The 72,089-nt window shown below is 34.4% G+C and overlaps 1 long non-coding RNA gene across 1 annotated transcript; it reads right to left on the reverse strand.

Moving 5' to 3' along the window:
- Positions 1–13,342: 13,342 nt before the first annotated feature.
- On the reverse strand, positions 13,343–39,549 carry LOC142842571 (uncharacterized). Its single transcript, XR_012909402.1, has 3 exons — positions 39,480–39,549; positions 32,204–32,252; positions 13,343–13,372 (listed from the first exon to the last, which is right to left on the reverse strand). It is a non-coding gene; the product is annotated as an uncharacterized LOC142842571 (long non-coding RNA).
- Between the last annotated feature and the right edge of the window lie 32,540 nt (positions 39,550–72,089).

The following is a 72,089-nucleotide window of genomic DNA, read 5'->3' on the forward strand; positions in this document are numbered from 1 at the left end:
CTCCCAAGCCTACATACATGTATCCAACAGTGTCTTTTAGTCATTTAGTGGTCTTTTATGTCTGGATCTGGCTCATTGTGAATCTTTGATTCTTTAATGTCCAGAAGCACTTCTTAAAATGCTAAGTGCCTCTTACAAACTTAAGCTGCAGCATTACTATGGTATATATGGTACTTTCTGCTTGATAAGCACAGTCCAGCATGGTAAGCTGTTTGCTGCCTCTGAGAACCATGCCCATAGCCCTATTCTCAGGCACAAAGACAGCCCATGCCACCATTAAGCAAGTCACAGCAGTCTGTTCACAAACCCCACTCAAATGTTCTGTAGCCAAACCTCCTACCTGAAAGAGTCAGAGTTTTCGCTTGCAACACAGCGCAGAAACTCTTAATTCTGGGAAGGATATTATAAGGTACTTTACACAAAGGTCACAAGCCATTCAGGCTATACAAGAACACAAAGCAACTAGCAAACTTTTAAAGGTTAACTGAGAAAACAGTATGTGTTAAACAGTGGCCTTCCTGTTTACAAAAAATATGGATTCATTATTAGTTTGCAAAATTTTAATGCATACACATTTCTGAGAATGTCTTTACTACATTTACAAAAGGAAAGGAAGAGAGGATATCTCATTAAATACTACTCTTTTTTCCAAGGTAATCTCATTTGGGACAGACACATTATTCCACAAACATCTTTTATGCTTTCAGTTTTTTTTTTATTTTCTATAATTTTATGTTTTTTAAATGTTATTATCTTATACTTAAAAACTATGCTTCTTTAAAATTTTTAGTGTGATAAATATAACATGTATATAAGTCATTACAAAATACATGTCATATTCACTATTTTTTCAAATGACTTTGTGCTATGTTATTATTCAACTGATGAGAAATTGTGGAAGAAGGAACATGATGTTGTGAGAGTAGGAAGATTAGAAGTATCTCAGAGGATCCGGGGAACTAGAAAATACGATCAACATATATTGTATGAAAAAATTTTTAAAAAATTAGGACATTATGAGAAAACAAAAGACTTCATCATTATGTATTTCCAAAGAGACATTTACTTAATTGTATTATTAGCAAATGAATGATTGCTTATTATTGCTAAATGTGTGTTTGTTTCAAACAAAAATTTAGAAAGAATTTGAAGAAAAGATGTAAAAATACTGAATTACACACACATTAGATTTATAAAAATAATCTGTTATTATAAACTTGAAATTTATCATTTTGTTTTTTATTTATTTATGGCCAAAATTTTCATTAGAATTTAATTCTATAATAAATATTTAAATATTATAACTTATGAGTATCTTCCTTTGAGATTAATTGGCAAAAATGTAAATAATGCATTATGACTAAAAATAAATTAAAAAATAGAAGGAAAGAAACAAATTTGTATCTTATGTTATGATCTTATACTGTCTATTTAAATATTGTTAATACAAAATAAAATAATAACTGCTATTTGTACATTTATGTACAGAGTCATATACTCTGGTATAAAGTTTATTTATAGATAACACTGTATTTAAATTTTAGAATACTAGTAGCTCTGTCAGTAGACTGAATCATAGAAATCAGGTGGAGAACTGCTAAATTCCTGATCTTCCACATAAAATATTGTGGAAGATTTAGTGTGCCTGGAGATCAAGCCAATGGGATTGGCACTTAAGTCTCAGGTTTTGATGTTATTAACTTACTAGTTGTTCATTTGCCTGGGCGTTGTTCCCTCTTATATTCTATTATACCTCACCTTTAAAGTGGGAATGCTAAACTATGATTTGCCATCACATTATTTAAAAACCACAGAGATTTCTTGAATTAATAATACAAATTTGAAAAGAAATTTGCTTTAGTATGAATCATAAAATATTTCTTGCCCATATGTAGTTTAAATATTTAGAAAACATTTTGGGCTTAGTTGATATTCTAATAATTAAAATCTTTATGAAGATTTTGTGATGGAATAAATGTATTTTAAAGCCAAAAGGATCATTTATTTTACTTGAATAGGAATAGAGTGCTACTAATTCAATGTTTTGTTCCCTCCATGATATAGATGTTGAAATCTTAATTTATCATTCAAGGTGATAAATTTAGGATGGAGGTCTATTGTAACGTAATGAGATCATATAAGCAGAGGCTTATGGTGTAATGTGACTGACTCATAAAAGGAATTAGTTCAGAGACTCTTTATTTTCTCTTTTGTGAAGATTCAAAACAAGGTGGATCCCTGAAATCTAGCTAATGGGATCTCACTAGACACTGTGTGCCAGATTGCTAACCTAACAAAGAAAAAAAAAACTCGCTTTATTTATGTTGCTTAGATTATTGTGCTTCATTGTAACAGCACAAACAGACTAAAATGGAATCCTATGAGCTATTTCATTACTTTTTGTTTTTCAGTTTCATGGATAAGAACAATAAAAATGAGTAAGTAATATTTTGGCCAGAAAAAAAAAACAGAAAGAAAGAAAAGAAAAAAAAATACCTGTCAACTTGTGATTGGTGTATGTTGACTGTTTGACTCAACGACCAAAAGGGGGAGATTTACATAGACTGCTTGAAGGAAGGCTAAACACAGGTCACTCTAGGGAGACATATCATATAGAAATAAGCACTATCAATAATAAAACCTAGTCAATGTTTAAATGGTAATTCATAATTAACCATGAGTACTAGAGATAATTTATTAGTAATATTTTTTATTGAAACTTTGTAGACAAAGTTTCTATCCTACCTGGTTCCCAGTCTCAAAGAAACATATAGAGGCTTATGACAATTATAAACTGTTTGGCCTATTAGCTCAGGCTTATAATTTACTAGCTCTTGCATTTTAAATTTGCTCATAATTCATTCTTATCTGTATTCAGCCACGTGGCGTGGTATCTTTTCTTAGTGCAACATTTTCAACTTGCTTCCTCTGAATCTGGGTGGTGACTGCAGACTAAACCATTCCTCTCCTCAGAATTCTTCTAGTCTTGTCACTACAACTATACTTTCTGCCTGGCTATTGACTGATGGTATTTTGTTAAACCAATAGAAGTGATAAAACTTCACAGGATACAAGAGCATTATTCCACAACAAAACTGTAAAGATTAAAAGAACCTTATGCATATGATAACCATTAATCCTTTTCTTAAAGATTTGGACTGTTTTTTATTTATGTTATTCTTCCTTTTTTCGGATTACTTGTAAAGCCGATATACTTTAAGCTTGTTTTTACTTAGAGTGGGAAGCTGTGAGTGGTTACCTCACATGATCTTCTAGAAAACAAAGCTTAAGGCAAAATTTTATGAGGCCTTTATGGAAAATACTTTCTTTCTTTTATGGAGAAAAATAATGAAAGTTTATGTTGTTCATGGGAACCATATATATGGTAAAATCCATCTTTCAATATTGAGATGAGGAGAAAATAAACATACCAGATGGAAGAGAGAGAAAGAACTTAATCTTTCATTACATTATTAGTGTCACTATTAGTTTCAGTATTAATAACACCAGTTTTTCCTCTTAAATACCACAAATTCTTATTGGTTAAGATGAGTTGATGCACAAACTTGTAAACACTGCATTGTAAACATATATTGGAAATCTCTGTATGATAAAAATATAAATGTTTTGTTCTTTTCTTCTTAAAATACTATGCTTAACTTAAACATGATCTTTATTCTAACTTCATGCTTATACTGTACCAAAAATAAAAGAAAAAAAACATTCTCTGTTATAATAAGAAAACTGAATTATTATTAGGGTATTTTGTCTTAGAGAACTTTCAGTTTCTCAGCTATAATCTCTCCATAAATATTGGCACGATTTATAGACATGGTAAATATAATTGCATAATGTAACTGTTTCTAGAAAAAAATATGGATCATAATATTTGTCTCTTATTTAAATGTTGATGTATGAAAATAAATTTGAGGAAATTGGACTTACTGAAAATTCTAAATTCTTACATTCATTTATCTAATATGGAGAGATTATGATTTGTAAACCTTTCCTCTCATTAAATAAAAATTATTATTTATTTATCTATCTACTTTATAGATTTCTATCTATATAAAATGACTTTAAATTATTTCTACCTAGAGAAAACACATATGTATCAAATATAACAGTTATACAAAAACTCAAAGCATATTATTTAGAATATTATACTGAATTTAATGTGTCTTACTCACCTTAAAATTCACATTAGTCAACGCCATTATTTATTTATGGCTAAAGTAAAGAGAATGGACAAATAAATGGCTGAAGCAGACTGTATGAGACATAATAGTGTTTGATAAAGAAAAATGAACTATTTTTTCTAACAATTATACACCACAACAGTCTAAACAAAATGACAATTATAAAGCAAATGAAATACAACTCTGGACAACTTCAGTTCAGGTTCTAGGAAAAGTGAGTAATATGTTCCAGGAAGTTAATGGAGCATTCACTGACTTGGGAAAGTTTAGCAAGCAGAAATGATCCACTCATTTAGCATCCAGACCACTTTGAAGTGGCACTTGTGGATAAATAGAATCAACCATCCGTGGGGCTCAAATAAGATTTAATATTGACTTTAGTAATACACTATCAAAAACCATCCAGGTGAATCATGGCCTATTACTTCTCATAAAAAGGGAAACTTGAAAAATATTAACAGAAGAAGTTGGCAAAGCAAAGAACTCAATTGGATCTTACACACTTGAAGCCTTTCAATATGACAGAAAAATAAAACAGTATTTTTAAAGTATGTCCATCTACCTGTACTACTTACCTGAGTCACTGAGATAATGAACACTAAGCCCAACACTCACAATTTTATAAAAGATTTATATGTGAAGTCATCCAACTGCCCTTTTCCACCTTGAACTACCTAATATATGAATTGAACATGACTATAAACTATCTTAAAAATAATTTATAGTGAAAAGAAACTTAGCAAGAATTATATAGTATACTTGGAATCTCATATTGAGATAACTTTCTTATTTGCCTTACATTCATATACACATACACACTCCTTTAAGAATAATGATAATCTTTCCTGAATATATTTTAAATCATGAATTCAACATACTGCATTAATCTTTCTTTGATTCACTGTTTTCTAAGTAAATTCATTATCTCACCTTGTTATATGGTAATAAAAACATAGTTTTTATGGCTAACACATTGGGCTCTAAAAACAAAGTGAATTTTTAAAAAAAAGAAAACAAACAATCTTTTTCTTTATACATGCCAACCCAAGTTCCCACTCTCTCCCTTATCCCATTTTCTCCAATTAACCCCCACCCCATTCCCATTCACTCCACAAAGATCTTCTGAAACTTAGAGGCTTCTGTAAAGCAAAGGACACAGTCAATAAGACAAAAAGGCAACCTATTGAATGGGAAAAGATCTTTCCAACTCCACATCAGGCAAAGGACTGTTCTCTAAAACATGCAAGGAACTCAAGAAATTAGACATCAAAATTCCAAATAATACAATTAAGAAATGGGATAAAAAACTAAACAGAGAATTCTCAATAGAAGAATCTCAAATAGATGAAAGACATTAATGAAATTTAATCATTTTCAGAGTATCAATCTTTCAAATAAGGTCCAAAAACATATTAAGTACATTAAAATGTTCAATGAATAAAATAATTAAGTGAAATGAATAACTGAGTAACTTCAAATAAAAAAAAGATGAGAGATAAACTTGGCGGTTCAGTGGGAGATATTTTAAAAATCATATTATTGTGTTGAATTTTGGCAAGAAATTTTGTACATTAAATGATGTCATATTTCTTTCTTAATTCTGTTAAAAACATTATATTGACTAATATTTATATATTGGACATCTTTGCAATTGAGAAATACTATTAGTCCTTGATTATGTTTTTTCATTATTTTATTGAGAAAGTTATAATAATATTCATTAAAGATATTGGTATATATAAAAAATGTTCAATATCCTTAGCCATCAAGGAAATGCAAATCAAAACAACTCCAAGATACCATTTTACACCCGTCAGAATGGCTAAGATTAAAAACACCAATGATAGCTTATGCTGGAGAGGATGTGGAGTAAGGGAAACACTCATCCATTGCTGGTGGAAATGCGAACTTGTACAGCTACTTTGGATTCAGTATGGCAGTTTCTCAGAAAGTTGAGAATCAACCTACCTCATGAACCGGCAACCACTTTTGGGCATATACCCAAAGGTTGCTCAATCATACTACTAGAACATTTGTTCAACTATGTTCATAGCAGCATTATCTGTAATAGTTAGAACCTAGAAACAACCTAGAAGTCCCTCAACCAAAGAATGAATGAAGAAAATGTGGCTCATTTACATATTAGATTACTACTCAGTGGGGAAAAAAAAGGCCCCTTCAAATTTGCATGCAAATCTATGGAACTAGAAAACACCATCTTGGGTGAGGTAATCCAGACGTAAAAAGAATAATATGGTATGTACTCACACAGAAGCGGATAGTAGCTATAAACAAAGAATATTGTGCATATATTTCATGATCATAGAGTTAGGTAACAAGGTGAACCCAAGGAAAAACATGTATAGATTCACCTGGAAAGTCAAAATAGAAAAGATTGCCTGACAAAATAGGGAGCATGGATGTAGGAGGAGAAGGAAAGGAGGAAGGGGAAGATGAGGAGAGAAAAGGAGAGGGAGGAGAACTTGAGGGATTGGGATAGTAGAGATTGAGGAAGAACAAAAATGAGAGTAAGGAAAGAAATATCTTGATTGAGGGAGCCACTATGGTGCCAGCAAGAAACCTGGCTCTAGAGAAATTCCCAGGACTCAACAAGGATGACCCCAGCTGAGACCCTAAGCAAGAGAGGAGAGGGTACCCAAACTGGCCTTGCCCTCTAGTTAACTGATGAATAGTTAACTGATGAATATCTTAAATATTACCAAAGAACTTATATCCAGAGACAGAGAGCAAAGCAAACTTTTATAAATATTTAGTCATTTGTCATCAAATGATTCAATTTTAAAGATGCAAGTAATATAAAATTCTATTTTGTCATAAGTGCTAACAATCATTTAAGGTTTTCTGAATCAAAAGGAATACGTTGTGTGTGTGTGTGCCTGCATTTGATAATAATATAATGTTCTTTCTTGGTATTCCTCATCAAGAGATCAGAATCTAGAGCTACATTATCCTGACAGCTAGGTTTGAGGACTTGTTCTGAAACCAGATGCACTTTTTATCTTCCTTTATTGATTTTCGATCTTTTGCATGATTTTAGAACTCTACCACAGCTACAGGCATGAAATATTAGAGGAATAAAGCCATGGCCTATGCTCTTCTTCTGACTCGGCATATAACTCTGGGTTAGAAAACCTGCCTCAAGTCAGAGCTGGTTCTCACTTTCTTGGCACACACTTTGTTTCCCCAGTTAGTGAACATTGCCACAAGTTTTTGCTGCTTACAGCTACATCCAAACCGAATCCCAGAATTCCATTCATTAAAATGTTTTATGATGACTTGAAATATATTTCAATTTCCACCTGTGTTTCCCTATAATTCTTTTGTCACACAATCCAGAAATAATAGAGCAATCCATCTGTAACTCCTGGCTTTGTCAAACAAATCTCACAATTGTGTTTGCAAAATGACTCACTGATACTTTTTCCTTCATTTCTTTAGGTAAATAAAATAAACAGAATGAACTCACATCATATGATTGCTTCTTGTACAAGACTACTTGAAAATGTAAACATTTATTCATAGTTCTCTATATTTTGAATATAGATCCAGTGTCATAAAAATAACTCATTTTGTTTCATGCAGCTGATATAAAAATAAGAAAATTATTATTTTAAATTTGTGCCCTATGTGGTGGGAGAAAATGGAAACAAAAGAAAACAATTTAAGATCATATCAAAAAAGTGCATAATTATGGTGTTATCTAAGGTCAAACTTGTGCCAATAAATATTAGCTGAATGAATCAGAGAAAATCTTGAACATGGAGAGGTCTTTTCTAAGTCAAGAAAAATGAGAAAATTCAGACTATAAGGCATCAGCAAATGAAGAGGAATAAAGGAAAATGATAATAATAAAAACAGTATATAGAAAATTTGTATATATATAATATTTAAAATACTTTTCTCTCAGAAAAGGCAGAAGCTACATGAAATACAAATGTGAATTAAGATTGAAGATACAGATTTAAATTGGTCAGAAAAGACCTTATAATAAAATACTTGACCATACTATGTATAACTGGAGACTACACATACATTTTCCTGGACTTCTTGACCCAAATAATCACACCAAAATTATATTTATTAAACATTATTTGGCCAGTGGTTCTGACATATTGTTAGCAATCTTTTACATCTTAAATTAATCCACTTCTATTAATCTGTGTATTTCCATGAGACTTTGGCTTACCAGTAAGGTTCTGGCTTCCTTCTTCTTTGGCAGCTACATGGGGTCTCTCCAAGGCCTCCTTCTTTCCCCATTTATCTCTGCCTAGATTTTTCATTTTGCTATATTTTGTCCTGACATAGGACAAAGCAGCTTCTTTATTAACCAATGGCAATAAAACATATTCACAACATACAAAGTGGAATCCCACATTGTCTCCCTTTTTCAGTCTAAATAAAAAGGAAGGTTTTACCTTTAACATAAAACAAATTTTATATTTAAAAAAGGTATCAAGCAAGAACTAAACTTAGAAAAGTATATTTGTATCTTAAAAGTTTCATATCTAATTTATCTTTTATCATAACTAAGGAAAAGTGTAGCTATTGATCTTCAATACCATCAAACTGCCAAAAAAAATATAATATTACATAAGTAATCAGGCCATGCATTGTAAGCAACTTCCAAAACACTAGAATTGACAGAGATATCTCATTGTCTGATCAGTCACCCAAAGTTCTTCTGTAACATTTGGGAATCCATATTCCACCTACAGGCCCATAGAATCTTACAGATTTTTTCATAAAGCAGAAAATTTGAAATGCTTTCTCACCTATATAGACAGTTTTTCAATTTCTTTATTCTTTGTTCTGCAGAATGTCAGGCACACTCTTTCATGAAGCAGTAACCCTGAAGGACAGTTTTAAACCTCTCTTGACAAGTTCAGTAGTCATTTTTCTCTGTTTGTGCATGCCCAACTTATACAGAATACCATCAAGCATTTCAGGCATGGCTAGCAAAAACCTATAAGGAGCCTCTTCAAATGCCTGTCAGCCTCTTGAAGTAGATTGGTGCTGCCAGAAGAAGGCATGTCTCACTGTCAAAGAAAGTCTAAGTTCTTAAAACCTTCTAAATGCCATATTATTTAGGTCTTTGAAGTGTTGAAGATTATCTACCTAACTGTGATATATCTCTGTATATCTAAAAAACCTAACTAACATGACTACAATTTTGACTATTGTAAATTACTCTCTATTAATCTGTAATTTTTCATTATACTTTACATTTTTAAATAAGCTGTATAAATAAAATACCTTAAAGAAAAGTAGAAATATACATATAAAACAAAATTGACATTAAATTTGTATCAAAAAAACATAAAGTCCATACCAATGCAAGATATTCATTTCTATATCATATACCCCCTTTTGTTTTTTAAAAAGAGATTGACTGTGACCATAAACCATTATAATAAAAAACAACTTTAAATGAAAAAAAATATAAACAATTATTTTGGAAATTAGACATTGTTTTCTCCAAATTATTTCTTGCTGTTTATTGGGCAAAGCATTTTTAGGGTTTTTGAAAACCTTTTGGGAGGTCTTGATTCATTAAACCACATTAGCCCAGAAGGAATCTACAAGTTCTCATCTTCTATTGAAGCAAAAGTAGAACTTCTTTTCCAAAGTAACATTCCTTAGACTCAAATTTTCAAGTCAAGATAACTTTTAATTACATATGTTCATTTAACTTAGCAGCCACCAGAATTGAATGTCTCTCTGCACTCAAAAAATTAAAGTAAACACATTAATGTATATAACACAAACTCTATGTATTTCCACCCTTTCCTGGACCATTAAAATTTTTTCATTCAATTTTTCCTCTAGGAATCGATTTAATACCCTGAAATTGTGTTTTTTTTAAAATCTATGACTCTATCTTTTATCCTCTCTGTTTTATGCCCATGCACATTTATCAACCTTACTATGACACGTTTAGAAGCATTGTTTTTTTTTTTTTTTTGCTTTTTTTTTTTATCCGACTCTGTCTTTACTATGTATCTATAATTCCTTTCTGACCAGGAGGGCTTTTTAAAAATGCTAAGCAGCCATGGCTAGAACTAATGCTGCCTCTTTTCCTGTTTATTCTGCCATGAGGTATGTTAACCATCTCTGCAGGTTATGTTCACTGTCTTAGCTCCAGAGATGCAGTGGGTCTATGTTGCCATTAAGCAACTAATAGCATACTCCTTACAAACCCCAATCAAATGTCCTGTGACAGGACCTGCCAAAAGAGCCAGAGTCATCTGTAGCACCAACACAAACCAGGAAGCTCTCTCTGGAAAGAGCATTACATTTTTTTTTTTGCTGCTAACACTGAGTCAGATAGCTTTCTCTTACTCTTAAATGAGCTAAGCCTCTGTTTGCTGGAAAAGCCTTCCTGGAAAAAATGCAATGACCAAGAAGCTGCACTTGACTCCCATTTTTTGTGGATCTAAAAGCCTTCTTTTTTAAGCTTTTTTAAAGTCTTGTGTTGATCCATGCCAAAAGGTGGGTGCCATTTGTAAGCAGAGACTGTTTATTTTCCATCTTCCCAGACCCAAATAAACACACAGAAACTATATTAATTACAACACTGTTTGGCCAATGGTTCAGGTATATTCCTAGATAGCTCCTACATTTTAAATTAACCCATTTCTATAATTCTGTGTATTGCTACGAGGCTGTGGCTTACCAGTAAGCTTCTGACATCTTTCTCCTTCAGCAGCTACATGGTATCTCTCTGTCTCCTTATTTTCTCCTCTGTCTCCATTTAGATTTTCCACCTTGCTATATTCTGTACTGTCATAGGCCAAAGTAGTTTCTTTATTAACCAATAACAATAAAACAAACAAACAGCATACAGAGGGAAACTCCACATTAGATATGTCTATTTTATATAATTTTTCCCTAGGAGTACATTTTCTCTGAATAGTATGTTATTAACGTTACTTATCTATTGACATTATAACCCAAAAGTTTAACAGAAAGTTTTTAATTGGACTTACATTTCCAGTGGGATGGAGTGTATGATGCTAGTATAAAGGCAGGACTGCAGGAATATTTGAGAGCTCAACCTAAACCTTCAAGCAAGAGACAATAAGATCTCTCTGGGAAGCAGAGGGTCAATGGGCGGGGCCTTTTGTAACCTCAATACTGGCCTCAGTCACCTACTTTCTTCAATAATGCTATACTTTTTATTCTTTCCACTAACTGTGGACTAAGTACTCAAATAAATGAACAGTCAGAGATATTCTCATCTAAATCCCCACGTGTGCCACATTTGTTTCTGCTAAATGGCCTACGTTGTTTCTTTATGAATTTAAATTTAAAAAATAAGGATATTCAAACTTTTATCTTTGCAAACTAGACTGTAAAAATAAAATGAATATTCACCACAGTATGCATAAATAAGTTGCAAAGCATGTAGCTAATGAGTGCTTTATCATACTGTAATCTTTCATCAAAAAATGCCACAATTTTACAATATGACTTTCAGCAAGTTTTTGTATAGATGAGAAATCATCAGTTAAACAGACAAACAGATAGAAATGCAATGTTTCAGAGGGGATGTGTGAAGGAATCTTGAGACTTTTCCTTATTGATACATGACAACTTTTTTTCTTTTTCATTTTCTTTCAAAATTTATATTCCATACTAAGAATAATTTCTGTACACAAATAGCACCATGCCTTTAAATAACCACTGAAATTATTCCTTCTTTTTGACTCTCAAAATGAATGTCTAGCAATTTTTCTTAGTTATGGTTTCCCAAGTTTATCCTTTATGTTGGTTAGTAATTACTTGCTTTTCCAATTCTGTTTTCTTTTACATCTTCCTTATCTATATCTCTACTCTAGTTATCCTGATACTACTCAGATTCATCATCTCTCTGACCTTCTTATTGACAGCTATTATCAATTGGCCAATATTGCAATTTAAAGCCTAACTTTAAAATTTGTACAAGTTTGACATTATTTTTTCCTATCCTGACATTTCTAAGTACAATGTTCTTGTTTTTTGTCACCTTGATAGCAGAGTACAGAAATATCTATCCAATTATAGCCCAGCATCTTCCTACCTATTGATTAAAATTTATTAACTGAACTATTAATATGTTTCATTTCCATAACTGACCTACGGGCACTGAGAAATAAGTATTAATTCCAAATTACCCCAAAAGGGATAGTTGTAACCTCATTTAGGATTAATGTGCTCAAAAAACATAATTGCTACACTCCAGCAAATTCATTTTCTTCCATATTCTTTTCTGATCCACTTTGCTTGCTCATAGTAGTATGCAATTTCTTTCCAGTGTGCATTGATCCCATTATATGAGTTTTTCTTATGCCATTCTAAATGTTGGAAATGTCTTAAAATATCTAAATGCTTACCATGTTAACACTCACAAGATGCAATGCATATTATACCTACTCCTTTCCAAAACATTTTCATTTTCATTCTTCACTTGTATTCAGCCTTACTTTGCTGCTTTCATCAATATCAGTTACTCTAACGAATGATTTTAAGTCCAATGAAGTAAAAAAAAAAAAAACTATTAACAATCCAATTATTATCTCTCAATGACTGGAGGGCTTTATCAGGTTGTTCTTGCTTGTGTTTTTATGTGAGATTGCTATCAGTTGATTTCTGTGGCTAGCTTGCTATTAAGGCTTGGCTAGAATAGTATGGTTCAGTTTCAATCACAGAAGAAACAGGAATACCTCTGCTGCTTTCAGAGTGAGATTTATACACAGAGCTGCTTTTGATTCTCATGATATAACATGTAATCATGGTAGATTACTAACAGCAAATCTAATCCCTAATCATTCATGTCCTCATCTCAGGGCCACCTCTATTTCTCTTCCATTTAACATTTGTTGGAAGTGAAACAGTGACTTCAGTTGACTCTGTGGTAAAATGACAAAGTTCCATCTTCCAAAGGAAGTTAAAACATGGAGACAGGTTTTGAAAAACATCCAAGCATTATTTTGAATGTCTATTTTTCTCATGATGTCGCATATTGAAGGAGGGTTCTCATTTGCTTCTTTGGATCCCATGTCTCTTCCATAGTTTGTGAAGGTGATTTCCATCTGTTTGTGATTGTTCATGGTTTGACTGACGCATAAATGTTGTTGCTCGTTCTCAGAGATATAAAATATCCACTTAAGCCACTTTAAAATAAATAAAAAGAGAAAAAATGTTTTCATTTATTTAGCATTTGCTTAGGATAGTCAACAACAAACTTCACAAATACAAGCATTATACACAGAATTGTATTAAGTAGAGTGACAACCTTTTGTTTGTTACAAATGCACATTGGAATGCTCTGATTTCTGGTTAACCTATTAGGAATGTATGTTACCAGTGAAATTATGTCAAAAAATAAAGCATTCGCTATTATTTATTATATTTTTCCTTTTATCAAAAAATTCTTCTCCTATATTATATCCTTGTTACAGTTTCTCCTCTCTCTATGCCTACCAAGTCCTCCCCACCTCTTCTTCCATTAAGATTTATCCAAATATTTCTGTCTTTCATTAGAAAATAAATAGATTTTTAAGGGATAATAAAATACAATATAAGATAAATCAAAAATTAATACATCAAAATAGAGCACAACAAACAAACAGTCATGAAAGAAACCAAGAAAAGGTACAAAAAAAATATAGAGACTTGGGGATACAATTGTTCATATACTCAGTATTTCATACACTAAACTAGAAGTAATAATATATTTATTCATTTTGTTAGCTGGCTACTACTGGGCATGGAACCCTTAAGAATAGTTGCTTCCTCCATAAGAATTTCCTTGAAGGAAATAAAGTTTTCATTTACTATAGGAGATAGTTTCTGAATTAGGGATGGAGGCAAGTGACTGCTTCTCTTAACTGTAGGATCTCATCTGGTACAGACTTCTTCAAGCCCTGGGCCTGCTTCCATTGTCTCTGGGAGTTTATATATGTTAATTCTGTTGATTTAAAGGGTTTTGTTTCCTTGATGTCCTCCATTCCCTCTGAGTGTAAAAATCTTCTACATGGAGTTCTCTGAGACCTCACAGGAAGGATTTGATGGAGATATAACGTTTAGGACTGAATTTTCTGAGCTTTCTTACTCTCTACGTAATGTCCAGTTGCGGGTCTTTGTATCTGTTTCCATCTTATACAGAAGGATGCTTTTCTGATGAAGCCTGAACAAGACACTGATCTATGAGAATGGATCATCAGAAATCTTTTATTTCTATATTTATTTTATTTATTTTTTTAGATATTTTATTCATTTTCATACTACACATAGTACCCCAACCCAGCTCTTCTCTTGCCCTCTCCCAACCAAAACACCTCCCCTCCCCCCAAGTCCACTCTTCAGAAAGGTTAAGTCCTCTCATCAGGAGTCAACAAAGCCTGGCACATTAAGGTGGGGAAGGACCAAGCCCCTCCCCCCCATATCAAGGCTGAGCAAGGGAATAGGCTCCAAAAAGCCAGTTCATTTACCATGGATAGAGACCGGTCTCACTGCCAGGAACCTCACAAACAGCTACATGACTGTCACCCACATGCAGAGGGCCTTATTCTGAGCCATGTTGATTCCCTACTAGCCATAGATTTAGCTACCTCTCTCAATATTCTTATGTTTATCCTCTTCTTTTCTCTCCTTCTCCTCTTGATCCTCCCATTCCAGTCCCTCACTCCTGGAACTATCTATACTCTGTGTCACATTGCTGGGGAATTCTATCTGTTCCTCCACCTTCCGGTTTTTAGTCTATCCTCTGTCATTCTATGGATTATAGTTAGATTCTCATTTACCAAACAGCTGACATTAACATATGGGCAAATACAAACCATATTTGTCTTTCCTCACTAAGGAAATTTTGTTTGTTTTTTATTTTCACCCATTTACCAGTGAATTTTTTTAGTGGATGAGCAATATTTCACTGTGTGTGTGTGTGTGTGTGTATATATATATATATATATATATATATATATATATATATATATACCATTTTTCTTTATTTATTCTTTTATCAAAGAACACCTACGTTGTTTCCAATTTCTGTCAATTATGAATAGGGCAGCAATGAACATGGTTCAACAAGAGGCTCTGTGGTTGGATGAACTCTCCTTTGGGTATATGGTCAAGAATGGAATAGCAGGATCTTGAAGTAGATTAATTTCCATGTTCTTGAGAAAATACCACACTAATTTTCATAGTGACTATGCAAGTTTGCAGTCCCACCAGCAACTGATGAGCATTCTATTTAATTCATATCCTCTCCAGCATGAACTGTAATTTCTATAATTAATCTTAGCCATTCTCATAGACACAAATTGAAATCTCAAAGTAGTTTTCATTTGCATTTTCCCGATGACCAAAAACGTCGAACATTTCTTTTTGTGCTTCTCAAACATTTGAATTTCTTCTATTGAGAATTCTCTATTTAGACTATGCCTTATTTTCCCTTGAGTTGTTTTATTGATACACAGATTTTTTAGCTATTTATAAGCATTTTTTGACATTAGTCTTCTGTTGGATACATAGTAAAAAATCACTTTCCATTCTGAAGGCTTCTGCTTTTTCTGAATGACTGTATCATTTGTTGTGTAGAATATTCCCATTTTCATGAGGCGTCATTTAATAACTATTGGTATTTCTTCTTGTACTAGCAATGGTCTGCTAAGAAAATTCTTTCCTGTGTCAATGAGTTCAGGGATTTCCCTAGTTTCTAGTCTAACAGGTTTAGTGTATCTGGTTTCTTGTTGAAGTTTGAATCCATGTGGAGCTGTTTTGTGCAGGGTTATAAGGTGGATATATATGGATTATTCTACACTCAGCCATTTGGTTTGACATGTACAATTTGTTGAATATTCTGTTTTTTTTTCCAGTGTGTTTTTCTGACTTCTTTATTAAAAAAAAAGTTCCACTTTATTTTGTTGTTCAATGTGTCAGTTTTGTGGCCAATACCATGCTGTCTTATCATACATCTCTGTCTGTGATACTACTTGAATTTGAGAACAGTAAAATCTCCAGCGGTTCTTTTATTATTCACAGTTGTTTTAGTTATCCTAACTTTTGTGTATATATTTCCATACGAAGATGAATTTGTCCTTTCAAGATTTATGAAGATTATGTTAGAATATTGATGGGGATTACATTGGATCTGTAGCTTACTATTAGTAGAATGATTATTTTTACTATATTAATTCTACTGATTCATGAGTATGGTAGATATTTCCATCTTCAGAATGTTCTCTTTCATGGTAATTAAATTTCATTGTTTGTTTATCATGAAGAAGTGTGGGATTTTGTCAAAACCCATTTCTGTAACTAATTAGATGACTGTGTAGTTTTTGTCCTTCAATTTGATTATTTGGTGAATTGGAGATGGTGGTTTATTTCTGATGATTCTATTTTTACACATTTTTATTTTATTAGATCTTTGAAAAAATTTATGTAATGAATTTTGATCAGTTTTACTATGTTTTCCACAAATTTACTAAGTTATAACCCCTTTCCCAACCAACTTTATGTTCTTTTTGTCCCCATCAAGGTCAATTTCTGATGCCCAAATACTCTTGGATAGTGATCTTTCACAATAATATGGTCTGGTTATCAGACTTTGCACTTTTACAGAAAATTGGTACTTCTCCTGTAACAACAGAAACTTAACAATGAATTCTCAGCTAGAGGTAGAACTGTGAACTGAACTTTCTGTTTCCTAGTAGGATTTTCTTTTATATGTTTTGGCTCACATGAGAGTTGTTCATGCTGTCAAAACTCTTTGTGTTCATATTTGTAGCTGAATGCAGTGTCCATAAGACCCTTGTTCTTCATCATGTCTCATCATTCTAAGATCAACTAGATGTACCTGGGCGACGTGGAAAAGTATTCTAGAAAGTCTTAATTCTATGTCTTGAGGTAAGATTGCTGACTTGGAATATAAAAGTAGAAAAGAAAGGCTGTTTTCATTTGAAAAGTTATTAAGTCCTGGCCTAGCCCTGTGCTTTATTTAGGGCAACACCAAAATTGCTTTTCTGTACTGGAAAATGTTCAGCAATGTGATGTATATTACCTTACTGAAATGCAACTTCCTTTATGAACCCATTTGACTAAACGTATGTTCCTGCAAATTGAAGGAATACACATCTATAACAACTTAATGAGCATTCCATTATGTAAAATGGATTACTAAGTCAGTTGAGTCATATTCAAAACGGGTGTGTCCTTTTACAAGGTCATCATTTCTATTGCAAGTGTGGCCAGGATCATCCTTAGAAAATTACTAAAGCATAGAATAAAAAAGCATTAGAAATAATACAGTAAGGAAAAACAAAACATTTTCTTAAAACTGATTGAATAATACAATAAACCATCCAAGATAAAAGAATAAACTGTTGACAGAAACACATAATAGTATCTATAGAGCAGATATTTTTACAGTATTAAGTTACAATATACTTCTAAAATTTTATCATTTATGAAAATTAAGAAAACACAATTTTATCAAAAGGCACAGGGAAATCATGTCTCAAAAAGAGAAAAGAAAATATAACTTAAATGTTCACTTACTTTTTTCCCCTTTTTCTTTCTGTTTTTAATATCTTTAAATTTTAGAGAATTTCATACATGTGCACAATGAAATATCATCTCAACCCTCTATTTCTTCTTCCAGTTCTACCCATTTCTTTCCATTGACTACTGTATACTGTTCACTGAAAACAAAGGCACTTCTCTCCTTCTCTCTCTCTTTCTCTCTCTGTCTCTCTCTCTGTGCGTCTGTCTGTCTGTCTCTCTCTCTCTTTCTCTCTTTGTTTTTGAGACAGGATATAAATTGGGAGCCTGTCCTGTCACTCTATTGAAAATGCTGGCCTTGAACTCACAGAGATCTGCCTGCTTCCTTCCTCCTGGGTGCTGGGATTAAAGGTGTGATCCACCATCACCTGATTTTTTCTTTAACTAATTAATTTATTTATCTATTACCTGAATTTTTAAAAATTGTTTTTTTACTGCATTTTATGTATGTACATATATGCATCAAATTCCAAGGACAGTCTAGAGGAGTTGGTTCATTGCTCTCCTTCTACCATGTGGAGCCTGGGATTGAACTCTGCTGTTAGGCTAGTCAGAAAGGATCTTTATTTGCTGAGTCATCTCTATAGCCAACAATCAGTAACATTTCTAGCCAAGGTTTACTACCTGACAGGTCCATGGTATAAATACAAATATTTATGAGGCAATTAGACAAATGCTCATTTAGAAAACAAACAAACAAACAAAAAAAAAACAAACAAAAACAGTAGCAAGTTTTACCCTAGGGACAATGTCGAGGGACAAGTCATGTGTTTTTGGCCAGGTTTATAGAAACAGATATAAAATTCCCATAACAGTCATGCTACTATTGCATATAATTGTATATTGCCTGGGAAGTCAGTATGAACACGTATGATCCAGTGCTGTGTAAGATCATCAATGTTTTTCCTATCCAGTCTTCTGCACAGTAATTTCTGACACTAGAAAATTAGAAAATAGGGTAGAAGTTTCTGAGTCCCTTTGAGACTGATATTTCTACACCCTGCAGCCATATGCATGCCACATTTTTAACAATAGGTTCTTACCATGGAGTTATGGTGAGTTGTGGTGATCTACTCAATACCCCTACTCTCCTCCACCTGAACCTCACTTCCAACATTGCATAATCTTTTAAAACATAATATCCTCTCTCTTCTCTTTTTTCCAATACATTAAGGCATCCTGTGACTTAACTTTCCATAATTTGGGTTCTGAGATAGTAGGCTTACATATGATATTTTACACTCTTCCCTTGGATTGGCCTCCTTGTTTATCCTTTGATTTCTTCCATATCCCCACACCCTGACTAAGCTTTTTGACCTCTTGCATTCTGCTTCACTATTCTCATTTTACTTTCCATCAACTTCCTTCTTCTCTTTATTTCACCCACCAAAAAAAATCTCGTTTCTTCTCTGGTTACCATTGAGTCCAAAGTTAAATACCCCAAACAATGCCAACCTTAGAGAGAATATGTGGCTTTTGTCTTTTTGGGTCTGAGTCACCTTAGCACAATTTTCTGCACTTCTGTCCACTTACCTACAAATTTTATTATTTCATTTTTTAGTTACAGATGACTTGTATTCCCACATATTGTCTTATCCATTAATCTAGGGAGTGCCAGTTTCCTTAACATAGCAGAGAGAGTTAAGGGCTTCCTAGAAAACAACCAATGAGCTAGAACTCCTCAAATTCACCCAAGTTTCATGAATATCCTTCTGTAGATTCCCTAGCTCCTGATACTCACATGTTAGCACCACCAGACCACCAGGACCTAGCATACACATCTATTCAAACAATAACAAATATACAGTTCCCTCCACAGTCCTACAAACTGAAAAATCCAGACAACACAGCTCCTCCAAAACTTAATAATGACATTCAAGTCCCCATAAGCACAACCTGGAAGAACTTCTGGAGGTAGAATTCGAAAGAATGATTACAAATATAATCTTTTCCTTTTCCAGTACTACTGTGACTTTAAAAGGCCATAGAAAAATTGTGTTCCTTCAAAATGTACATTATAATTCCAGCACTTTAACTCTTTGAAATGGTGATTGCCAGTAAAAATAAACAAGATGCTTCATAGCAAATACCAACAAATATAAACAGAGACATGCTTTGAGATAAAGCCATCCAGAGAAATTCTAGTCATTGCCAGAGTTGTGCTATGAATATAGACAGGTAGTATGTTATTATGTAGTCTGATGACAGAAGTAAGCATTTATAAATGAAAGCTAAACAATGGTTTGTTGATATATCATTGTGAGGGACAACTTTGTAAAAAAGAAAAATATATTGCATTTTTGTCACATTCAGGTAGTGGGGATAATTTTAAATGACTATCTTGTATCATTAGGTTGTTGTGAGTTTTGTAAGTCAACAAAAACCATATCTATCTAGCAAAAGCATATCTGTCCAAAAAGCATATCTATCTCATAATATTTCCTTCCTTTTCCTTCCTCTTATTTTACTAGTCTTGTGGAATTCAGCAAAATTAATCCAAATACTTCAAGCATTATTGTCAATTTTATCTATTTACTTCCTGCTGTGTCTCCAGATTTCTCTCATGCGAAGTATAAGGTTTAATTAGCCTGTGCTGCATAAATAATTGCATTGCAGTACAATTGATTTGAAAACATCTTAACACTGAAGTAAAAAGAACCTTCCATTACCTCCTTGCCTCAAAAGCACAATAGGTACTTTTATGTACTTTCCTAATACACTTCTAGTTACAGATCGCCATTTGATGATAATTCCATCAACTTTTGTTAGAGTCTTTTGATTCTACTATATTGCATTTGCAATTTTAAAATATCTGTCACTTTCTGTTTTAATCCATTCAAATTCCATCCTATGGGGAATTGTGATTTTTCCCTCTTATTATATAAACAATCACTAGATTTTCCTTCTTAATATATACCAAACAAACCTAGAAATTTCTGTATCTGCCTTAAAGATTTTCTTTGGGTACTTGGATTTGAACCTATGGGCTTGTAAAGGTTACCCAAATACCTCAGCCCCTAATCCACCTATAACCTCAGTCTTCACTTCCATTTCTTCATTGCCAACCCCCATGACACTAGTGAACTTGTGCTGTCCTTGTTGAGTCAGGGAGAGTTCACTCTTTCACACTCCTGGTTCCTGTCACCTCTCCAGATCATTTTGCTGCTGTACTTTGCTTCTGAGAGTTTGTGTAGAATAAGTTAAGCCAGAAATTTCATACCACCAATGAATAAAAGGGTGTGGTTATGCATGCCTGTAATCCCAACACTTGAGAGACAGAGGCAGAAGAGTACAGAAGCTGGAGCACTCCCTGAGCTACAAGAAAGAGGGGGGAAACAGAGTTGATTTTAGAAATATCTAAGCCTGTCATTGTGTCAGGGAGGCTGAAGTAGGAAAATTCTCATATGCTGGAGGCCTGTCTAGCCTACAGTAAATTTAGAGCCAGTTGATCTGCACAGTAAGACATGTCTGACAAAATAAATAGGCCTGAGAAGAGGGTTCAGTCTCTAAAGTTTTTGCTGTTCAAGCCTAAGGCCAGGTCTGCATTCAGACTCCCAAGGACCAAGGTAAAAAGCTGGATATAAATGCTCAGCTCTGTAATATTGGTGCTGATCAGGCAAAGACAGTAAGATGTCTGGGCTCAATGGCCAGATAATCTTTGTAATTAGTAAGCTTCCCACTCCAATGTGAGCTCCCATCCCAAAAAGTAATATATGGCAGCAATGCAGCAATTGGAGTATATTGCTGATATTGACCAATATCTACCTGCTTTTTAAAAAAAAAAACAAAAGTTAATATTCTCTCTCTCTCTCTCTCTCTCTCTCTCTCTCTCTCTCTCTCTCTCTCTCTCTCTCTCCCTCTCTCTCTCTCTCTCAATCTGTGTGTGTGTTTGTATGCAGCACTATGATTAAACCTATGTTCTTTCATATATTGAACACATGTTACGTGATTGACATATTTCTGAATCCACTTCTTACTTTTATTTTAATTCAGGTCTTGCTTAATGCACAAACTTGCCTTAACATTACTGGGTAGATCATAACAGCCTCCAACTTGGAATCTTCCTGTGTCAATCTCCTGAGATTATAAGTACGTGTCACCATTTATAATTTTCTAGTGATGTTTATAGTCATTCTTCTACTTTAATACCATTTAAGCAACAAACATTTATATTTTCAAATCCTCATTCAAGAAATGGGAGAGCAGAAAGAAATATTCAAAAACTGACATGTGATAACTCGGTGCGGTTCCAGTGTGAGGAGGAAAAGATTTATTATAGCTCACAAATTCAGGTTATAATTCATCATGCAGGAAAACCCTAGGAATTAGGATGGTCAGGCAACTGGTCCTGTATGTCCACAGTTAGAGGAAGATAAAAATGAATACATACATGTTGACCTTCTCACTTGCACAAACAAGAGATTTCTCCACTCATACTCACTGGACCGCTTGTGTGGGGAATTCTGCTGTTCACAGTGTGCTGAGTATCTGGCACCAGTTAATCTAAAATCTAATGAATGACTCCTCATGGGTGGGAGTGAGTTGGGGGAGTTGGGGAAGAGAAAGGAGAAAAAGGAGGAAGAACTGTGGTTGGTATGCAAAATGAATAAAAAAATATTTTTAAAAAAAACCCCACAACTCCTCACCAACATGTCTACTGGCCAATTCTAGTTATACAACATTCAAGGTAAATCGCTTGCCAGGTGATTTGTATGTTGTGTCAAGTTGACAAAGCTAACTAACCCACCCATAGTCCACATTTCCAAAAAGAGTTGGCAGTGGGTTTTTTGTTTTGTTTTGTTTTTACTAAAATAACAACAAAGTCCTCACCTAGGTCTTTATCCTGCTTATTTTGTTACACTTTCTTTTTATGTCTTGGAAGACTGTTCTTTTCTAAGGAGAAACAGAAAGGGGATGAATCTGGATAGGAAGGAACGTTAGGAATAACTGGGAGGAAGAGAGAGAGGAGAAGCTGTAATCAAAATATGTTTGTATGTAAAAACTATTTTCAAAAAAGGGAGGAAATGAATGAGTTTCTAATATCTTTATTTTTGATTCTATTTTGTCTCTAAACTATTAGGTTCAAGGAACTTGGTCCTTGTGCTGTACTGAGAGATGAGAACCAACGAAGATGACCTAAATGTTAGCACATGGGTTTCCACCTTCATTAATGGATACAGGGTTTCTTAAGAAGTGTGTTATGTCTCATAAGAACTCTATTAATAACAGAGGGTTATTAAAGAATTATCCTGAACCCTGCTGGGTCTCTTGTCTTCTGCTGTGTGATGATGTCCACTGTGAGGGCTAAGAAAGAAGACAATTCCAGGTTCATGATCCTGGATATAAGGAAATGTTCACTAAGTCTACTATATTTATAATACTTAGCCTTAAATATTCTTTTAGAACAACATAATATAGATCAAAACTACTAGTAGACAACTAAAAATTTTAGATTTGAATTTTTGAATTACTTTCTTCATTTATCGTCTAGCTACATCCTACTTTCAAAATCAATTTTTTTGAAGAAAACATCTAAACATAGAAGAACTTGGAAATATAGCATAATTAAAATGTTGTAACATTTCAGTGGCATTGTTCTCTTTAATGAAAACCAAAGTTAAATTCCTCACCTTTTTCGGTGTCCACATTTCCACACTGAGAGTACTTAAATGATACCTGAACTCAGGCAAATCCTTTGTGTACTACTTTCTGTGGCATTATGCAAACAATTATTTATTTATATTTTGGGATACTCAACATAGAAAGTTGTTAAGATACACGTTAAACAACTAAGTTACTGAACTTTTGTGTTTGTGTGTGTATACATATATGTGCACATGTGGTGGATGGATAATATGATCAGCCAGAAAGTGTTTTACAGAACATATTTTTCAGTGAAGCTAAATTGAATGAGAAATTTTATCAATATTTATCACAATATTTAATGGTAATTATTATCTATAATAATACTATCTGTATGCAGAATGAGTTTATTTTGATTTGTCCAGATGGAAATCATGGTTAGGCAAAGGTGACCTCTTCAAGTGGTGTTCTTTGGTGGATAATGCATCCTTTGGCACCAATCCTTTGGTACCAATGATTCAAGATACCAAACAGGTGGTGGCAGCAGAAGATGCCACCGTGCAGCGTTTACAAGTCTCTTGCAGAACTCAGGTAGTAGACCCCTTACTACCTTGGGTGTATAAAAGTCTGAGCTCCTTTGTACGCTAAGGAAATGGAATACTTCAGCCCTTGGCTGTAGCTAGTATTTTTCCTCTTGGGTCTAATGTGTCTGAGAATCTTGGCCCTAAAGAAGGTCCTGCGTATCTTTTCTAACTCTTTAAGAGTTTCTTTATTTCTTCTACCTCTTTTTTCAGTGTTCTCTCATCTTCTATTTCTTGGTTTGTCCACCCTGTTAGGTCTATAGACCAAGGAGCTATCCTTTGCTGTTATAGCTGCTGCAATAGCGGCCAGTGTTTCTGGAACTCAACCTCCCCTGTTCTACTGAAAGTAGGAAGGAAAAAAAATCTCACAAGGGAGAAGACTGCAATTGAGCCTAATAATAAAACCCCAGAGAACATCATAATAGGGTTTCTCTCAGCTGGATATACACACATACATACAGAAAGAGAGAGAGAGCAAGTGAGCAAGAGAGAGAGGGAGAGCAAGCGAGCAAGGGAGAGAGGGGGGGGGGGAGAGGGAGGAAGGGAGAGAGAGAGACAGAGACAGAGAGAGGATTCTAATATGTTCCTAGTATTCTGTTTTATAACCAGCAGGAAGGCATTTGTCCATAACCATAACAAACTTATACATTCATTAATAAAGATTTATTGTGTACACACGATCAAGTTTCTGCAGGTTTTTTGTTGTTGTTGTTGACACAGAGCTTCACTATGCTTTCGACACAACTGAAACTTAAAATAGCAGGCCTTAAACTTACTATCATCCTGCTTCAGCCCCTTGAGTTCAATTATCACTGGCAAGTTACTCCCCTTCTATGTTTATTGTGATCTTGAACAAATTACAGATTTCCCTTTTCAAGGAAATGTCCCTGCTCTGGCCCCATAGAAATAGTGACAGTGAGAGTCTTCCACAAGACCCTTCTGTCTTGGCTGTGACAAAGCCCTCAGGAGACAGAGTAAGCAGTTGGAATTGCTATCTGGAAATACAGGGTTCTCTTTGTTGCATCTAACTTTCAATAAAACAGTTTAGAAATTGACTCTAAACAAAGCTCAAGGACAATTTTAGTATTGTGTAAGAGAAACCACTCTTCAGGTTAGGAGAAATCCAGGAACCCACCAAAATGATAGAAGGAGAAAAAGTCATGATTTTAACTATGGCATAGGATAGAAATAAGCAGCTAATTAATAAAGAAGAAATGTATGAATAAATACAGGCTAGCGTATGGCCTTTCACTGCTGTCATTCACGCCATCTCCTGAGATGACGCCAGGGTAAGCAAGTGTTCCAGTCTTCCCCTGCAAACATGTTTGTTTTAAGGGTTAATCTTGATGGAGCATTTTCAGTTTTGCTCTCCTAACATGCCATCCTTATGCAGCTTCCCCCAGGTCAACAAGGGGTTCAAAAGGGCATGTGTTCTTTCTTTCCACTGAAGTTTGCAAGCCCTGGGACTGACAGTTCTTTGTTGGAGGATGGAGCCACTTGTTCATCCCAGTTGCCCAGAACCAAAACAACCACACAGAACTTATTAATTAAATCACCGCTTAGCCCATTAACTCTAACTTGTTATTGGCTAACTCATACATATTAATTTTACCCATTTCTATTAATCTGTGTATCGCCACGAGGCTGTGGCTTACCGGGAACATTCCTGGAATCTCTCTCTGGCAGGCCTACGTTGCAGCTCTCTAGCCCCACCTTCCTCCTCCCATGCTATAAGCCAAGCCAGTTTCATTGTTCATTAGCCAATTAAAGCAACACATAGACAGAAGGACCTCCCACACCAGTTCTCTTGCTCAAGATTTCCAGAGCGGCAAAGAGTTAGTTCCAAATTTCCAATTTGGGACTCAAATCATCTCATCTCTCAGCATCTTCACTTACTTAGCGCATACCTTTACTCCCAGCACTCGGAGGCAGAGGCAGGTAGATCTCTGGGAGTTCGAGGCCAGCCTGGTCTACAAGAGCTAGTGCCGGGACAGGCACCAAAGCTACAAAGAAACCGTGTCTCGAAAAACCAATATATATATATATATATATATATATATATATATATATATATATATATAATCAGGGGTGTTGAGAGATCTAATAAAAACATATTCAAACTAACTATTAATTTAACAGTATTTTTTAAACAATGTTTAATATCTGCTCAACACCCTGTAGGACTTGGCTTCCTCTGGTGAGTCTTTTATTTGTGGAGGAATATATGAACATTACCAAGCATTCTTTTGGTAAACAACATTCATAACAATTTCAAAAACAATTGGATGATGATGATGTGACAAAAGTGTTTTAAGAAATGACCTTGAAAAAGGCAAAAGATTTATGCAACCTGAAGAGAAACCAGATCTCCTGAGTAAATTGGGAGAATGGAGACCTTGGGGGAGCTCTGAAGGGAAGGGGAGAGGCAGGGAGGCGAGCAGAGAAAAATGTAGAGCTCAATAAAAATCAATGAAAATGAAAGTGAAAAAAAGAATGACCTTGTGACATGTTTTAGTCACTTATAAATGATGAGTCCTCACCAATTTAACAATCATTTGACACTATGTGCCAGAGTCTTCATAAGATTTACTTCTCTAAAACTTATGTTGATCTTAATCTCTAAGCAACAGAGGCTTAACTCATGAAACTGTTTCAGGTTTTGACTGAATTGCAGCCAGACTTCCTTTCAAATGTCCCCTTCTGGTCTACTGAGCGCTCCTAGCAATTAGGAAGATCCAGCAAAGTGCACTTCAACAAGTCCTTGTTAGCTTTTATCTTGTGCTTTGTAACTGTTGCCTTTATACTGTTTAACCAAGATTGGGACTTTTTTGAAACATTAGCCTTGAGATTTACAGTAAAGGAAATTTATCAGAACTTTTCAAGTAGTACTTATTGACAGCTGTGAAGGAATCAACAGGGACAGAGAATAGTCAGCAAGAGATTGCAGCTCATAAAACCTATATGTCTTTAGAGAAAAAGGCAGTCCTGAAATAGGAAGAAAATAAATCTGTGAAGTGTACACAACCATAAAATAAATTGAACAATTTCATGATAAGGTGCATCACATGTGATTAAATGTTATATTTTAAAATTAACTGTTTATTAATAAATGATGCTACACGTACTTAAATAATTGAGCTAATATGATCTCATGTTTTGTTATTCACCTCATTACTTTTTTTCTTAATCTCATTGATGCAGCTTCCCTTTTTATGTCATTTTTCTTCTTAAAAGTCACAATCCATCATCTTATGGGCAATAAAGATCAGATATCATGTTGGAAATCTAGAAATCCAATGCTACGAAATAAAATAAATATTACGATGACAAAGAATACATGCAGACTATGGAATTATACTTAAGAATGCATAAAGTTATTGTACCCAGGCAGACACTTTGGTCTAACTTTGATGGAAAAAATAGGAAAACTGGAGAAAATATTAAAAATTGACTTTTGCAGGAGTATATTAGTGATATGATACACAGAATCGTGTGATTAAGGGATGATTGGCTATCAAGGATATCAAAACTATTTAGAATGTTTGAGAAAATATTGACATGTATCTGAGAAAAAGTCTTGTCCTGACAGTCTGTAGAGATTCTTTTTTTATTTTTCATATAAATTCCATGAAATTATGTATATTGTATAATTACATATATCATATTCATATTGCATGTACACATTTTGCATATAATATGTACTATATATGTATGTCTATACATGGTTATATACATGGACACAAACATACATTAATTTATTTATTTAGACAGTATCTCTCTCTCATTGACCCTTTAGTTCAGCTATTAGTAGACTGCCTATGCAAGAAGCTACAAGCTTTAATTTTTTTCTTTAGGATGTACAAAATCCATTTTTTTTAATTTTTTATTGAGGAAAAAAAAGTTTCCGTCTCCTCCCAGCCTCCCATTTCCCTCCCCCTCCTCCCGCCCCTCTCCCCCTCCCCCCACTCCTCTCCCCCTCCCTCTTCAGTCCAAAGAGCAGTCTGGGTTAGACCATTGCAATCAGGCTTTAAAATGGACAACATTCAAAATAGAAACCTGAACACCAAGGAAGCCACAACCCGCTTATGTACAATGGTGCATTGCCTGCAAGATAGGCTGAGGCAGTGGTGGCACCAAGCATTTAGGAGAAACCAACCTTTAACTAATTTGTCTTAAAGTTCACTCTATAAGATTGAATTCATACCCAACATGGCGGGGGTGACCAAGAACTTGAGACTAGATAGCCCTGGGACCTATGGCAAAAGCAAATAATATTGATGTAAAAAAAAAAAGAAAAGAAATGTAGTGATAAATGAACTCCTAATGATATCCTGCTATTCTCATAGATCAGTAGAACCTTGTTGAACTATCATCAGAGAAGCTTCCTCCTGCAGCAGATGGAAACAAATACAGAGACTCACAGCAGGCCAATATGCAGATAGTGAGAGAACTTGGAATAGACAACCCTAAGTGAGATGTTTCTGTGAAATTCCTCCTGTGAGAGCTATGGAAGCCCCATTGAAGACGAAGATGGAGGTACATAAAAGACAAAGTATCTTGGAGGATACCAAGAAAACAAGTCCTTCTAAGTTAACATAAGCAATGCTCCTATAATCTCACAGAGACTAAAATAGCACAGGTTTGTACCCAGTCCTTTGTGTATATATTATAGCTTCAAGTTTAGCGTTTTTAGGGGATTCCTGAGTGTACAAACCAGTTGGTCTCTGGTTCTTATGTCTTCCCTTAGACTATTTCTTTATGGTTATCTGTCCAAATATAATGTGATAGTTTTTGTTTTGTTTTATTATATTTATTTGGTTTTACTTTAATTAAATGAATAAATGAATGGAATCCTAGAAAACAGCATGAAAGTTAACAGTTGTTACAAAAAGCTTTTGGGTGAGGGAATGACAGTGATCTCTTGAGAGACGGAGTTACAGTTTTCTCTTATAGTGACATTGGGGATATCAGGAGAAGCCTCATGTTCAAGGGTATTTGACCAACATAAAACTGGACTCCACAGAGTTTTTTTTAATTTTTTTTTAATTTGGTTACAGTTTTGTCTGCCTTCCTTTCTTCCTTCTTTCCTCCCTCTTTCTTTCTTTTTGAGTGCAGCTTTGTTTTTATTTTCTTTCTTTGGAGAAATTTTGTTGTTACATGAATTTTAGGGAAAGAAATTATAGTTGTGTTGGCAGAGAGGGGCAGACAATCTGAGCAGACTAGAGGGAGGAAAATAATCTGATAAAAATATATTTAAATTAAAATTTGCTTTAAAAATAAAAATAGATAATACATTAAAATACATAAATAACAAAAAATAAATAAAATGACAACAGACTTGAGCAGCAGAACCTTCATATTGCTCATCTTTCTTAATTTCAAAGCAGAGATGAGATGTACGTATATGTGCACCAAGAGAAGTGTGCACCAAGAGACATGCACATTTTTATAAAAATGCATATAACATCAATATAAAGTAATCTGAGTACCATCAGAAGATAAATTGGCAAATAGTGTTTGCAAGGTAGACTATTCTAAAAACTGAAAACATGAGCTGTGAAAGATTCTAATATAGCACTAATGTACAATAATATTCTCATAAAATTAAGCAGCTGTAATTACACATTCCAAAACTAATTGCTTATGAAACAAGAATAAGTAATTTTTTCATCCACTGTAATATATATTTACTCATTGCATTTATACGTTTCTCTTTTATTTACTGGATGATTTATCTTAGTTACATTTCTTCTGCACGCATATGGTTTTATTTAATATCTTGCTTCTTTTCATCATTTATCATTGCTATTAATTTGATTTGCTTCCTTAGTATTCTGTAAAATGTCAATTGTTAAACGTTTCATCATCTCTAGAGGGACTTGTGCCTTCTTAATGCTCCACTAGTGTACTGAATGGAGAGAAGGGATTTGCTCTGTAGCTTCACTGAGAAATTGACAGTTGTAAACATAAAAAAATAATTAGTCAGCTACCCTCTGTATATATTCATGTCCTTATTCAACATGAATTTATAGATTTGATAATATCACTCATGATTTTAACAATGAGCAATATACCTTAAGCAAAAAATAGATTATCTTTGGAACTGCACATTTTCAGTAATAAAGATATCTTGCTAGTTTAATTTCTTATTTTAGAAAACCTTGAAAGATTTAACACATTATAACTCACTGGAGAAATTTTACATTTAAAATATGACTCATCAAAAACCATTAATTGTTACTTATGCATAGAATTATTTAAAATTATCTAAATTTGATTATGTAAATAATTGAAGAAAAGAAATGATGAATGTTAGATAACTAAGAGCATATTACATGTACATTTACTCTGTATCTCGTATTTGAAAAGAAAACACAAGAAAGAAAACAAAATTATATTTAAAGATTGACTTCCTAGTCCTTAGCTCTAGGGAATTGGACATTCTCTTCCAGTTATCACCATGCAACTCTATATATGTTTGCTTACAAACATATAAGCCCCCAAACACAAATAAAGAAAAAAATAAAATTTAAAAACCTCTGTAACTGAAAAATAATAAAGTTGAAAATGAAAATTAAGAAAAAAGTTAAATCAAGTACCAGGAAAAGGTTAAAGAATCTATCTGAAAGGAAGTAGGAAAAGAGAAACAGGAGCGTTTGGGAGTAGAGGTGGGGAAGCCAGGAGAAAGTTAAAGTACAAAGAATGATTACAGAATAAAACACAATAATATAATGATTATATTTTATGTAAATAAACAAAAAAGTGAAATCAAAAGGAAGGGATTGTGAGGCAAGTAAAACACAATACAGCACCTTAATTATCTACTTTCTACAAGTCGTGTAAACAATAAGCGCAAAGATGTCAAGAGCAGTAAAGTAGAAAACAACACAGTATCAAGCCCTAAAGTATAAGGAAGCTTCTGTAGCCATACAATTTCCTGTATAAGATTTTTGAGAGTAGGACTATTACCAGAGAGAAATGAAGACATATTATAATGATGAGAGGGTCAATTCATCAGTGAGACATAATAATATTTTTGTACTTAATGACAGGATGTCAAAATATGTGAAGAAAATGCAGGCAGAAATAGACATAGACAAATTCACACACAGAGCAAGCAGAAATAAAATGACTGGCAAACCCACATACTGTGAGTGGCTATTTTAACAGTCACCCCTTTGTAGATAACACACTAGAAAAAATATGAAGATTGGAGAAGATCTGAAAACTAACAACACAAATATATTTCCCATCAATTTGGAAAATGACTCAGATAGATCCCAAAAGGGATCAAAAGGTAAATCAAAGTTGAATTTCAAAGAATTAAAGCAATTCATATCAAGTTCTCTTACAAAAAAGAACCTAACTAGAATACCTCAATATTTGAAAGTCATTATTTGATTATTAAAAAAACTTATGGGCCAAGATATAAGACTGAAAAAAAGCAAAATCTTATTTGTGTAGATTGACAATGATAATAAAACATGCTGTGGTTTGCATCAGACCATAAAGGGCTAAATGCTAGAGTTCTGAATAGCTTAAGTGATCTTATTAAAAATTAAAGAGAAGAGTCAGTATCTATTTAGGTTTCTACAAAATTCTAGAAAAAAATATAAGGACATTAAATTCAAAGTAAATAAAAGGAAGGAAATATTAAAATGACAAAGCCAAAGTAAAATATTAAGCATGGAATTAACTTATTAGGTCAGTGAAAAAGTAATTGTAGTTTTGTATTGCTGAAACTTGTTGTTTGATAGCGTAATGCACTCTTAATAAATGTACTTGTTATGGATTATTTAATCTATTAATTACATTTATAAACTCACTGTATATGTGTTTGTGTGCATGACTATTTATTAAGCCAAAAATATGTATGTCATAGAACAACTCAGGAATCACGTCCCTCCCATTGTTATGTAGGTGTTGGGAATAAACTCGATTATCAGGAATTTATATCAAGCAAATGTCTATATTTACTGAACCATCAAAAGTTGTGATCTCAATTTTCTTATTCCAGTTCAAAATAGGTTGGTGATAAAATTCACAGCACCCTCAACACATTAGGTTCAGGAACTGATACTTAATATACAGTACAATAATAATTCTTGTTTTCCAAAAGATAAGAAGCCTTGGATATGAGAACTAAAGAGACTGGCCATCAGATGTTGACAATGACTGACTTGAAGCAATGGTTGAAGCAGATCCTTCAAACCATTGCTACTAAAACAAACAAACAAAAACAAACAAACAAAAACAAACAAATAAACAAACCAAAACCCTCATCACAGAACTCTGAAGGGCCAATTACAGTTGAGTCAACCTAGAAAACAGAAAAAGCTTAATCAGTGCTAAGGGTGCCTTGTGGGCTGAGCAAACACAAACCCTTTTTAAATTAGACTATTAAGTGTGATGATTTATGTGCACCTTATGCAACAAGTCAACAATGATCATCTCAGCTCAGTGGTTTGACAGAGAAGCTCCACAGGACTTCGCAATTCCCCACTTGGACCAAATAGCAATCATGGTTCCTGATTGGTGTCTGATACTAGTCTGGCCCACTAATAGTTTCTGAATGCCAAAGAAACCATAGGAGAAGTATCCTCAGCAAATGCATCAGATACCAAGGAAACTGTGATGACATCTGATGCAAAGGAAAGGCACAATTCTCCATGCCAATACCAGACCTCTTCTGGCACAACCAAGACTTAAACAGTTGAACTTACTGGGCTATGAAGTTCGCCTTGTCCACCTTATTCATTGCCCACTTTCTCACCAAGTGATTGCACTTCTTCAAGCATTGCAACACTGTTTTCAAGATAAAAACGCTTCCACAGATAGCAGTTGCAATGAATGCTTTCTCAAAGTCCTCTGAAACTCAAAACCAGTACTTAGGTGTGATAAGAATAAACAAACTCATTTCTCTTTGACAAAATATGTGATTTTTTTGAAAATTGTTCCTATTTTGATCAAAAATGATGAGTTCACCCCATCTATAATGACTTAAATTTTATGGTCCAACACTATAATTTATTTTGTACCAATACATAACAAAATTAAAAGTTGATTTTTTTTTAAAGGGTCATCAATGTGAGAAGTCTTTAGGAGGGTCTTTTAGAGAAAAATAAGAAAAAGAAAGCTTTAAATAAAATATTAAAAACTTGAGGAATATTATAGCAAACCCATACAAAACAAACATATATTCTTATTTTATTACAACCACAAATTTAGAAACTTTGAAAAACTCTGCCAAACTTACTAGGCAAAATTATAGAAAATTCAAATATCTCTTCGACTAAAACTAACTTAATAAGTCACATGAGTGTGCCTGTAAAGGGAATACTAGTTCCACATAGAACATTGCCTAAATCCATTAATCAATGAAACCACACCACTATAATAAAAGTCTCTAGGAAAACAAGAAAGAATTAACATCTTCAGCCATTCTTATGAACCAACAATAAATTTAATGGCAGAAGTTAATAAAGACTTTATCTTTCTTTTAGAAAATTTCAAGTGATTTTCTGATAAATATTAACACAATGTATATGGATTAAATATTATACTGATACACAGAAAAAGTAATGCCTCATGAATAAATGGGGTTTATTCTTGCCAAGCAACATTATTCTGCTCAAAATTTTGGGGATATTTTTCACCGCATTAAGAATAAAAAAAATTCCTGTGATTAATGCACAGAATTTGGAAAATGTATTTGACAGTATCTCCACAATGATTTTTAAAAGTCAACATAAATTAAAGAACTTCTTTAAATTAATACAGAAAAGATACTAATTGTTTCCACCAGCAATAGTGCTAACAGTGTAATAAGGTTTAGGAAAAGACATTTGTCCTGAAATCCCAACATCATGTACTGTAAGAAAAGAAAAACAAATGGTAGGCATGGTCACCAGCATGTACAAAGGAAGAGTATTCCCAAATGAAACATTTTTGTAGAAAGCCTCAGAACAAATTACTGGAACTAATAAAGGAAGTTAATGAGTTCAAAGGATACAAAATCAAGTTTTCAAAATTCAATTATCTTCCTATAGACTTACAGTAGAAAAACAAATTTACAATTAAGGAAATAATTACATTTATTATGGTATTATAAATATTAAATGTCTTGGGATAATTGCAAGAAAATATGCACAGCACTCTCATACTGTAAACTAAAATCAATGCTACAAGAATAAAGACCAAAAGTATTTAATAGAATAGCAATTCCATGGACTAGAGGATTCAGCACTAATGAGATATGAACTACTGACACGTTCATGAGTTTCAAAACACATTAATTAAATTCTGTAGAATCTGTATAGAAATTAAGTATGTATTGCAGTTTATATAAAAGCTAATGCATTAAAACAGTGGTTCTCCACCTTTCTAGTTATGTGATCCTTCAATGCAGTTATTCATGTTGTGTGACCTGTAACCATAAAGATTTTGCTACTGTTGTGAATGTAATGAGAATATCGAATATGCAGGATATCTGATATGTGACTCCTGGAAGCGTTCTTCAATCTCACTAAAGGGCTGAGACCCACAGGTTTATAACCAGTACTTTAGAACATTTACATCTAGGAAAAAGAAGTTTAATTCTGAAATATTAGACCATGTGACCCAACCCCTGAGATAAATATAATGACAGAAGCCTGGCTTTGGTGTCAAAGAAATAAAATTATGAAAACTGTCCATGCTGTCGCCTCCTAAAGAAAAGCAGAAAGAAAGGTTCTACAGCAAATGTTTCTGAAACAATGAAAGGAAAAACATCAGTCTCAATTCTTTAAATAAATGCAAAGATATATAGATTATAGATCTAACTAAGGTTCTGTAAGCAAACACCATGATATATTTCTAATCTGAGACAATTAAACAATAATTTCTAAGAAAATATGTACCTAGGGATATAGATCAGTTGATTAATCCTTGCCTATCATGCAAGATGTCTAATGTTCAATCCTCAGTGCTCCATAACTAAGTGTGGATAGGTCTGTACACATTATTAGTAAATGCTCTGCTCTTCCCTCTTACAGGAAGGCAGAGAAGTTTAAGTGATTCCTATGGAGGTAATGAAACCTGGGAGAGTGGAGTCAATAAATCAGACAGACTAAAGTCTCATTCAATAGTCATCTTTATTCAGAGAATCAAACAACTTATACTATGAAGGTTATGAGTCACATGAGGAATGTGTCCAATAACCATGGCAAAACATGCTTGTTAGACGAGCCACATGTGGCAAAACAGATTTTTCCATAGAGGCATGTAGAGGTATAAAAGTAACTGGTTGTAAAGAATAATCTAAAACAAATACATTCCTACCAGGTATATCTGGGAAGACCATGAGGAAACATTCCAAGAACAATTTTGTGTTTTTGAAGAACCAGAGATGGCAAACTCTTGTCTTCTTCTCCTCGAGTTTTCTCACAAATTCTCAGAATTCTAAGAATGTGTTCTGATATACAAGGACATCCTTAACTATTTAAATAGATCATTGCCTACCTGTGCTCAGAAAAAATGTCAGAAAAATAAGGAAGAAAATAATGATAGATTATAATAAAAATTCATATGTATAATACCATTAGAAATGGAAAATTAAAGTAGGAAGAAATTACATATAGTATGTGTATTTGGTGACAAACTTTATGTAGAATAAAGAAAAATTACAAATCAATGCCTAAATGGCAAGCAAATGATAAAATATATAAATATATTATATATGCACACTTATTTAAATAAACCTAAATGATGAAGAAATTCATCAAATGATACTCACCTACTAAAATTGGGGAAGAGAGAGACTGAAAATTAAAAGTGATGTAATTGTTAAATACACTTCTCAGTTTGGATCTCGTGAACTGATAATGCTCAATAGAGTTTAACTTTCTAAAAAAATAGTGATTAGTAATTTTAGTTCTATGAATGGAAATAATTACAGGTTCATAAGACTAAAGTTATCATAGTATTATAATAAAGTTCAAAATATGAACTTCCTCCACACATGCCTCACTTCTTACTACTGTATCATGTCATCTGTATGAACCTAAAACAGTACCTCCTTCCATGTGAGAGTACATGTGCCTATGGAAGTCCTGTATCATCCTCCAGCATTGTCTCCTCAAACCTTCTTCCTTCCAATCCCACTGGGTTATTTTTTTCTGCAGCTGTTCAAAGGCACTTTCTGCTTGCAGAGCATTTACCACCCATTGTCTTGCAGGCTGTGCTTTCTCCTTAATAGGCATCTAGACCATTTTTCAACCATTGGTATTAAAATGAAAATAAATATTGCAAATCAATGAGCTCCAATTTTTACTGTTTCTTCTCCTTGAGCCAGGGAAATATCAGTAATGAAATTTCAACTCAACAAGAAGAATCATTTAAGTTAATTTCAAATAATTTAAGCTCATGATAGGCATTTGGCAGGCATGGAGAATCTGGGAAATGTTATTTAATAGAAATAACTTCATGTGTCTTTCTCTTGCAGGTAAAATTGCTTTTTTATGGAAATCTGCTAGGATGGTGTAAATTCTGTCTATAAACCCTTAAAATGGACACATCCACAATATTCAGAGCTTGGATGTGACTTAGTGTTACCACTTAACTTGAAATCATACATTTTATAAATATGGTTGAAAAGTGTTGCTCTCAGGTTAGGATTTTTTCACATTACAATTGTAACTGAAACGCAGAAACCATGCTTGTAAGCTGTAGACCACAGGTGCAAGCGTCTATGCTAAACTACACATTAAAAAACATATATATGCTTCATGCATTGTAATGCACTTTCTACTAAAAATGTACTGTGTTCAGTTAAAAAGCTATGATATGTTTCTGATTTACCTTCCTAATTTCTAAGGTTTAATAATACCTGGATGGAAATGCTAACAATTTGTTTATTTTTAGTGAAAGAGTCAAAGAAAAGTCCACGAAGACAGTCTGATGAATGATTGGAATAATTTCATTCCTAGCTCAGATTTGCTACACCCAGGCCAACATACTGGATATAATCCTTAGGAAAACAATAGCAATCTGCACTGCCTTGTGAATAGATGGGGAAGTGTGTCAGCAGCAATTTACTAATTCACTCAGAAGGAAAGAGCATGACTTTTTTTTTTTTTTAACGATAATGTACTACAGGCCAATCTAATAGGTTCATGCCTCATGTTGAAACTGTCCTAGCTTAATAAGGATACGAACATTATGTTTACTTTGCCGGATTTAACAGCACATGCTACTGAAAATTGACCTTTAAATGATCCCCTGTGTAGTTCTGTGCTATTTGTTTTAGATTACTGGAAGCCTTGAATATTTTTAGCTAAAATGTGTTCGTTTATATTTGCATGGGTTGTCATTTCCTCCCTCTTGTATCCATTAGTGCATTACAAACATGCAAACAGAAGCTCGCCTTGAGCTGTGCATGCCGGAGAAGTAGAAGCAGAAGATGCCATATTTTCCTGATCAGAAAAATAGCTGCAGAAACTCCATCATCCTCCCTCTGCTGGAACTCAGAAAGGGAGAATAAATGGATTTTCTTTTTTTCTCAAATATTTTAAATGAATTTTTGTGACTTAAATTGTTAAAGTCAATGGTATGAAGTGTGTTTGGTTCATATTTATTCTTATTTTAATAATAAGCAATTTAGGCAATGGAGAGATGGTTCTCTTGGTAAAGAGCTTACCATGCAAGTGTGAGAAGTGGATCTGAACACAACATGATTAAAAGCAAGTGATTGACCTCCACCTGTAACCCAAATGTTCAAGTAGTGGAGATGGTCACTTAGCAACCTAACTAGCTAACCTTGTAAAATTGGCAGCTAGTTTCAAGTGAACACTGGGTTCAAGCGAGAGACCGTCCTGATTATATCTATGGTGGAAGAAGAATAAAGAAGAAACCTGACATCAGTCTCTGACCTCTACATGCAAGCACATACATGTACAAGAACGCAGGCACACATACCTTTAGTGATATGCATACAAACACACATATATATTCAAAACAAACAAAAATGAAAGACAATATTTTTAATTTCTTAATTGTCACTGCTCTACAGATAATAAGTGTTTGCCAGAGTAATAAAGTTTGAATCCAATTAAATCAAATCCAGCATTTCCAGCATTGAAGACGGTTTTTTTTTTTTTTTTTTACAACAGCCCTACAGTTCTATTCCCCTAACACCAACACAATTGCTGAGTAAACTGCAAGTTGACCTTTCTATCCTTATCCCCTATTTGAATATTGGTGCTCAGTTAAAGGAAGTCACTGAACCCAAAAGACCTTTGTACAGTAACATCATATGTTCTAGGACTGAAAATAACACAGTACTCTATGCAGACACTAATTGCCTTGTTTCAGGCCAATTCTTTACTGCCATCCTAACTCCAGAAGTTCCTATGTGACTGTAGAGTGACCCCCAGAATTCCTTTGTCTGTCCTACTATTTCTAGAGAAAGATTGACAAGGTGAACATCTCCAGTTTCATTTCCTGCATTTGTATTCTTCTCATGTAAATATTTGAACCAACTTCTTCCCAAACAATCGAACCTATAACACTAAACTATGCTTACTCTGTTGGCTCTCTAGTTGAACATCAAACCTTCTTTTCATTATTAATATTTGATGGCGATTTTGTTCCTAACTAACTTTCTGTCTTCAGTTCCATATCAAAAATGTGAATAAATATTTTAAGTAAGATCTGAAACAGATTGAAGTTAACCCTTAAATGTCTGAATTGACATGTTACTTTTTAAAATTTCACTTCAGTTATACCATTTGTGCTTATTTAGGGAAATGTTTTTAATCTACACTCTTGAAGAACTGGAATCTATAATTTTATTGTAGAATTTTAATATGTATCTTTCCTTAAAGTGTTTTAGTCAATCCTAAAATCACATTAAATTGCATATATGTAAATTTGAAATTATACAAAAACATGGCATTTCTTTGACATTGGAGCCTAAGAAAACTGATTTTTTTTTCTTACCTTCATGCTATCAGCAAACTTAGCAGTGACTTATGAAACTGTGTACTATTATCTTGGACTTATGCCAATTCTAACAAAGAGCAAAGGATCCTAGAAAATACTGCAAACTTTGAATAGCAAGTTAACATCTAGTCTAATATTTAACATATACTGTGAATTCGTGAATTCACATGATAAAAACTTTAGAAGCAATAGTTCTGACTTTTACAGGTATTTTAGCCTACATTAGAGGCACAGAATATCTGAATACATTTCAACCATTCTGGCCCATTTTTCACAGTAAAGAGAAGGAAATATTTGTATGAAGAACACATGCTATTTTCTCTTGCTTCACCAGTTTACCTTGGACCAATAACTTACTATCATTTTATAAAATAGAGTGTGGCTAGATTTCAAAGGAGGTCATCAGTGCTTGACATTCACCCACTTCTAAATTTTACTTGATTCAACAGAGACCACAGAGTGTACGTTAATATAGGAATGGAGAGGTGTTTGCAAAATTCATACACTGATGGAATGTGCATTATATATTTGAGCTCTTTCATTAATTGAACAAATATACTTTGATTACCTTGTATTGCTTTCTGAATGCAGGAATGGACAACTGTGGTAACTGTTCAGGCAGACGTCATCTTCAAGCTCAAAGAGAATATTTGTGGAAGTAAAAAAGGGGACAGCATCTCTGTAAAATATTTAGCTTTGACAATATTGGTGACCTGACAATAATAGCTACAATTATCACATCTTTACTTCTATGTGAAGAATATTGTAATTCTCCAAATTTAGCATATTACTACAAATAACTCCTAAACAAACTTTTTTCTGCACTGTGGAATATTAGACCCATTACTCTCTGTGTACTAGGCCAATGTGTTATCATTGAACTTCTTTTATAATCCTTTTTATTTTATTCTGAGACAGGATTTTCTACAAACTGGCCCTGAATCTGCTATGCTCTTGCTTCAGATGCTTAGGTACTTGAAATCACAGGAACTCTACATCAGGCCCTGCTGTTTCAAAGGAGTCATCATTTTTTTCCTCTGGTTTTATTTGTCAAATCAGTTTTTGAAGAGAAAAAAATACCTTGTCCCTCATATTTGTTCAATGTAATTTAGGTAGAACTACTTGTACCAGCCTCGGGGCTGAAGCTTTTGCCTAAGTAGAATCCAATAGAAAACTCTATTACTTGATCTCCATGGAAGTGAATAGATGGACATGTAATCAAGCCCCAAATAACCAGTATGAGCATGATTTCTGTGATTATTGAGTTTCTCTAACTTTACTCTTTAACCTCAGGGCATTCAAGATTCTTTGGCTACAAGATATCTTGCCACATAAATAAAAAGTATTCTGAGAATTGAGCCAAATCACAGCCCAGAGAAGAAAGAACTGAGCAAAATGTAGAGGAAAAACAGTTCAGATATCATTATCAAAATCCGTGTATTCACATAAGCCGGAAATTAAAGTAATTCTGGGCTGTTTCACTTTGAAGCAGTGTACTTTGGATTACTTATTTTATCTTGCAAGGATGATATCACATACTACAGTATTCCTGGAAGTTGTATGCAACAATAAGTTATTGGATATTTGCCTTTGTACAATATACATATGCAATGAATAAAACAAATTCAATGGTCAAAATTATACTTAATATATATCTGAAGATGGACACTAAAAGGAAATCCAATACTAGCTCAGAATTGAGTATAATAAAGGGTTATACATTTAGGGGTAGACTCACAGATCACAGTCCTGTGCACTAATGGGGAACAGAAACCGAATCCAGCAGCTGGAAGAGAGGGCAACCACAGCTTACATCTGCATTTATAGTATAAGAGGCCATGCCCAAGTGGGCAGGTAGCTTAAAGGATACTGGCTTGTAGAATTTCCTACAGCAGTCATCATTTAGAGAGGAGTGGGTAACATTTTAATCTCTTTCTTTCACATACAATTATCTATTTAAGTACATGTCTGCATTTGCTTGGGAATGCAAAGAAGAGAACGGTGCAGAGATGGGGAATGGATCAGTTTTGGAAACATGTGGAGAGAAGAGTGACAAAGGAAATAGAGAGCAGCAGTGTTTCTGGCAGGCAGTTTTTCTATTTGTGAACTAAATTAAGCATTGGCAAATCTTATTCAAGGAGTTCTTTAAAGTTTCTTACAGTTATAATTCCCCAATGCTGAAATTTATGATAGGTTTCTAGAATGCTGTTTGAAATTCCACTAAAAAGAAGAAAAATAATAATGGGCCTGAAGTATCTCTCTTGAAGTATCCACATCCCCAAAACAACAGTTTGTAGAATATAAGCCAGTTATTTGATATATCAAATTGTGGTTCATGGAATATATGCTTCATGTACCTGGTCCAAAAAATACTTGATAAAAAAATCTCTCTAACTAAGGGTTTTGGATCACCACCAACAAGTAAGGTTATGAGGCCATAATGTTCCTTGATGCCAATAGCTCAACTCATATAATAATGATTATTGAGTAATTTAAACATAAGTATCAATTAAATATAATTTATATAAATAAATGACATGAACAATTTTTGTGATATAGAATATATATTATGACATCTTCAATTGAAAGTGGGAATGCAGAATAATTAAAATTGACTTTAAAGGGGGTTGTATCATTCCTTATAAAATAATAGCATGTCATCATTAATAGTCAAGCTTGTAGTCATGTTAGTTAGATTTTCTAGATGTGCATGGATATATTTCAGACAGGCATTCTTCATATCTTTCAAAGACTACAGAATATGGCAGTTTGAATATTTTAATAACTTAAGGCTTTTCATGACAATGAGACACATCTGCTCCTGGCAGCACCAATCTACTTTGAGAGGAAGATGGGCATCACAGAGGATCCTTATGGAGTTGGTTAGCCATTTGGGCAAGAAACTGCTCTTGCCTGGACTATTGCATAAACTGGACACAAAGAACCCACAAAGAGAGGACTGCTGAACTTGCTTAAAGGTGAGATGGTCTTTCGGGATTCCTGACTCATGAAGGAGTCTTCAAGACATTCTGCAGGACACAGCAGATAATGACTAAACTGCTTCATGGAAATGTCTGCTGGAAACTATGGGCCTGTAGGCTGAAGATGGATGCCCCAACAATACAGAGGAACTTTGGGTGACTGTCCAAGCAGCGAGATGTCTCTGTCATTTCTAGAGTTTTCTTATTTCTTGTTTGCTTAGGTAATATTATATCCTTCCGGAGTCTTTGATGGAGTTGAAGAATGGTTAGTTATAGTTAGTTTTCCTTAGTTATGATAAAAGATAAAGTAGATATAAATATTGTAACTATAATTCTTACTTGATAACTGTTTTGTTATATGTAATTTTACTGTGTTAAAGTTAAAGCCTTTCTTTTTTGTTTAAACAGAAAAAGGGGAAATGATGGAGGTGGGTCTTGTATCTTATCTGTTGCTTTCATTGGTTAACTAATAAAGAAAACTGCTTGGCCTGATAGGACAGAAAATTAGGTAGGCAGAGTAGACAGAACAGAATGCTGGGAGAAAGAAGCCAAGTCAGTCAGTCGCCATGATTCTCCCACTCCAGACAGAGGCAGGTTAAGATCTTTCCTGGTAAGCCAGCTCGTGGTGTTATACAGAATACTAGAAATGGGTTAGATCAATATCAATATGTAAGAGCTAGCCAATAAGAGGCTGGAACTAATGGGCCAGGCAGTGTTTAAAAGAAAAAAAATAATAGCATGAAAACTGTGAAACTGAAGAGACATCCTAACAGATATGAGGTGATCGCCAAAGGTAGAAGAAATACACTGTTTTCTGTGATTAGAGACAGTGGGAAAAACACTGTGATAGTATTTGAAATGCCCTTTACCCTTAGGTTTATGTACTTGGTTACTTGGCCCCAGTTGCTATTGCTGTTTGTAGTAGTTGTGGAGTCTGTAAGAGATGCAACTGACATAATGTTTAGAGCCTAACCCGTCTTCCTCCTTAGTTGGGTAGTGGTATGGATTAGGTTGGAGAGTTTAGAGGTGACGTCCAGGTTGGTCTAGTTTACAGAATGACTCTCTCTCTCTCTCTCTCTCTCTCTCTCGCTCGCTCTCGCTCTCGCTCTAGCTTTCTTTTTCTTCCCACCCATCTCCACACACACACCAAAATCTAAACACATAGAAATAATATATATATGACACACACATATACATATAGGTATATATACATAATATATATTAAAAAATCAACTTGCATTAGATGTACAAACTTTGTTATGGCTTATTTAGAATGCCGATATATATTTCATATATATAATATATATTGTGCATGCATATTATATATAACTATATATAGTCATATATTACACACACACACACACACACACACACACACACACACACACACACACATATATATATATATATTCACTATAGTGTTCCATAGAAATAGCCTGCATCTAAGACAAGAAAATCATGGGTTTGTGGCTATGGGTTTAGTTACCAAGGAGGATCCTGTTTCAAACAGAAATCTAATTGCAAATCACAACTTACATGTATAATAATTTTTTTAATATTTATGAACGTAAATGAAGAGAAATATATTATTGCTCCCAAATACAGTTTATATATGACATTTAACACACAGAATGCTAACTTCATCCCTAGGACTTGCTTCTATAGTGCTAGAAGGTGCTATGCATGTTACCAGAGCAGAAAGTAATCACTCATATACAGTAGTGAACATTTGTGAGATACTGGAAAGATATGCCCAGTGCAATAATGGAAACAATAGAAATGGAATAATAGAAGCAAATAACCACTTTCTGATTGCGGTGGCACAAGATTAAACCCATGAATTTCATCATTATGAGGCCAAGATCCTATGACTGGATAAGTTACAGGGCTTAGGGAGAACTTAACACTATTATGCTGCTAAATGGATGTAATAGTAAATCAACTCCTAATGACAAATCATTATACCCATAGATCAGTGTCTCTTGACTCTTCATTTGAGATGCTTTGAATTATGGGAGATAGTGTTTAACACAGAGATCCATAAGAAACCAAGTTGCAGAGAATAAAAGAGTGAAGAATTCTAAGTCCTAAGGGAGTATACAAACCACCATCCTCAGGAGCTCAGTAATCATTGCCATAATGGTTCAGCAAGCACAGGATGACTATAAAGAAAGATCCTTTGATCACAGCAGTGCAGCTACATATAAGCATCCACAGTAGTTGGGTCAGCACATAAAATACCTATACAAGCATAAGCCAGACCAGGCACACGATCTTAGCTCTAGCCATGAAGTAGTTGACAATGGTTTCTCAGAAAGAAAGGGTCAGTATTTTTCCAACTGTGTAACTCTTAGAAAATGAACCAAACTCCAATGGAACACCACATTTCAAGAATATTTAAGGGAGCACTAACTGGTCCTCAGGTGTTTTATCTTTGTTTGCTTTTACAAAGTAGAGTAGATAGGGATGTTGGGAGGGATCTGGTAAGAGTTGGGGGAGTCTATATGGACAAAACATGTTGCACAAAGCTTAAAATTCTTAAAAACCTAATGGAGAAAGTACAAACAAGAACATTCATCTGGCATAGTATGTAGCATCTGTTTGATTTTTAAGCAGGTAGAATGTATTTTGAATTACTAGTCACTCATATAGCATGCTTAGCTTTTCACCAGCTTTCTAAATTAAGGTTATTACTAAAAAGTTATAACACTGAATTTGAGTAAAAAAAAAAAAGAATGAGAATAGTAACTTCAAAATAAGGAACTCAGAACATGTGCCAAAAGTAAAATAGAAATAGAACATTTTATATAGCTTACATTTCCATAGTTAACTCTACAATTTACAGAAATATATCTTCACTGTAGAAATTTGCAAAACTACTCATTACATTTTTTTTAGTACTTCACAGTAGGTGGGAGGGGAGATAGAGTGCATACATTACATATATAATGCTCCTGACTTATTCTTATCACTTCCATCTGGACATTTGAGAGATAGGGTTCTAAGTCCATTGGTAGCATTTTCCTAGCAGGGATGAGGCTCTGAGTTCCATCCCCATGGCTGTCAAAAATAAAAATGAAAACTAAAATCTTGCATTGTCTTTGTAATAGCTTCTAGACTAGGGACAGTTTTGATACTTTCTGTGAAGCTTCCTGTTCTGAGGTGTTCTGTCTCCCTTTTTCTCCTGTAACTAAGGAATAGTACCTGATGCCACTAAAGAAGCTTATAACTGTAGAAGTTTGGTGATCACTGGAAGCCTGCTTCCTCCTTGTTTATTATTCTGAATTACCAGAATAAGTAAATGCTTGGTTTTTAGTTCAATTTCAGGTATTATTTTATTATTAATATAATATTAAAAGTCAATTGCTCCCAAGGTACCTGTGCTATGCTTCATTAACCAAATAAATATAAACAACTTTATAGAAACGAAATTCTATTTGAGAAGGATGATGAATAGGAGTCAGAGATAAAGATGTATCATAATCCGTCTCTACAAAACCTGAAGAAGAAAGATATAAAAGAAAGCAATGTCAGGAATATGAAGAGGTTGGTAGTGATATTAATTCTATCATCTCAAGTCATCTGAGTGGTATATCTCTACTGATTCTTATTTCTTGTTAACATTGATAATTGATAATATTGTTGAATTCCTTATTGAAAGATGATAGAAGACCAAGTACTAATCTAGTCCTTTTTATTCTTAAATGTCACCAAGAATTCTCTTTGATAGTCTTTAAGTAACTTATAATGTCATTTTAAATTATTTCCCTGACTGATCTGTCCATTTGTATCAAAATACAGGACAGGCATTAATTATTCTTCAAAAATGTTGTTTGTTGTTCTGAAAATCTTGACAAAGTTTGTTAATATTTTATAAATGTATCAAATGTACAAACCTATGGGCTTACATATACAGAATATAATTATAAAGCTGTGGTACATCACCGAGTAACAATGACAGTAGCAAAGAAGAACATGCAGATTTACTAAAGAAATTTAACATCCTATAGTGTGGTAGTTAACACTGATTTTCAAATTGCTAGGTTTTAAAATCACCAGAAGAAAAGCATCTGAGCAAAATTGTGAGGAATTGTCTAGATGAAGTTAACTGAGGTGAGAAGGCTCACCCTGTTAGTGGGTAGCACTATTCACAGAATGGGGTCCTGGGCTTCATAAGGAGGACAAAGTTCACTGCCATGAGCATTAATTGCCCTCTGAGTGCTCTCCAACTTCCTTCTCTACCACCATGACAAGTCTGTACCCTCAAACCAGAACCAAAATGAACCCTACCTTCCCCAACTTTTTTTTTTGTGTTTGCTCACTAGGATGAAACAAGTAACTAATGCGACAGTCAAAAGACTGTAACACATTACAGCAAATATCCAGACTTCGTAATGGATATATGAAAGCCACATGTTCTTGATGAGCTAGCAAGCACTTGTGATACTTTAATAACAATGGTCCCTATAGTCTCATAAACTTGAATGATTTTTCAGCAGGGAGGGGCTGTACTTGAGTGAGATTAGGAGATAAGGCCTTATCAAAGTAGGTGTGACATTTCCTGGAGGAAGTGTGTCACTGGAGGTAGGCTTGGGGGTTTCAGAAGCCCAATCAAGGCTCAGTGGCTCTCTCTCTGCTGCTTTTGGATCTGGGCATAGCACTCTCGGACATTTCTCTAGCACCATGTTTATCTACATGGTACCATGCTCGCCACTGCAATGAAAATGGATTAATCCTCTGAAGCTGTAAGTAAACACGAGTAAATGCTTTCTTTTATAAGAGCTGCTGTGGTCATGGTGTCTCTTCATAACAAAAGAACACTAAGACAGCATTCTTCATGTTAAAACCAGTGGACTGTATAAGTTCACTTGGAATTGATTCACAATCACGTCCTGCCTTGATGTTTACCTCTCAAACCTGAATACCCTTTCTTCTGTTCTCCTTGTCCCCAAGATGTAGTCTCCATTCATGAGTCCTTCATTTCATATACATTTCTGATTCTATCCAATGAAAACATCCTTCTTCCTGAAGAACTCACTTGTATTTATTTTAGTAACCATCAGCCAGAGATGAATTATCTTCTATTTATTGATATTAAAAGTGGGAGTGGGTTGGGTGTGGGATTGTATCTGGAAGAAGTTAGAGTCAGGAAAAGAATGAGGGGTGGGTATTATTAAAATACAAGATATGCATGCATGGAATTCTAAAAGTATGAAAATAATACATTAAAATTAGATTATTAGTTCTAAAGTTCAAGAACATGGCACCAGTCTCAGTTCGACTCTGATAAATATCTCTGGACAGCATCAAAGTAGTGGGAAAATGTGTGAGAGGAAGACATTCTATTATAAGGCAGAGAGTGGGGGCAGGAATCAAGGTTTCTTTGGTTTTTAATACTGATATAATGAAGTCTTAACCCCATCAAGGTTCTTGCTAGAAATAATTCCCAATTGAAGGAAGTGTCCTCCATGATCTAAGTTCCTCTTACTAGCCTAGACTTCTGAAATGTGCTACCACCTCAAACTAACATACTAAGGACCCAGACTTCAACTAAGGGATTCTCAGGTCCACATTGTCTTCACCACAGGAGGAACCTCTTCGTCTCTGTGGGGACTTGCTGTGTCTCCTCTAACCTTTGTTTTAAATCTTTCCAACTGTTTTTTTTTGTTGATTTTTCTTCTTTCTCACTATGTCTTATCCCTTTCTTCTCCTTCATGAACACTAATATAAAGCATATGTGAATTTTCTTTATCAGCAAACTGTTTCATAATGCACAAGTTCATACTCAGTTTGCAAGGCTGACTTTCAATGGCTTAAAATACTGCCTACAATTTTCTTTTTCACTCTGAAGCCTTCCAGACTTTTCAGAGAAGCATCTGCTCTTTCTAACATGAACTTGGTATTGGATTCAGCCCAACTCCACCACTCTAACTATTGATTGTTGGATATTTCTTTAACACTTAGACTTTAAGACTACAGAGAAAACGTTCTCTCTAGTAAAATCCTCTTTAGTGAGACACATATAAAATTATAATATACTATATTTCTTGATGATGAGTCATATTGATGATAAACCTATATATTTCTTGAGATTTCCTTAAGATTATTTTTCTCCCCTAGTATTTCATTCATATAATATTTGATTACCATGTCTGTTTCCTTAAGTTCTTTTTCCTTGTTATGACTTTTCATAAATCTTTTTGTTAACGAACTTTTGTACTTTAAGGTCTTTGTCAAATATTTTATATTTTATTTCTCCAATGGAAAATGCTTACTTTTCTAATGGTTGCTTTGGTACTATTGATTTTTGCAGTTACTGTAAGGTTTATAACTATGTTTTATTGTAAATCACAGATCAGTACTGGGATGTAACTTATTTTTAATTGACATGTTAATAAAATCAGCCTAAATGCCTATGGATGATAGTATTATCATCTAAAGAATCCATCCTTCCCTGAAAGCTATACTTTTTTTTCATCCAAAAGGTCCTGGGCTAAAGACCTGAATCTTCATCAGAGTTTGATGAGACCCCCATCTACTTTTGTGTATACTGGCTTTCAGTGTAGCCATTCTAAGATCACCCATAGGATCCTGAGATACTCATGAAGACTACCTCCTTGCCAAGTCTAGTACTCTAGTGTTGGTGTCTCAGTACCGGGACTATAGAAAGGCAATTAGAACTACAGCATAGAAAGAAGAGGTAATACAAAAGACAAACAAAATAATTCCTCAATACACAATGTATATTTCAATAAAGAGGAAATTAATGAGCATAGCAAAAAAGCATCTGTTTCACAAGTTAAAAAAGCCAATATCATGAAATGTCAATCAATTTCAATACAACTACAAAATGTAATACCGTTGAAATTCTCTCCTCTTGCGAGGTGTATTAGAAGAAATGTTAAAAAGCATGTGAAAGAGAACAGAGTATATATAGAACAGAGAGAGACAGAGAGTTGAGTATTTTTTTAAACAATTCAGAACCATATCATATTCCTGGAAATATCAAAATGGTGTGAAGATAAAATGGTAGAAGCTAAAATAATATTGATATAGAGACATGAAACACCTGGTTTGAGGAAAATAACCTTTGATCTGATTTGTCTCCTAAGAAAGTCCAGGTGTGGAAGATCTGGTTTTCATCTGCCGTAAGAGTGAGAGGCTACAGGCTAATGAAGGTGTTTGGTAAAGACTAGTCCATTGACGGTTGTGAGCTGAATTGGGATGTAGCACGTGGATGAAGAATGTGGATCAATGTGGCCAGGCAATGAAGGTACACATTTTCCCTGGATTATCCTGTCATCAGATCCTTCTCTTACCTAGTTGTACTGAGTTGTACAGTCTTCCTCCACTCCACCATTCAGGATGATATTTCTACCTTGTCACAGATATTAAGTATAGTGGTGTCAGTCAACCATGGTCAAAGGCCTATGAACTGTAAATCAAAATTAGTTTATTTCTCTACAAATAATTTCTGTCAGGTAATTTGATACACTTATAGAAAAGTATCTAACATAAATTTTCAACAAATTTGGTTGGCAAAACTTATTATTTCTTTTTAATAAACAGTGCTGGAAAAGGTGAGCATAATACCTTACCACTGGATTACCATAAAAAAATTAAATATCTATGATTTAAAAAAAATTAAAAATCAGTAAAGGTATGAATCCTATGCTTTAAAAACATTGATATGAATTATGCTGCTCTTGCAAAGTAGTGGTAGAAGAGTCTTTTCTAATGTTCACACATTCACTAGCCTCAGGAAACTGGCTAAGTTTCCAGTACCAGTATAATTTCTCTCCTGTTGAGTGGGTCTCAGGTTTAATTACACAACAGCTGCCGACATGTGAGTTCCACTTATTGCACTTCTTTATGCATATTTTGTCATGTTTATAATTGTGGTTCATAAGCATTGCATCTGGTAGGAATGTCTAATTTCTTCCCTCTCTTGGCATCTTGAGTGTTCTCTCTCTCTCTCTCTCTCTCTCTCTCTCTCTCTCTCTCTCTCTCTCTCTCTCTCTCTCTGCTAAACCACAGAAAAAAAACTTACAGGCTACATTCAGCTTTAATTATCCAAGAAGTGTCTTAAACATGTTGTGTCTTGAGCTATCTGTAATTGTGGAGTCGCCTGGAGTACTCTCACCAACCATTTGAAAGGAGGGTCCTTTTGTTTTGCACAAGTATTTTTGCAAGACTGTTTTCTTGAGGATAACATTGTTTACCCAAGTGATTTAATTTCCTTTAAGTTACACACAAACACACACACACACACAACATAACATAAAGGCCTGCTCATTGGGGTTTATGTCCTGCACAGTTCCCACAGCTGGTAAGCCCCAAAGAAAATCACATAGAGGTCTCCATAAGTTATAAACTGATTGGCCCATTAGCTCAGGCTTTGTATTAACTCTTATAACTTATATAGTGCATTATTCTTATCTATGTTAGCCACATGGCTCAGTACCTTTTTTATCAGGGCAGATTATATCCTGCTTCTTCAGTGATCTGGGCAGGACTGCGAGTAATGGGCTTCCTCCTTCCTAAAATTCTCCTGTTTTCATTGCCCCGCCTCTACTTCCTGCCTGGTTGACCCACCTATATTTCCTGCCTGGTTGACCCACCTATACTTCCTGCCTGGTTGACCTGCCTATACTTCCTGCCTGACCAATCAGTGTTTATTTATAACATTGTTGACAGAATATAGACAATTCTCCCACACCACACACACACACACACACACACACACACACACACACACACACACACAACCCATGTAAGCATACACTCATATCTATTCTGTATAATTTTAGGTAAATGTAAAATAATATGATTCCTAGAGACTTTGTCAAACAACCCTAGTGTCTAGTGTTATGTCTCCCTTGACCTCCCTACTCATGCTGTGCTAACCTTCCTTTACTTTAGTTGGAGCATCTTCTCCATTTTTCCAGTTGGTACCTGGTATTCTGTACGCTATTATGTCCCATTTAAACCCACCCCACCTCCTGTCTATTGCTTCCTTTATACTTTCTGATTTCTCTGGTGGCTCCATGTTTGATACCCACATTTGAAAAACCACAGATAACAGAAAACATGTCACAATTGTTACCTAACTGACTATATTCTTTTCTAGGTTAATCCACTTGCCTGCAAAGTTCATGATTTTATTTTTATTTAAATGAATAATAAAAGATGAACAGCATTCCATTGTGAATATGTAAAAAATCTCATGATCTATTCATCTGTTGAAGGATGCTTAGGTTGTTTCCATTTCCTGGCAACTGTGAAAAATAGACCAGCAATGAACATTGTTGAGCAGGATCTGTGAAGTAGGAGGTCAAGTCCTTGGGCTTATGCCAAGGAGCTGTATAGCTTAAATCAAATCCAGATTTATTTTTATTTTTTGTTAAGGATTCTCCATAGTGATTCCCAGCATGTATGCACCAGTTTGCATTCCATCGACAAGGAATGAGAGTTCATCTTTCTCTACAACCTCAACAGCATTAGTTTTCAGTTTTTTGTTATCATAGCCATTTTTGACTGGGTGTGGCAAATTCTCAAAGTTATTTGCCTGAATCTATTGTGAAGAATGATGAATACATTTTTTACAAGATGGTAATCATTTTATTTATTTTTTTTTTAATTGAAAAAAAATTCTGCCTCCTCCCAGGCTCCCATTTCCCTCCCTCTCCTCCCACTCCCCTCCCCCTCCCCCCACTCCTCTCCCCCTCTTTTGAGATATTTCTTAGTCATATTTATTTCTTCTTTTAGGAATTCACTATTTAGAAGCCTAGCCCATTTTTCTTTTTGGATTATAATATGAAATCATTTGCTCTCTTTCAGTTCTGTGGGGTTTTTCCATTAATTTTTTTTACGTACATATATGAGATTATCTTCTAGTCCATTTTCAATTGAGTTGTTTCCTTGATTCTTTGATTATTAAGTTATATCTATATTCTGATTATCAATAGCCTAATATTTATTTTTATATTGGCAAATAATTGTACCTACTACCTCTCATGAAGGAAGATTATATTTACAGCAAATGGAGACTGCCACAGAAACCACAGGGAACAAAAGAGATCTTAGGTCACCCAACTATAACTGGAACATGTCCATTATTGTTGCTGCATCTAAAGATCAGGGAACATCTCAGAAAGGGCAGGCAGAAAGATTCTATGGGACAGAATAATAGAAATTCCACAGTGAAACACTGTCATATAGAAATGTCTGTGTAAACAAGACTGAAACAATGGCAGTATTGGAAATGAAATGGGTGAAAATTCCAAAGGGTTCTCCTTAAGGGCAAAGAATTATAGGCAACTAATGATTACTGGTAATAGAATTAATCTCTCTCAAAGGGATAAATAACATATTGGCCTTTTTATTTAGAGTGGTCAGTTCTAAATACATGTATGAACATACCAAAACACACATTATATATGTAAAAATAAACATCAAAGAATAACAGGCTACCAACTTGAAATCTGGGGAAATATATACAGGTATACACTGAAAGGACAAGAGAGGGACACAAAAGAAAAAAGGGAAATGGTAAAGTGTTATAATTCTATTTCACCGGAAAACATTTTAAAAATAAAATCAAAATTAATAAATAAAATTTAGAATATTTATAGGAGACAATCTTTATAAAAAGAGGTATACTGATTTTTAGTTTCTTATATGACAAAAAGGAAATGTTAATGAACTTTTAATAAAAAATAGATATATTTAAGCCAAGTGTTACAAATGAAGATACACCAGAAAAAAAATGTGAATGACAGATGAAATCATAAATCACAGTAAGAAACTATGAAATAATTACTAAAAGTTTTAAGAGTCTGCTTTTTGGGCATATTTTAAGTATTTCTTTTATTAAATGAAAATCTCTGATCTGAACAGATATCTTACCTACATGACTGATTATTATGTTCCTTGTTTTACAAAGGGTTTTATTTATATAAAGAAGTTTTTCTGTTAAATGTATTAGGGACATAAATATACGAGGTAACAAGATGATAAAATATTGAAATTATGTACTAAATTTTAAGAGTTGAGACTAGTTTCCGATTTGGATGTGTTGACTAATGATTCTTCCCACAGTTCATTTTTCAAAAGACAAATGAATACTATCAATCAAGTTCAAGATTTTTTTTTTCATTACACCTTGGGAATAACAGAAGTGATTTCATTTCAAATACCACTAAAAAGTATAAACATGCTGGATAATAAATATTGAACAAACTATATTCAATACATTTAGCACAATCTTGTGCAGCTTTTTAAATGGAGGAAAACCTAATATAAAGATGTGAACAGGTCGCAAAACGTATTGTTAAGATTCAACATCAAAGTTATGAAAAATTATTATACGCTGTAATATTCCCACTGCTTTCGTGTACGTATTTGTCTGTGCACATCATCATGTATGTGCCTATTTGTTCACGGAATTCACTATGTTTACAATGAACAGAAATCAAGGAATTATGCAAATTGGTAGCATATTAACAACTGCAAATGAAAATAAAAGGTGTGTTGGTTTGAATGAGAATGGCCCACATAGGTTTATATATTGAATGCTGGTCTGCAGATGGTAGAACTATGTGGAAGGATTAGCAGATATGTCCCAGTAAGTGTGTCACTGGGATTGGACTTTGAGGTATCAAAAACTCAGGCCATTGTACCTTAGTTCTCTATCTGCCTTCTGCTTGTGGATCAAGATTTAAGCTCTCAGCAACTGCTTTAGCCCATGCCTGCTATCTGCTAACATGTTTCCTGTCCTGATAGCCATATAATCACACTCTAGAACCATAGGCCCCAATAAACTTTTTCTTTCTTCTTCCATATGTTGCCTTGATCAAGATGCTTTGCCAAAGTAATAAAATACTAAGACAGGAGGATAGATAAAGAAGTTGTTTCCATGTTACTCCATATCTGTGCTATCTATAAAATTACACATTTATTATATATTTGCAATGGTTTCTTCTGATTGAGACATCTCCTTCTAAAAGAATGTGGTTACTGTGGTAATGTTTTAAGTACTAATTACTAATCACATGTTTATAGTCAACATTCTCTTCCTTTCTTTTTTCTCTATCTCTATTGCAATGCTTCCGAAAATATGTTGTAAAATACCCACTGTATTGAACATGAACAGCTATGTTTTTATTTTCACTCATGTAAACTACTTTCTGGATTTTCATGTATAGGAAAAACTAGAAAAGCCCCCACAAGGTTTATGTTGTCAAATATGCTTGAGTTCAGAAGAATCTGTACTCCTTCTTTTGTAACAATCAGCCAGAAATTAGCTGATGTAAATTCTACAAAGAGCAATTTCTGATAATATGAGAACCTCAGAACTCATGCTATAAAAATAGTAAAATACTTAATTTTCCAGGACTTATCTATACATATAGTATTATTCTGATTTATTTAAAGAATACAAAGATATTTGTTTTTATTTTACTTTATATTATTTTAGATGCCTGTTTGTATTCTCATGAGAGAAGGAGAAAGAAAGGTTGTAGATTTGAGATGGGGAAGTTGGGAATCTATTAAAATTTATTATTAATTAAGAACAAAACCCCACAGATTTTAGAAAATAATAATAGGTGATGAGCAGGTGATAGGCAGCAATAGATAATTGATAGATGACAGAGGTTGGCAGACAAAACATGGATATCCATGTACATACAAAAAGATTTCACGATACAGAAATGTCCTTTAACCACAAAGTCATTACTAAATTTTAATTATGATCTTTAAATGAGTCTGAGCATGTGGAAACATCAGCGCCTCTACAGTGCAGCCTACTTTATTATAATTTTCCCAAAAACCTATATGCTGTCATTCATATAATTGATGGCTAACTCAATGGCAGGAATGAATGTAAATTGATAGAACTTCAGGAGTCTAATTAGCTGTTTTCAAATCTAATTTGATGTGGTAAGAAAAGTGAAAAAACTGCCACTAAAACTGTCTGTCAGTTTGTAGGAAAGAAGTCAAGACTGATACCCCCCCTACTAGCTGTGCTGTTTCCAGTCATTTATTTATACTCCAGAACACATTATTTTCTCATCTTTCATATGATTGATTTCTAGGACCAGAAAGGCTGAGCCCAGACTCTATCTAATCTGTTACCTGAAGTTATCTCTGATGAGTGAACCTTATTCTATTCTGCCAGGAGCTTCAGTAATAAAGGAAGGTGTTCTCAAAGAGAAAAAGCAACAAAGAATGAAAAGCATGATGGCCTTTGAAATGTTTGGATCTTGAGGGAAAGGATAGCTATAATAGCACCTATTAAAAATGCCAGGGAATTTCTCAACAGTTTAAATACTCTTAAATTTTTAAATGCTGTACTAGCAAGCAGAGCTGGAGTAGATTGAATTAAGCTTCATTATTGATTCCCCAAGACATTGTTGGTGAGTTTCCCATTTAAACACATTACCAGATACTTAAGTGTAATTTATAATGCTTTGAAGAACATTGACTTCATTTAAAACAGCTAATAACATCATTCAAATGAGAGAAGGTGTCAGGGCTTACTGTATAGAAATGCTGGATGCAGACATAATGCCCATTAGAGTAGAAACCAAACAGATTGCTACATTGAATTTTGTATTAAATATTTTAAATAGAAAAGTCATTTAGTAATAGAACTACATTTCAAGCTGTTATTATGAAGAGTCAATCAAATTTTTGTGGTTAATAATATCAATAGCATGATGTAGATATAATGGAGATTATATCATTATAATATTATATTGGGAACTGCAAGCATCCAATACATCTACAGCTCAAAAATGGCTTTCTATCTGAATAGACTACTTTGTTTTTATCAATTTTTACAGTAAAACTGCATGAAGTTTTCTCCATTTTTCTAAAAATGTATCTCTTGAAATAAATTTTGTTCAGTGTTTTACATAATGCACATCTTCAGTCAGAATTTGAAAGAGGAAGTATTTATTTAAGTTAGCATACATAATAATATGAGAGTTGCTTACTTTCAAGTGAATGCTAATGTAAGCTTGTACATTGTTTCCTTTCTGTTCTTCCTACTGATAGATTATATATATATATATATATATATATATATATATATATATATATATATTATAAAATTAAAACTAGGATGTTATTATTTATTTATTGTAAACCACTTTTCTATGGAAAAAATATTGAGTTGATTATTAAAATGCCTTACACTGTTTATCTAAACTCATTATCATCCAGTTTCAATAATTATCTGGTGTGTATAGGGAATACCACAACCTAAATAGTCAACATGATATTTGCAATCTGAACTGGTTTTTGAACTAAAGGTTTAATTATATTTTTACGTTTTTAGAATTTCATACATGCATATATAACAAATTTTAACCAAATCTGTCTCCACTCAACCACTCCTCGCAAATTCCTCCCTAGCCTCTGAGTTCCTTTCCCTACTAAATTAATGTATTTTGTGTTTAAAACCACTGCCATTGGTACATGACTGTAGGATCCTCTATGAGACCATGTGTAGCCTCCTGCAAATCACAACTCCGCTAAAAACTGGCTTTGGCTTTGCCAGTAGCAATCTGTTACCAATATCACTTCAGCTATGGGTGGGGCAATATTAGTCCATGCTGAAATTTTAACATATTTGATCTCATTCAAGGGAGGTCTTATCTATATAGTTATAGATGTTATTAGTTCGTGTGGTCAGTGGTCCTGTTATATTCTACAAATAGAATTTTCTGCAGATGTCCCCTACCTATATCTCTTACAATGTTTTACCCTTGCAATAATCACTGAGTCTTGGAGATGGTGTGATTTAGATATCTCATTTAGAGCTGAGTAGTCTAGTATTTAATTCATTATATATTAACCAGTTTTGAATATATGTATAAACTGCCGTCTACTGTGAAAACAAGCTTCCCTTGTAAGGGTTGATAGACATAATGACTCATGTATATAAAGATAATGTATTAGAGGGTGGTTTATTACTATGTCTACTTAGCAGCATGCAAACTAGGTTCTTCCTTTTACTTAAACAGTCATGGACTGTGAATCAATCAATGGTACTAGACTGTGCAGAGTGCTTTAAATTCAATCAGAAAATATTTAGCTATTTGTGTAAGCTCCTAAAATCACTGAACCACTTTCCACAGCCATCATTATTGCAACTCATAGTGTATGCGACTGAGTAAAACTTCAATGACTTTTCTCCCCTAGTAATATGCACAGAAATTTCTGGCGTTGAGACATAAGCAGGATCTCATTCTGTAAGTCCTTCCCTTATTAAAGCTGAATATTCTATAATAATTTCTGTCTGCCGTTCATTTATGCCGTAACAAGCCAATAAGGATGAAGACTACAGGTTAGTGCTAGCTTGACTTTTCCATGTCTTTTTATTCAAGAATTCGGTGTTTTCAGCAGTAGAAATTCACCATCAAATTCTGGATGATAACCATGAGCAACAGCAATGGCTTGTATTCTTCCAGAGTAATTGATTCTATGGGAACCCTTGACTAATTATTTGAAAAGATACTGGTATGTGATGACTTAAAAAAAATAACACCTTATGTTGCAGTTCTGGTGAAAAACAAAGAGCAATGGCAATCCTGTCTATGATTGGAGATGGACGAAGGGGTGGTCAGGCACATGCAGGCTTTCATAACAACAAACTCAGGAAGGTATCCTACACTTAGTACAAACACACACACACACACACACACACCTGTGTTGCATCATCAAGCACCAGTAAAGGCATCTCTAAAATGGCCAGTTTCTGCCTTGTGGTATTTCTCACAAGGGCAGCTTCACAAAAAGCAATTAAGGCTGACAGCAATAGGGACTCAATCGAAGAAATCAGAAAGTTATCATCAGTTATGAGTCCTAATACCAGAAATCTTGAGGTATTGATACTAAGAGGTAGCATAAGAGTCCAGGTAAACAAGTATGGAACCTACAAGAAGCCACTAAAGATGTTGGAAGAGTAAAGAAGACTGAAGCCAACAGTAAGGATAAGAATATGGAACACAAAAGTAGCATAAGAGCAGAAGATAGAAGCTTAGACTCTAAAGCCTACAAGCCTAATAATTCCAACACCCAATGCTCTACACCTCTAACTCTGGCCACTGGTTACTGGTGCTCTGATCATGACTGATCAGCTTCTTCCCTGAGCATCTGAAGCAACAAGTATTTGGCTTAATTAAGGGCAACCCTAAGCCTCTGATTCTTAGGTCATACATCTCAAAGATTCTGGATTTGGGAGTTTCAGTCTTGAAGGACTGAGAGCCAAAAATACTAAGGAGACTTGCACTTTTCTAGCCATGATTTATACCTGGAAAGAGTGAAAGAACTCCCAGCGATCTATTTGTAAAGCAACGCCTGAGACTTCCGCTGGTTTTAAGTGTTTTTTTTCCATATGGAAGGCTACAAAGAGAACCTGATTGGTTTGTTGAGCTTTTGTGTCTCAGTTTAATTTTATTCAGGAACGGAGATGCCTACATCTGTAACAATAAAAGCAAAATTACAAAGGATGAAATACAGAATGGGAAAAATAATGTCTAGTTTAGTGCTACTGTGCAAAATGAATCCTCATGCATTGTGTGCCATCAAAAATGAAACATGATTAAGGAGAATAAGAAAATTATTCAAGGATACAAAATGTCTATACAATAAAAATGCTCACGGCTTCATATTTTTACATTTAGTGATTATTCACAAATAACATAAAAACCAGAAGTTCCCAAAAGAAGAGTTCACTTCATTAGAAAGCACAGAAACTGTTACTTAGATCAAATATTAAACTCTTTTGTGTGGCAATACTAAGTGAAATGAGTTCTAGACTTTTATTATCTATCTGTTGTGGAAACCTCTTCAGCCAATAGCCATTTAGATACCAGCCCCCTTTTGGGCACGGTCTGAGGTACTATACGTACAGATAAAATGTATGCATGGCCCCTTTTCCTGCTGGATTTGCTTCCCAGCTTCCAGTACACACAGAGGACTGTTCTACCCTTATTAGGAATTTCATATCCAATTAAATAAACCCCTTTTATACTCCATTCTAGGCTATTGTGGAACTCTTTAATACACCTACATTTGTAGCTTTATTCCTAAATAAAAGAAGTTTCTTTTATTGGTTAGTGAATAAAGCTGTTTTGATCAATGGCTTAGCAGAGTAAAACCAGGTGGGAAATCCGAACAGAGATAGAGAGAGAACGAAAGCAGAGTCAGGGAGACACCTTGTTGGTAACAAAGGAGAAAGATGTCAGAACCTTACTAGTAACCCAAAGCCTTGTGCAGATACACACACTAATAGAAATGGATTAATTAAGATAGAAGAGCTATCTAGAAATATGTCTGAGCTGTTGTCTAAAGAGTGTTGTAATTAGTATGGTTTCTGTATGATTATTCGGGTTTGGGTGGCTGGGAAAGGAAAGCAGAGTCTCAGTCAAAAAATAACACCCAAACATTTGGGAAGAATATCAGCATAAAACCAAAAAACCTTTAAACAATAGGGCTTCTAGATCCACAGAAACAGCAGTCAATTGGAGCTTCTTGGTAGCTGAAATTTTTCAGATAGTTTATGTTTGCTGGTGGCTAGCAAAAGCAATGCTCCTTTAAAACGTGGCTTCTTGGAAGCCCATAGTGTAAATTTTAGTTCCAATCTGCAGATTTGGGCATCAGCACTGGTAAGAGGAGTAGAACAATGGCATAACTCTATGTTGGAAGGCTCATGATCCTTAAATAATTATATCAAGTACAAGAGACCTAGTCCAGATACAAAAAAAATGTAAAGAATCTTTGCATGTCTTTTGCATATTTCTTTAAGTCAGTCCATGAGTTGAGACCCCATGCACTGACAAACATCATCACCTTTATTCAATTTGAGGCTTAAATGTTATTACCTCTGTGATTACCTGTACAGAAATATCACAAAATACAATTTAACTAGCTGTCTGACTATGGCTTAGCTCAGTCAATTTGATATGTAAATGCACAATCAGATAATGGTAGAACATAAATCATTTTGTAAACAAAGTGAATTCAATGAGCTAGTATGTGAAAAATAAGTAGCAGATCTAACTTATCTGGCAACGTTAAAATGTTAAATATCCCTCATATTGTACGAATTTATTTGTCAAAACACTTAATCTTTGATTTAAGATAATTATGAACTTACATTAACTAAGTTTTCACATCAAAGCCATTCAACAATTAAAGCATAAGCTTTACTGTGCCTGCAAAATATTAAATATTTTTCAACCTTCCAGTATCCTATCCACATGTAGTGAAGCTTGGTTAGTGGCCGTGCATGCAAAATCATTCATTTTAGTATAATCACTCATTTTAGATAAACAATTGATATAATGAAGGAAATGAGGAAGAGTTGCCTTAAGCTGAATGAATAAAAAGGAGCAATAAACAAAATCAGTCATGATTAAGCAGATTTATCCTGCTGCTTGCTGCTGTAATTCTGAGTCTTCTGGATTTGAAGTGGCAGTCTAAGTGAAAAATGAGATAAATGTTGAATACTACATAGGGATAATAAGTATCTAAAATATTCAGGATATTAAGATTTGTCCTGAAGGCTGTCAGTATCCATTTGTCTTTATAATCACACAATTATACCTTGCCAAAAACTCTAGAAATTCCCTATATAAGCAAAGGGCAGCCTTCTTTATCTTTGAGTTTGTAGATTACTTCTTATATATGTAAGCAATTTTAGGGTTTCACTAGAAATTATTTTTACTATGCTTATTAATTTATGAGGAAATACAAGGATAGTAAGTTTAAAAATGTTAGTGATTTGAGTCAGGAAAACATATTTTCATACTCAAGTGGATGGCCAAATTATAGGGGATCATGTGACTAGCTAAATTATATTTCATGTATCTTAATATGTAACCTGTTTTTAATATAGAAAATTCCTTCCTAAACTCATTTACCTTTAACTTTTTATTTAATACTTATAAATGCATACAATATGTTTTACTATAATCAACTTAGATTCAAACGTCAATTCCTCACCTATACATGTTGACAAGTTGTGGGTCTTTGTTTTAATCTCTATCGACCGCCAAAACATAAAAATTCTCTGAAGAGGGTAGAAATATGTTATCTGTGGCCTTAAAGACAAGAACTTAGGGATAGTTTATTACCCTGTCCATTTAGAAGAATAATAGGATTAGCGACTTTGCTATATTTTATGACCTAAGTCAGATAATGATAGTGGACCCTTGTAACCATATCAAGCATGGACTACACCTGATGAACCCAAACTAAATGAAAACACCAAGTGATTGATTGCTCTATAAAATTCATGCTGTTATTGCACCAGGCAATAGGCCCATCCATGGCAGTTGTTATTGTACCTCACTGAGCTCATAGTTGGGTTGCTAACAACTTTGTATCATGTGTAGAACCTTTCAGCATTCCCCTAATAATTAAGGGTATTAAAGAACTTTAAATGTTTTCTGACTATTTTTATTTTATATTTTAAGAATTCTTAGTTCTGTGGCCAGTTTTTAAAGTAGTTGTTTGCTGTGAGACAATGGTTTGTACCCTGGCACTTGTATTTTAAATAAAGGCTGATTGGCCAGTAGCCAGGCAGGAAGTAAAGGTGGGGCAAGATGTTACTGCCTCACCAAAAACGGTGCCAAGCCACACGGCTAACAAGACAAAATAATGTCTTGGGTTAATGTAAGATGTAAGATTTAATTAATAAAATAATAATGAATAAAGAATAATAATGGGTTAATGTAAGATGTAAGAATTTATTAATAAAAATCCTAAGCTACTAGGAAAACCAGTTTATGATTAATGTAGACCTCTATGTATTTATTTGGGACTAAATGACTTTGGGACCTGACGGGACAGAAATCTCTGTCAACAGTTTTTGTTTTATAAATGTTTTGTTGTTATTTATTACTATTATTGTTTGTATATTCTAGACAGTAACTCTCTACCAGATACATTGCTGGTAATCACAGATGATTTCTACATGCGTATTTTCAGCATTATACAATATTAAAGAAATTAATTTGAAAAATGAAATTTCAATTCTTCTTAAACATATTCTTGAATCAATTAAAATTAATAAACATAGCAGTTAGCCATGGTTAACTATATAAATATTTATATTTTCATGTATTCTGTTTATTTAGAGTGAAATAACACTTTTATGGTAATGTTTGAAATCAATAAAACTGCAGGAATTTAGTGGGAATTTAGATCATACCAACAGTGTCTTCAGTGAAGTAAAGTAAAAAGAAAAGATTAGATTAGATTAGATTTTGTCTCAAACAGTAGTTCTCCCATCCAATCATTCACTCAAATGTGTGTATGATCTCCTTAAAATCAAATTTTTATTTACAGCTGTGTCAATTATTGTATACACTAACATTTTGAACATTACTAACTTAAAACACAAGTTAATGTGATCTGCACATTTACTGAATTACTTTATAATTTTTTCTAGAAGTAATCTGGGTCTCTGTAAAGTATGCATCCAGAGATTTCTTGAGGTTAAGAACATTTGTCAGTGTGTATCTTCTTTTCTTTTTGCTGTTTGTATATCTTACTTTACTGGTAAGTTGGTAGGCTAGTAGCCATGTTGCTTCGCATCAACATTTCAAAACAGAAGCTAGATTTATATAAAGCTATAGAGTCCTTATTCATGTTGGTGAATTCTGGGGTATTATAATAACATAAAAGTAATAAGACCTATGAAAGATAAAAATAGTTGAATGATACATTATTAAATGTCAGCTAAACTGCTACATGATCCTTTTTGAAAAATTTTTAAAAAGGCCAAGGCTGCCATGACAATAACCAGTGTTTGAAAATAGCTTTGTAATTTATGACCCAGTGCAACATTGCTATTGGAGAAATCATTCTTAAAATAGAAGCAAGTATTTACAGCTATTGTAAGGAAGGTATATTGGCAAATAATTATATTTATTATGTAGACATATGTATCTTTCAAAGTAAACATTTTTTTCTGGATACTATTGCATTGTCTGTAATTCTCTACTCTCTTGAAGAGCTTTTAAAATTCTAAGCAGCTTGGTTGCAGCTGCTCTGGATGTTGGCTCCACCTCTCTCCAATTTCAAAATGGTGGATATACCATTTCTGCTAGCTCTGGGGCTGCCAGTTAGGAGCCACATTCAGCACTTTAACTCTGAGAATGAGCATGCAGCACATAAACTTTTTTTATTTGAGTTACAGGCAAATCTGCCATGCAGAGCGCTGCACAGCCTGGAAACATCTCTGTGTATGGCGGCAGGATTCTGCCATGTTCTCCTGTCTGTGCATACCCAGTAGTCCTGATCCCACTGCCTGCCCACGCAGGGAGCGCCAAGCCACAGGCATGGTCTCAGGTACTTTTTTCCCTGAGCTCGAGTGGGCACAGAAACACTTGGGCCCACAAATGCCATTGAAATGCTTAATAGCTGGAGTTTGTACTGGTTGCACAGCCCAGGAAGCTGTGTTCTAAAACCGCACGGCTTTTTATATATTTTTTTTAATTGCCGTGTCAGGAAAATCTCTCTATGGCACATGGCTTGCAAACAGCAAAAAGCTCTGTTAAACTCTCTTTTTTATGTGTTTAAAATTAAGCTCTCTCAGTCTTTTAAGTGGATTTAGTTGACCACATTGGGCCACCAAACTGTTGTTGATGGGAGCGGCCCCTTTTGTTCCGGCTGCCCGTCTAGCTTACACTAGAAATAATCACACAGAAACTGTATTCATTTAAACACTGCCAGGCCATTAGCTCTAACTTCTTATTGGCTAATTCTTACATCTTAATATAACCCATTTCCATTAATCTGTGTATTGCCACCTGACTATGGCTTACTGGCAAGATTCTAATAAGCGTATGTCCCAGACAGGAGATCCATGGCGTCTGCCTGACTCTGTTCTTCCCAGCATTCAGTTTTATCTACTCTGCCTACCTAAGTTCTGCCCTATCAGGCCAAGCAGTTTCTTTATTGATTAACCAATGAAAGCCACACATAGACAGAAGGACTTCCTACACCACACTGTTAAACCATACATTTTTCCTGTCACAAATATGTTGTGTTAGTATCACAACAAAAAACACAGTAAAACTTTCAAAAGTCCCAGAGTCTTAAATAAATCCAACACTTTAAAAGTTAAATGTTTCTTTACATGTTCAAAGTCTATTAAGTGTTGGTTCTTGCAAAACAAAAACTAAGTTAAATATTTCTCATTCCCAAATATAAGAATGTTGAAATAGGACTAATTTCTTTTTTTTTTTTCAAAGCAAAACCAAAATCCCACAAATTAAATCCAAATTGTATAGATTAGTGTCCAACATTTCAGAGTCACTTATGGTCCTCCATGCTCCAAATGGCTTCAGGAGCTCTAAGTCTGCATATAAGCAACACAGAGTTTCTCTAGTGGGCACAGGTCTGCTCCACTTCACATGCTCTAGTCCTTACTGGGTGCCCAGGTTCCTTGTCTTTCTGATATCCTGAGGTCTTCTTTGCAACAGAGGCTGCACCTTTACCAATGGCTATTCTGGACTCTCTTCAGGATCATCTGAACCTGTAATTCTCTAGATTACCTCCTCAAACTCAGGGTTTTCACTGAATCAGAATGTTCGTCTTCACCAATGGCTGTGTAGGGACTGTCTTCAGAGACTATAACTCTACTACGGGGGCCAAGGCTATACTAATCTCAATGAGTCCTTTCACTTTACAGCTTCCATGCATTCCAAACCAGTACCAGGTTGATGATTGCTGCACATGAGCAATTTAGGCTTGACCCCCAATGTCTGGACCAGTACTTTTGTGTGCTGGCCCTGAGAAAACACTTCCCAAAAGTATTTACTTCAATGATGCTGATCTCTTAAGCACAGTTCCCTCTACACTCAGATGATCACCATCTATTGGACCATGAATGCATAGAAGCTTTCATTACAGCATTGAGGGCTTATGAATAATTGTAGCTAATTCCTCAGCTCCAAATAACAATATATAAGAGTCATAATTCAAAATATCACACAGATAAACCCTAACACATGTCCTAAGTTCTTACTCCATTCTGAAACTTTGTGAGATTTAAGTGGCCAAGTGATTTAGATGATGGCCTGCTGAAACAGTACTAACCAGGGTTCTATTGTTCATTTTTAATTTAGTATTATCTTCCAAATACCCACAACAACTCTTTAAGCTCTGTATTTTCATTTCAAAGTACCAAGTGCTTCCACAATCCTTTCCAAATCAAAAGAAGATGGTCAAGTCCATCAAAGCACCCTATACTCTTCTGGTATAATTTCTGTTTTATTGTGTTTCCTTGTTGTTGAGAAAAAACAGCACCACCTAAATCACTTTAGGGCAGAAAAGGGTTGATCTTACTTATTTTCCCAGGTTATAAGACATCATTGAATGGAGTCAAAGCAGGAACTCAAGTAGGAACTGAAAGAAGAGTCCATGAAAAAACTCTGTTTACTGACTGAGGTCTACTTTGGTGCATGCCCAGCTACTTTTCTTTTATATAAGCCAGACTCACTTGCATAGGAATATATAGTCTATAGCAGTCTGGACCCTTCTATATCAAACATGTATACCAGTAAATTTGACTGGGGAAAATTCTTTATACAAAGTTCCCTCATCCCTGGTAACTGTAGGTTGTGTCAATGGTCAAACAAACACAGATGAAGGCTCTTGTTCTTAGTTGGGGTTTCTATAACTGTAAGAGACACAACCATCATAGATTTTCTGAAGGAAAACATGTAATTGGAGGGAGCTTACAGTTTCAAAAGTTAAGATCATTGTTGTCATAGTGGGAAATATGGCAGACTTCAGGCAGACATGGTGCTGGAGAAAGAGCTTAGAGCTCTATATCTGTATCCACAGGCAGGAGAAGGAGACTGTGTGCCACACTGGACATAGCTTGAGCATGTAAGAACTCAAAGCCTGCTCCCCCACACACCAGTGACACACTACCCCTAACAAGGTCATACTTATTCCAATGAGGCCATAGCTTCTAATAGTGCCACTCCCCATAGCCCATGCATTCAAATACATGAGGCTATGAGGATCATACTTATTCAAACCATCACACTAGATTATAACTATTTTAATTATAGTCAACTTGCTGTGTTAGTTCTCTATGCCCTTTGACAAACATAATATTTCTACCTTATTTCCTCCTTCATACATTTCCCTTTTCACCATCCCTTCGTTTTATACTTACTTCTCAACAACAAACCTTCAAATACTATGACAATAAGATACTAAAAGTTCCAAAATTGGCCTGTTGGTATCTAATCTTTCTCTGTACATAGAACCCACTTCCCAGATGACCATCAGAACACATGCCACTTACCAGCATGATGATCATTTCACAGAAAAGCAAATGGAAAGATGTAAGAATTCAAGTGAAGTGAAGATTATTTAGCCAAAGCCCTTTGGCTGAGTGTGGTTGTCAGCTGCTGGAAGCTCACTGCCTCATTTCTTTGCTGTGTCAATCCGTGCATCTGTGGCAGCACAAAAATTTGTCTCTGTGTTGGATAAGCAGGTTTCATTGCAGCAGCTGCTGCAGCTCATGCCTGCACAGCTTCTCCAGGGTGCATACTCCAAGCTGCTAGCAAACAGACTCAGACTGGAATGAGACACTTGAATTTTCTATCCAGAGATATAAACAGAACACAGCCTACAAGTTATTATTATTATTTTAAATATCCATTTGAAAGTACAGATGAAATTTAGCTGCTGAAGCATTGCTCAATCCCCCCACCATCTCAACGAGTTCATACTGTGTAAATATTGTGATCTTAATAAATAAATACTGGAAGCACAGCTGGCGCCAGCAAGATATCGCTGTTAGGTTGCTGTGGCCCTGTTATCACCAGTGGGCAATGCTAATTATTCTCAGAACTGAGGCTCTGGCAAACTAGGGGAAAGGAATGCAAAGGAAAGTCAACAGAGGTTGAAACAAAAATAAAACATTGTTTGTTTCAGTCTATTGCAAGGGCATTTCACCCTTGTGAAAACCAGAGATACACAGAGTACAGGTATGAGAGTTGCTTTTCTTTGTAGAAATTAGTTAACACTATTTCAGAACTTGATTATATTTCAGCTGATTAAAATTCACACCACTTGTTTGTAAGGGCAAGAGGAGGTAATTAGGGTGTTCAGAGGACAGCACTGGGAACCTGGAAATTCTAAATGAATGGGTTTTCCAAGAGTGAGGATATTTTTTTTCTTCCTCCTTTTCTGGTAGGTGGGTTAATGACCCAGCCTTGCATGTTATGCAAAAAGAGGTTTATTGTATATAACTGTCTTGACTAGAGAAATTCTATACTCTTTAGAGGGATTGTCAGGCAGGGAGAAGCTGCATATGAATGACAACATTCCTTTCTTGAAAATGCCATGATTAATTTTTTATTGCTAGCCACAGGTAGTCCTGGTGACCACCGCAACCCATGCAGGTGGCGCTGGCTCACCACATTGTCATGGCCTTTTAAGTAATGCTGTTTGAGTTTGAGCCAACAGATAATCAGAGAGAGAGACCTGTTAGATGGTTTCTCCTTGCTTTGTGCTGTCAATATTGAAGATTTCACTCTGACACCATGTTCTCTGCATTCCATTACCTGCCTGAAGAGAAAAGTTACTTTATAAAAGGCAAACTGCCATTAGTTCAAGGTAGATATTTTTCTAGAGTTCGCCCATCGTATCCTCTCACATCAAGCCTTGCTCCATCACCATCAGCTACTTCTCACCACCTCTTCATTATTTAAAAAGGATTTAGGGTCGAAGGCAAAATGGATTAGTACTAGTTATCCTTAGCCTTCTTTATGTCTCTGTCACTGGTAGTCTATACAAGACTGAAGATGGTTGACAATGCCCTGCTGTTTTCCTCAAGAAATCCTCAGTGAAAGGAATTCGGGGGCTTTTCTGATCTAAGGAAGAAGAATGCTCAAAGGCTACTGAATCTGTCAGGAGATATATAGCTGCCATTTGACCTGTGGCAGGAAGGTACACCACATCACAGTTCTTTTCTTTGACTCAACAGAAATTGGTTTCCATATTGCATCCAAAATAAATACTTAAACCACATAACCAGGTTACTAGATCTTCACATTATTTTATTCATTCAATCTGAAGATTGTTATCATTTCTAGCTCAAGTCACTAAATTAGCAAAGTGATACTCATTTCAATTAAACAGGAAAAGAAGCACTTTCAGAAATTATAGCTTACATAGTTTTCAGGCATAAAAATCTTGGATGCCAGAGGCACAATTAAAACAGAAAGACAGCTAACCTCATTCTGTTAATAAAATTATAATCACAGTGCGTGATGTATTTTAGCTAGACCAACAGTGTTTGCTCATCTAATTTTAAGTAGACAAATCTGTTGTCACTAAAGTTCAAGTCTTAGAACTTTGAAATCCCACCTTGCTCTCAGCTTTCTCTTCTTTGGGATTCACTTTCTTCCCTCTCTAATCATCATTATACTCTCAAACTTGATTCCCTCTGAATTGTACTCTCTCTGATTCTTAACACATTTGTTTGCTTGATTACTCAAGCAAATTAAATCACTAGCTTTTGAAAGTAGTCCACTTGAGTCATAGGACTGGGGTGACAGGCATTTCTTTCCTTTTCCATTTTCTTTTTTTGTCAACAAGGTTTAGAAATGACTTAGATACATTTCAGTTCATTTTTTTTTCTTAAGTCAGCAATCTCCAAAACTGACTGGTTTGTTCCTAGAACCTGAAGGCTTCTGTTGTTTTTACAAGATAGAATATGCCATTCCTTCCCAAAGGCTTCTCAAATTCATTATTTTGAGATTTTTTTTTTCATGACAGCAAATCTTTGTTAATCTGTCTCCCCTCTTAGAGTCATTTTTTTCTTGCCCTAGTATAAGAAGTCAACATGAAGTTTCTTTATGGCAATCATCTTTCAAACATTAAGAAATTGATTAGCTATCACAAACCTACTTTTTCCCCTAGAAGAAACACCCCTACATTCTCCTGTAATTCATTAGTGTACTTAATATTCAAGTCTTTGTTGTTGTAACTCTAGGACTTCTCATATTTATTAGTTCCTGCCTTGAAGTTAAGTCAACAAATTAAAAACAATTAAAATGAATTCAGCATTTCTTTTGAATTCCTAGCACCAAGTATGCGTAGCATGAAGAAAGAGGCAAGCAAGTACTTGAAACGGTTATTGTATTTGTAAAAATAAGAATCCTACCACATACTGTTCTGGTTTTGTTGAATCTACCAGTCAGTCTTATCTAACCTTTCACATCTCTCATTGGAGATTGCACTGAAGCTTCAACATAGTTATACAGTTGGCAGAATCCTGGCATTTTGCTCCCAATGATTGTGTGTGTGATAAGTAGTGGTGATGAACATAATGATAGCAGCATTCTTGCCATCACTGTGGGCCTGATATTTTTAACAACACTTCAATATTCAACTAAGTACTTTTGTGTTTATTTGTCTTTGGGGAAAATTTTATAGCTGTTTGAGATCAGGGAGAGGATCTCTAAACACAGCACAGAGCACCCTAGTGTCTCAATTCTTCTTCCTCAAATTTTGCTATGAGACAAATATATAAATATATGCAGACATATACTACATAATACTACTAATAGTAACTTTAAACAACTTAAGAAATGTTATTTTGTTCTAAAAATCATAATGCATATAAATTGAAGAAACCAATTTTATTTTTATGTAATGACAGTTACCTCTGAGATGAATGTAAAGATGGGACAGTTAACAATATCTTAAAATTAGGGGCTCACCAAAGTTTACCTTGTAATTCTTGCTTGTGATTATGTAAACTCCACAATCTTGAAGTTATACCAGCATTAAAATGAATTTTAAATGCAAAATGTTTCAGAAGTAGACTCCCTATGTCTGTGTTTCAATTAAGCAGTGAATATCTCATAGGAAATGACTGGCAATTTTGTGTAGACTAAGACTGTAGACTTAGAGTTCACTCACAGATCAAGGGTATTTGTGTGGGTATTTGTTTATGTGTATTATGTTTACTTTGATTATTACTAATGGTACTTTATAGCTTTGGTTTATATATATATTTATATATATTTTCTGCCAAGTCAAATGTTTATGAACCTATTTTTATTATGATAGCTAATAGATCAGCTTTCATTTTCAAGTTTTTTAATAGATTAAAATACCTATATTTAATCTATATTTATGCTCTGTATTCTTCTTTATCGCATGATATTTGCTGCTGAACACCAAAAAATCTAGCCATAGCATTAGAAATGACAGTTGGAAGCTTGTTATTCTTCATGAGGTGTGAATCTTTACACAGGTTAATAATCTCATTATTATCCCGATCAAAGACAACATATTTTAAAAGGCTGAAGGCTGACACACCATTTTCTCAGATAGTTTTAGGACATAGAATGTTTAAGGTACTGTGGCTTTATTTCTGTTTTCTTCGTTTCTAAGATAACAGAGGCTAAAATGCATGTGAGTCTCCTGGGATTTCCCCCAGGGATTCCTTGCATCCTTGTTAGGAGACTGCAGGCTGGGATCATCTCATGACTGTGAGGAGTGAAGTATGTATGCATTATACTTCTGAGACATGGGGAAAACTCCCTCGAGCCAGTAAAGTTTTTGGAATAATTCACAAATAAACATTATTTTAGTCACAAAGAAGGATCTTCTTCCTTGGTCAGCCACCTCTTGGGACTATTCTCCATCAGTGTAACTTTCAGAACTGGGGAGTCTTATTCTGCCAGTTTTGGACTCCGCTGCAACAGCCCTTCATGTGGCCCCTTTAGTGAGGTTATAGCCCCTTAGGAAAGTTTCCAACAGAGTCTCAGAATTACTCAGTGTTATCATTGGGCTTTAAATGTTTAAATTATTTTTCATTTTTATTTTAAGTGCATTTTAATTAAACTATATAGTTTCCTTTCTCTCTTTCCCAGGTACCATGCCTACTTTCTAATAGCCTCTTGTTTATTTGCTTCTTTTGAGATAGAGTCTCATGTTGTATGTAGTCCAGACTATACTAGAATGGTCTATGCATACCATCTTATTTTTGATTTCAGGGTGACCCTTTTGGCTCAGTCTCCTATGTGCTGGGATTACAGGTATGAGGGGCCATGACTGACTTAAAGCTAGCCATTTAAACCAAATTAAATCAAATCAAACAAACATTAGGACACCTAGGAGATAAAGCAGAGCTATGAAAAACTAAGACAAATATATAATTTATAAATTATGTAAATATTTTCTCTAAATGATACAAAACTCCCCTTGAATGCTTTCAGACAGAATTACTTTTCTGTTTTCTTTTTTTTTTAAATAAACTTCATAAATATTTCAAAAGATGCTTCAGGGCTAGAGATGCATCTGAGAGATCCTGCACTTGCCTAGCATGAACAAAGCCACTGGTTCACCTAGTGCCGCCAAAACCAAAACCCCAAGAAAATCGAGAGACCTAAATCTATGTCTAAACAAGTAAAAAAAAAATATTTTATTTTAATATTCATTACTTATTCTGTACCTCAGTATATTTCTAATACTTGAATTTATAAGTCATAATCATAAAAACTATTAAACTCTTTGAATGGCATTTATCTATTATGTGAAAATATTAGTTGATTAAAGAGGTTTTGTTTGTGTGTGTGTTTGTGTGTTGCAAGCATTTCCATGTACAAGTAGGTCTGCTTGTGTGTGCATATGCAGAGACCATAGCAGGACATTGTGTGTCTTCATCTAGCAAGTTTCTCCTTTTCATGCCCCAATTTAGCTAGAGGAGCTAGCAGATAATCTGCCAGGATCCTGTGTTACCCTGTGTTTGTCTATTCAATGCTAAGGTTACAGATATGTATAGCCATGCCAGGCATTTTATGTGGTTGCTGGAGTTTTGAACTCAGATCCTTGTGTTTATGGAATAAATGTTCTTATTTACTAGCTGAGTCATTTCCACAGACCCAGTAGTTACATTCTACATTTCCCATCTGATTCTATCTCTAAATATAGTGAACAGTATTAAATTTCAACATTAAATTAGAACAATTCACATTCAACCATACATTATTACATGTGATGTAGTTTTATAAGGTTGAACTCTCTTGTCCAATATGTGAGAATGTATGTGTAAAAAAGTGAATGCATTCAGATTTAAGGGTTTGTTAGTGCACTATTGGGAAGGGAAGAGAGAGTCAGTTTTCTGAAGATTTTAA

The sequence above is a fragment of the Microtus pennsylvanicus genome, chromosome 1 (genome assembly GCF_037038515.1).
Source record: "Microtus pennsylvanicus isolate mMicPen1 chromosome 1, mMicPen1.hap1, whole genome shotgun sequence".
Taxonomy (NCBI): domain Eukaryota; kingdom Metazoa; phylum Chordata; class Mammalia; order Rodentia; family Cricetidae; genus Microtus; species Microtus pennsylvanicus.